Genomic DNA, 57,892 nt, shown 5'->3' on the forward strand with positions numbered 1-57,892 from the left:
GATTTGAGGGAGTCTGACTCTAAATAAAGGAATAGTTCATCCAAGACTGAAAATGCTGTTATCATTTACTCACCTTTGTGTTGTTTCAGACTCTCTTTATTGCAGCGTGTGAAAATATATCCATGCAGTTCTTTTCCTTATGAGGCCAGTTCAAGCTACAGACAAAAACATCATCATACAAGCAAAATAAAAGTATCATAAAGAAAAACATACAATTTGTGCACTACATTCCAAGTCCTATGAAGCAACATTAAATGCTTTCATACTCCACTGACATATATTCATTCTTGTTTTAAACAAACTCGCTTCATTTTGATCAGTTTCTCAGAAAGCAAGATGTCATATCGTCAATTTTCATTTCTAGTAAATGCATCTTGATTTAAGGCTGTTTAGATATTTGTACTGGAAATCAAGACAAAAATACTGAGGAAGAGATTCATTTTGGTGCATGCAACATCTATGAATGTAAGACCCTGTGCTCTGATTTAAGTCCTTTTTTAGGTCTTAATTTGTGAAAGAGAAGGACTTAAGACCCACAGGAACCCTGGTGTGAAAAAAAAATAAAAAATGGAATTTTAATTTTTGGCTTTATAAATTTTTTTTTTTTAAAGGCATATACTCTTAAAAAATGTGTCTAACTTTTTTCTTCTTTTTTTTTGCAGTGATGCAACAATCATTTTTTTTTGGTTATTCAAAGTACCTTACAGTCAACAATTCTTAAAAGAACCATCTAATGAACCTTTTTGCACTAAAATAACATTTTACACAATTTAAAGGTTTTAAGATTCTTCACACAGCCAACAATGAACCTTTATTTTTAAGCATGTACACAATTAACATTTAAACAGTGTTTTCAAAGGTTAGCCAGTGCATTCATCATCTAATGGTGTTAAATATTATTTTTGCAAAAAGAAGGTAACTGTGGACGGCTGGAATGCTTTCTGTTGGGATCAAACACAGTACACTGACAAAACATAAGAGCTGCTGTCATCATTTATTTACTTCATCATAGATTTATGAAGTACGTCATAAAACACTTGTGAGAAAGATTGCAGGCCCATGAATGAATGAACTCTGTCGCTCCTTCACTACTGATGCCTTCAAGACAGCTGTTCTGGCCTCTGCTGATGATTGGATTACTGATGAAGAGACAGCAGAGGCTTTAGTGCTTTTCTCATTCCTCAGCTCACCTAGTCCTTACCCAACTTCACCCCGTAAGCCGAATGCCTCACTATTCTCTAACCTCCACCCAAACGTATTCATCAACCTCCATAAAGAAGGGTCTTAAACGATTCACTGCAGCACTGCAGAAATTAGTTTCTGATTCAGTGTTTCTGTCTTATTTTTATGGAATCTTGTTTCTACCATACAATAAAAAAAATAGGAAAAACAATTGTGAAAGTCAGAAGCGTGAGATAAAGTCACAATTATCTTCTTTTATTTGATGTATACTCAGAGTCAGAATTGGTAGATATAAACTCAGAATTACGAGATAAACTAAGAATTGTGAGATATAAACTCGGAATTGCAAGGTATTAAATTTGCGCGATATAAACTAAGAATAGTGAGATATACAGTAAATGCAACTGCAAGATAAACTCAGAATTGCGAGATATAAACTCGGAAAAGATATAAACTCAAAAATGCAAGGTTTAGGCCTAAACTAATAACTCGCAACTAAACCTGCAATTCTGAGACGAAAAGTCAAAATTGTGAGACAAAAGTCGGAATTACCTTTCTTTATAGAAACAAGCTTGCATTATATTTTGTATTGGTCTTTTCCAGTACAAATAGCTAAACATTTTTAAATCAAGTTTACTTAAGGCAAAATGTCTCAAGATATCAAGTCTTGGTTTCTGAAAACTTTATCAAAATTGAGTTTATGCTTTAAAACTACAGAAAAAAAATTTTTTTTATGGGGGTAAGAAAAAACAACTTAATTTAAAGGGAAAATAAGTTCTTTCTTTTACCCCATGGACAGACTTTAAACAAACTTGTTTTTAGAACAAGAATTACCCTAGTAAAAAAGTAATATATTTAAAATACATTTATTTCATTCTAAGTATAGTTCAAATATATTAACATATTTACTGACAGATTACTGATAGAAAAATTATAATTAAACTTTACTTGGCATATTACTTGTGTAGAATGCACATTTCTTAATATTAAGTCTAAAATGTGTTTTAATGTCACTTTTGAGGAGGATTGTATGATCTTTAAATGCCTGAGGTGTATTTGCTATAGTTCAACCTTAGCACAAATATACTAAGTATATCTTTTAATTGTACTTCAGCACTACTTTTGCATAATTAAAGTGCATTACGTACAAAATTAGTTGGTCCAATTTAGCATACTTTAAGTATATTAAAAGTACAATTTCAGGACATTTATTAAGTACATGAATATGAAAATGTATTTGTAGTATACTTAGCATGCAATAAATGTATTTCAAATACATTTAACCCTCTACCGCATGGTGTAGCCATATGGCAACATATATTTTGTGTTCATTTCCTTGCCACGGTCTCTTTAAGAGAACATTCTCGGTTTTTTGTTGGAAAGAGAAGACCTTAGTTTAGCCAATGATGTGCTTTGGTTAAGTCACTTGACATGCAGTTTTTTTTCTTGTGGCGTGATCGATTTCTGATAGACTGCCGTATCTCGTCAGTAGTTGCTGAAAGCAAACTAAAACGTCAGTAACAAATAAGGACCAACCCGTGTCACATGCACAAAAACAGGTAACATTACACCAGTGAGCCACTGGCCTACCATGGTGTCTCAAGAAGGCAGAGGCAAGTATCCTGGCTGTAAGGGTATTGTTAGGATGAAATGCACTACATGTGAGGTATACCCGTGTCTCACCTCTGAAAAAAACTGCTTTGTGAAGTTTCATACATAAAGTTTCAAGGATTATTGGAGGGAGGGGCTCTTCCTCTCATAAGATTGCATAATGTTGAATTTTCATGAACTGCAGTGTTTTTGGTTTTATGTCAGTGTTTTATGATGCATGATATATAGTATTATATTTGTTTTAACTGTATAAATTTGAAATTTAAATAATTTTCATGAAAAATGTAATGAAATTGAAAAGAATATAAAGCATTAAAAGAATGGAATAAATAAAAGCAGAAGTTGTTGGAAAGTATGTATAAGATTATAAGTACTGTGTTAAAGATTATAACACCAATTGAATCACCACAAACATTTCAGAGGAAAAACATTAGCTATAAGTAAACCTACACTTATTCTAAGTTAGATTCACTATTGTATGTTGTTGCCGTATGGCAACAAATCATAAAGTACCTTAAAATATATATATATATATATATTTTTTACAGCACTTCAAGTTAAGCCATTCCAAGAAAAGAAAAAGAGTCAAATATTTTTTTTATAGGTCTATCATAATGTGTGTGGTAGAGGGTTAAGTATATTTATTTCCACTAGGGTAGGATTAAGTCATTTTGTAAATGTATCTTGATTAAATGTCTTATACAGGAAGAAATAAAACATATATATTTTTTTGGCTGTGTGTTTCTTTGGAGGTTTAAGGCTTATTTCCCTTAAAATGCTCACAGTGTTAACACATCCATCCACCAGAACCCAAAAACAAACTACAGAGTAAATACTAATTACTGGATCTACCAAACATCACAAGTTTAGAGGAATCAAATCTTTGAAAGACTTGAAAGGCACTTGGTAGCATAAACTGTACATCCATAAGCGTAATTGTGTATTCAACTTTTGATTTGTAGTTTGATTCCATTTTGTAGTTTGAACTCCAATTTTCTTGTGTTGTTCTGTAATCTTGCAAAATTACTTAAATGTGACCCTGGAGCACAAAACCAGTCTTAAGTCGCTGGGGTAGCGAAAAATACATTGTATGGGTCAAAATTATTGATTTTTCTTTTATGACAAAAATCATTAGGATATTAAGATCATGTTCCATGAAGATATTTAGTAAATTTCCTACTGTAAATATATCAAAACTTAATTTTTGATTAGTAATATGCATTGCTAAGAACTTCATTTGAACAACTTTAAAGGAGATTTTCTCAATATTTAGATTTTTTTTGCTCCCTCAGATTCTAATAGTTGTATCTCAGCCAAATATTGTCCTATCATAACAAACCATACATCAATGGAAAGATTATTTATTCAGCTTTCAGATGATGCATAAATCTCAATTTCAAAAAATTGACACTTAAGACTGGTTTTGTGCTCCAGGGTCACAAATGGGCTTTGAACACTTTGGTTTATTATTGTGGAATTCACCTGCCTTTAATATTGGGTAGTACGTTTTAGGCTTCCCTAGATCAATGTATTTTGGGTTTAGGTATCATCCAGCAGTTGACAACCTCAGCCCTCTTGGGTTTTTGACAGTCTAGCATGTGCTTCATAAGTAGTTACCCAAACAACCGTAGACCTTGAGCTTCTCCTTTGACTCCAGCAGTCTGTTAAACCCATTTAGAAGCTTTATATTTAAGAGCGTACCTTTATTTCTTAAAAAAACCATCAACCTCCCACACGCAGCCAAACCACACTGGATTGCTGGATACTCACTGGTTTAGTCATCAATCAAAAGCTAATCATGGTATATAATGTCTCCTGACCTCCACCGACGGGGGCACCAGTGGTGCAATACATCACGCAGCAATCAGCCAACGAGACATAAATAAAGCAATTTCCAGCTGACTCACTGCCTGCCTGCCTATTACATCACCTACCTCCCATGATGGCTGTGTAAAACTTCTGGGAAGTCGCATATTCTGGGAATGCACATCAAACGTACACTGAAACTGGGAAGTTGGAGCATTCTGGGAATGGACGTTGCATCTCCAACGACTTCCAAGATTTCCGCCACCTTTAGTGTGCATGCGGTGCAAGAGACAGTTCTGGAAATTGGTGCAGCTCAAGAGCCTGCAAAACAGCAGGAGATTTTACAAGAAAAGTGAACAGCAGGTTGACACACAAAGAGAAAGCGGAGCTCAAAGGTGCTAACGGAGCGCCTCCTGGTGGAAACGGCGCTTTCCGTTTGAAACTTGTGTTTCTGATCCATCTTTGAACATTTTAGTTGTTTTGAAAGTCCCTTCAAAGGCCATCCGCTTGATAGCAAGCATGCAAATCTTTCTGATTGACGATAGCTGGGCACCCGAGGGTTTCTACTAAATATTTGGTTTCAAATGAACGTGCAGTACCTTGAACTAGGCATCTTAAAAATTAGGGCATATCAATTTATTTGCTGAAATATGCAACGGTGCATGAAATGAGGTGGCTAAATAGAAACAATTCAAGGACATGAGAAGTAAAAAAAGCTAAATGAGCAAATTCATAAAGCTTGGCGAGTCTAATCGGACATTATGTAAAGCCAAATTGCTTCAGTTCAACATATTTTCCGCTGATGCATCTGTAGATAGTTGGAGATGAATGGAGTAAGGACAAAATATTATTGCTTTGAGGTTAAGACATGATGAAGTCTTATGAGAAATTCATCAAAATGAAGCGAGTTTATGATTAAAACAAGAATCTTACAACAAGTATCTGCCAATGGGCTCAGAAAAACTACTGAATGCAAAGGGAAAACAGGATTTTATTTTCTATCAGCAGATATTTGTTCTTGTTTTAAGCCCAGTCACTTCATTTTGTTCAATTTGTCAGAAAACAAGACTTCATATCCTCATTTTGCATCTCCAGTTAATATATCTTGATTTAAGGATGTTTAGATATTTGTACTGGAATGCCAAGACATCATGAATTTAAGATTTTAAGCTCCGATTTAAGACCTTAATTTGTGGAGAGGCAAATAAAGATTTATTATTATTATTATTATTATTATATTAGCAATTTTCTTGTGTGGGTTTGTCAAATGTATTATTTATTAGTTTTTATTACGTTTTAGTTTATTTAATTATAGTACTTCAGCTTTGGCTAAATGAAAATGAGTTGCTTTGGCAACTAGCTGAAATAAATGTTTAGTTTAACTTTATGTTTAACTAAAATAAAACTTTATAAAAACTGTACACACATAAAAAACAATAAAAATGACAAAAACATAAAATCACTAACAATAACTCAAATTAATTCAAAATAAAATGAAAACAAAAAATTAAAAACTATAATTATAATACTAAAATAACAATGATTATGAAATGTTAATTTTTTTTACTATTTATATGCCATGACTTTACGAGTTTATGCTCTGATTTGAGGCCTTCATTTGTGGAAAGGCGAATTAAGGCTTTTAAAACCACCTTGTTCCTGAAGACACTACTGAGATGTTGTATTTTTTTCCTTCTTGTGGGCATATATTTACAGAAAGGCTAGTTACACACTGGTGTCTTCTGAACTTCACGACAAGCAAGAGAAGCATCAACACTAATGCGTTTTGAACGATGACGCGTCACTTAATTGCACACCGCTTTATATCTGCAACACTTTAAGAGTCACAGAGAGCTCACTAACCGTCTTCTTCACGGTTCTCTCCCCACCGCCGCTCTGAGTTCACCTGAAAAGACCCGCTCTTAGTGTCAAGGTCCAAATAAGCACGTCTAAAAGCCATGGCATAAGCAGCATGCCGAAAGTAGGTCAAGATAACCTCATCTGACTGAGATACGGGGCTCTCTGCTGGGCTGCTGCTCGTGATTGTGCAGGTCTGGGTCACAGAGACTCGAGGCCGAGGCACGTTTGTGTAACCTAAACTGAACCTTCGGCTCCCCAAGGCCGGAGCCATACAGACACTCCTCGGCTCCGTCTCGGTGTCTCTCCCCGTGGGACGCCAGCTCTCTCCTGCCTTTCATCCGGATGTGGAGTGTGTCAGGCTGAGTCACGCTCTCAGACACGAGAATCGAGGGGAGAGAGGGAAAACCAGACTCTGAAACCGAGCTGTTACTTACAGCCTTTTTCCAAATATTCGATATCGGAAATATGTTGGTAGATCTTACTCGAATCTGATTGGTCAGACAGGACTCTGATGCTTGTTGCCATCCATTGTGATGATTTTTGATTGCAGAGGATCGACATGGGGTTCAATTAAACAGAAATGAAAATAAATTAAGGTTTCATCATTATTTGCACCAGGGTTCATTATGATTTTAGTTTCTTAGTAGTGCTGTCAAATGATTAATCGTGATTAATGCCATCCAAAATAAACGTTTTTGTTTACATTATATATGTATGTGTATTGTGTATATTTATTATATGTATATTTTGAAAATATTTATGTGTTTTACATATATTCATATTCTTATATTTTATATTACATCTAAATATATTTAATATATAAACATAATATATTTTTCTTAAATATATGCATGCATGTGTTTGTATTTATATAAACATAATAAATATACACAATATACACATATATTATATAAACAAAAACTTATTTTGGATGCGATTAATCGTTTGACGGCACTAATTCTTAGTAAAAGTTTTAGAAATGTTGTTGTTTTTAATAAATAGAAAATACTTATAAATACTTAAAATATAAAATTGCATTAAATATATATTTTTAAAATGATAGAATTATATACTATATTATAGTTTTTGTGTTTTTACATTTTGAATGCAGTTTTTAAATAATATAAAAATAATATTATTTTAATATAACATGGATGCACGCTAAAATAATACTGGTGCAAACGATGACGAAATTTTCATTGCAGATAAACTAAAACATAAAAACTAATAAAGAAATCAAATCTAGAATTAAAACCGAAACAGAAAAAAATATTTATATACTAAAAAAAATTACATTCAAAACATAAAACTACAGTATAATACTATAGTCAATACTGACACAAAAATAATATAATTAAAAAATATATCAATATAACAGAAATATTCATTTTAGTTCAGTTAATGTTTATTTTATTTCTAGTTTTAGTTATTGAATAGTAACCCTGAATTTCACATCCTCATGTTAATCTTTTTCTTTCATTTTTTTGGGCAACGGAACATGAACTAAGAATTTTTTAAGCTTATTTCCATACAAAAACAGTTTATAGTGACCCTCAACTATTTATAAAAGCTCTAAAAAGGACCAATAAAAAAGGAATTGTTCATTTCCTTATAATCCACCCATCTGCTTACAATCAATGACAAAGCACATGACAAAGATTTTGAGGAGGAGAAAAGGTTAGAATAGAAGGTATGACTTTAGGTGATTCAATAGAATTGTATTTAATAGCTTTATGTAAGATTTCCCTGAAAGGACACTGGTTATGAAACACTAATAATGAACATGGCTATAGTTAAGATTTCACTCAGTTCAGTAATATGAACTAAAGAGGATAGATACCTTGAGATAGATATAATAAAGGAATTTTTTCACAAGTTACATGAGCATATAATGAATGTGGAGACATCCTTTCAGGTATCTGGAGCGCTGAGGGAATCTGAACCGCAGTGTTTTCTCTCTCTAAAGTGCTTCTACACAAAATACCTGCTTTGTGTCTTCAATGGACAAGCGCTTATCTGGAGAGGTTCCGGCCTCTTTTTAGATCGTCTCACACATTACCTGCTTTTCTTCAATACAGCCTTGAAATACTTGACTAAAGAAATAAACACAAACGAATCTATAAAAAGCTGTCTATTGCAGTAGTAAACAAGTAAAAGTTTTAACATCCACTACTTTGTTATATTTCCTTCGCTAGTGTTTAAATGTGCTTTAGTCCTTATATTATTCACATTATATGAGCAAAACAAAATAATTGTCCGATTTAAGATTTGATTGTTGTACTATAGTACTATACAGTTGTTTACCATACAAAAAAATCAAATATAATCAAATATAATACCTAAAATATTCATATTCTGAAGTGTTTGAATTGATTGGTTCATCCTCGCTGTATTATTGTTATCTGCTAATATTTTATCTTCTTGTTTTTATCATAATTATACACCACCAGGTGAAAGTTTGGAATAATTAAACTTTTTTAATGAAAGAATCTCTTCTGCTCACCAAGGCTGCATTTATTTGATCAAAAATACAGTAAAAATGTGAAATATTATTAGAATTTAAAATAAGTGTTTTCTAAGTGAATATCTATTAAACTGTAATTTATTTCTGAGATCAAAGCTGTATTTTCAGCATCATTTCTCCAGTCTTCAGTGTCACATGATCCTTCAGAAGTCATTCTAATATACTGATCTTGGCTATTTTATTTTAAATTGTAATAATATTTCACAATCATCTGTTTTACTGTATTTTTGATCAAATAAATTAGCTTTAGGGAGCATGAATTACTTCTTTCAAAAACAAACATTTTTTAGATGTATTTTATGGCTGTGTTCTGTATCAGAACTAGCTGAGACTCACCGGCGGAGAAGCACGGATGCTGGAGGAGATCCACGGATGTTTTCTTGTAGACTGGAGGATTTTGGCTCCATCTTGTGTCACTAAAGAGCATCGCTGTGTCTAAAAATTAATATAAGATCCATTAATGCACTTTACTGTAATATTTGTAACGTGCAACCAAAATACTCAATTTCTTTGCCACTGCTGTTCCCGGCAAACTGGAGGTATTTGTGAATCAGAAATTAATAATAAATAAATGGTAAAGTATCAAAATATCTAAATTAATATATTAAATAAATAATATTAAAATAAACTGAATAAAAATATTAACTAGTGCTGTCAAACGATTAATCGCATACAAAATAAAAGTTTTTGTTTGGATAATATATGTGTGTGCGCTGTGGATATTTACTATGTATATATAATTACACACACATACAGTATATATTTTGAAAATATTTGCATGTCTATATTTAAATTCATATTATAAATAAATGTTTAATCTATACAAATATTTTTTTTTCTGAAATATATACATGCATGATGTGTGTATTTATATATACATAATAAATATACACAGCACACATACATATATTATGTAAACAAAATCTTTTATGAATGCGATTAATCACGATTAATCGTTTGACAGCACTAATATTAACCCTTGTGCTGTACTGAAATATTTTATGTTATTCGGTATTAAAATTATTATCAGCAAATCTTTGATTAAATCTGTTCGTCGTTTTGTTTTCTTTGAATTAGCACAAGTTTTGTGTTTATTTCGTTTCGGATTAATCGTGGCTTTACTGATATGAACTCATGCACCTCAGCTTTTGAGTGAAATTTGCTGATTTGTGACTGCGTGTTTTGAGTTTGAGCTCCATCAAGTTGATTCTTTATCGTCTAAAAACTATTTTATACGCTATAATTTTCGTTTCTATAATGTGTGAATATATCCCCTATAGCATTCTACAACAAAACCAATCAGAGCGTCTTATCACGAGTTTTATTTTGATTTCTCGACTTCTCGTTCCAATACTTTTGGAGGGCACTGTATATTGAGTTTAATCCATAATCAAACCATTTATCCACACATTTAACGAGACCCACTCAGCAGGATCCTTTCATTTAGCCTTCATGTAATTAATATCGATTGTACGCCTTGAAGTTGTGTCTGATGAAGGGTCAGCAGACGTATGTTTAATCTCTGAACTGTATGCATCTGTTATCCGAGCTGAGACGGTAAATCTATTGCTGAAGGAAGTCATTACAGTAATCTACGCTGATGCATTACTTGTTTCTCTGAAGACGGATGTCTCAGTCTTGGACTCGTGTTCTTCCTCTGGGGTTTGTCGGTGAGATGAGGACTTGAAGATGGATCTTCCAGTCAAAGACTTTTTTCCTTGTTTCGTCCGAGTTTCTTGAGGTTGCGTATTCCCCAGTGAAGTGCTCCTCTGGCTTTTTCCCCTTTTAATCTGATTTTATGCATTTTGTATGAGTAGAGACCTCCTTTTCTCTTTTTTTCTCTTTCAGAGCAGATTGAAAACCTAAAAACTGCACATACGGTTGTACATAAATTGACAAACTAAATGTACAGTTGACGCTATCAGAAGACATTTTCTAAGCTTAAAAGATTTGTAGCTGCACTGAAACTCCTGAAAAAAAGAGCATTCACAATGCATTGCAACTCGATCCAAAAAATACATGAAATTAAAAATAATAATGTTTTGAAGCAACTTGATGTGTTGATGAAAGGTTGAGAAGAGCACTAGTTATGGGCGCTTTCAAAGCACTGCTGTTTTTTTACCAGATCTCAGATCAGTTTCATCAATTTGTAGACATTTTTAATGAGACATTCGTGTAATTAAAGGGTTGAGTAGTTAATAGTCTCTTACTGGCCTCTATATGGGTCAATGACGTGACGCTACTTTTTTTGTGTCCATATGGTTTAATTAAATTTAAAAGGGTTAAAATCTCTAAATAAATATGCATATTATACATTCTCTTTTTTATGGACCAAGTCTAAAATTTCTGGTTTTAATTAATTTGAGAATATTTGGGGGATTATTGCAAAAATGTCAATGTGGTGTAACGGTAAAAACTGTATCTGGTTTAAAAAAGGTCAAATTCTTAATAAAACACCAGATTAGTTTGGCATAACCGTACATTAGTACTATTTAATAGTAAATAAAAGTAAATGGAGCACCATTGTTCTGAATATTATAATTAATTTGGGGAATTAGGGGAGTCAAGACAAATTCCTTGAGTGTCAAGGTGGTGTAACTACCATTCAAGGAGCCATTTTGTTAATATTTTGCAAGAAGATCATGTGACGGGAAATTATATCACAGAGAAGGACCTCTGGTGATACTAACTGCTGCATGCAAAGGTTAGTAACTCTCTTTAAAATGTGAGATAATTTGACCTTTTTAGGGTATGGTCAGGTATCGTTAGGGATACATGTCAAACGGTATGACCTCAGAAATACATTGATAATTCATCATTATTACGAAAATGAGTATTAATTCCCACCAAGGCCATGTACTTACATTGGTGTCCATGATAATGCCTGTCAAATTCGATTTTAAATTGAAATGTCAAATGGTGTAACTGGTTACTCCTATTACAAGCCTTTCTCTTATTGGCCAATTTAGTCAAATATTAGTAGTTTATGATGCTGATTAAAGATGTAATATAAACAGGGGTTAAATTGGGATTTTTTATCTGGGGGGGCAGAGAGTGTTTGTGCTAAAATGGAGGCTAACAGCTCGAGCTAGCCGCCTCGCGCCCGATCCGACCCGTAGATGTTGACATGCTCTAAAGAGGAGGCCAGGATGGTTCTGGATGCTCCGAGCGCCAACGGGCCGTTTCAGCCGGTGGCCCTGATGCACTTTAGAGGTGAGACGTTTGTTTTATTGTGTCTGTGTAGCAGAGAGCGACGAGGAAGGTTGCTATGCCATGATTTGTGGCCGCCGTTACGAAGGCAGAAGAATTTGTGCCGCTTGGCAGACGCTGGAAACGGCTTCAAACGTCTTTGGTTTACATTCACAGCAAGCTGCCTACCTACACTGCCGTTTTAGACAATTATGCAACACTTTTGGCCGTAATAACCCATGCATACTACATAAATTTATTTTGAATATTCAAACGAAATGGTGGAAATTATACTTGTCAAAATTAAAACGCCAATAGTAGTTTAATGCGGTTTAATGAGTGAGTCATTGAGTTGTTCATTCAAACGATTCATCAGATGTTTATGCATGGGCTAATGAAACTTTGACTCATCTGATTCGTTCCAAACACTGAATCATTCAGAAATGTATCGGATGGTTGCTTTGAGATGCGCTGCGGTTCCACCAAAAATGTAAGGGACCTAATATTATTGTATTTGCTAATTGAACTGTTTATAGAAATATTAAACAGTCGTAATGGTGAGTGATGTTGCCTAACTAACTGCATTTTAAATATAAAAACTTTCCATTTTGAATTTTGACCTCAGTATGCTGAGTTTCTTAGTGTTTCTCCTGGAGAGGCTACATTATACTGGCAATAGATGCATTATATACAGTAGCTATATCCACTATTCGCCACTAAATGTAATAAAATGAGAATAATACTTGCGTGTTGGTGTTTACATAGTTATTTTTGGTTAGTGATGTTTTAATCATGTTACTTGTCTGGCATTAATTAAGCGTTAATGTTGAGTCCTGAGTCTATGTGCCGGGGCTCAGCCCAATTTAAACCATGAATATAAACTAACCTACTATTTGAAACTATTTTCAAGTGTTAAATGTTATATTTTTTGAGAAAGTGGTTCTTTATCTACAACTTTATTATTAAAGCTCTGTAAGTCTAGGATAAAATAATTATGTTGCACAACATTAGTGTTTTTGAAATGTTTGGGCTAGCTTTAATGCATATTTCTATTCCATTCACTTAACATTTTAAAGGGACAGTTCACCCAAGAATGAAAATTACCACGATTTACTCACCTTCAAGCCATCCAAAGTACATATGACTTTCTTCTTTCAGACGAATACAATCAGCATTATACAAAAATATGTCCTGGCTCTTCCAGGCATTGGAATGGGAGTGAATGCACTGTAAAAAACAAACTTTAAAACAAACAAAACAAGCAATTTAATATTAATAATAAAAACACAGGCTATTTTACAGACACTTCATATTTAATGGCATTTTATTATTTTTATTGAATTTAATGTATTATACTTTCAATAAAATCTTTGTCATGGGATTTTAAAAGCTGTTTTCATGCATGTTTAGCCCGAGTTTTTGTTGCATTTACTGCATTTTTGATCAAATAAACGCAACCTTGAGCAGAAGAAACTTCTCAAATACATTAAAATCATAATCTTGATATACCGTGATATGAACATGGTATTTTTAAGCAAGTACCTTAATAGAAATTAAATTAAACAAGACACTTGAGTGATCCAATGTTTGTGAACTGAACATCTCAAACAGCTTGATGAAATATTTAACTTGTTTAATTGTAAGTCATGTGATCATTTAAGCATCTGTGTGTTGATTACTGAAAATGTCACGGACTTTAAGTGAATATTTTAGGTCAAAGAGGCTCAGCTGACAGAAAAGTTTGTGAATATCTGAGTCTCTTTTCTTCCAATGTTAACTGCAGGTAAACATCCCTTATCTTATGTTATTACTCTCACTTTAGTCACTTTTATAAGTCATTAAGATCGAGTATAATCGGCCTCACTGTCACGTGCGCCGAAAAAACCGAGATAATCGTTCGATGCTCATTAAATCCTTCAAATATTCCATTAAGGGTGGTGTCCTTACACTTGGACAGAGAGATGGCGACTTAAAGTTCGTCTATAACTGCGAATGTAACCGTACTTACCGATAATAACGTGTATTTAAGTAAAATCGCCTTACCTCAGAAAAGCGCGCCATTTCTGTTCAAATCGCTGTGCCCGCGCGCGGTGCCAGAGGGTGGTGATTGGACAAGCGCGGGCACCTGATGACGTTTTCACGCAAGGTTTATGGTGAAATATGAATAATGTAAGAACGTTGTGTGTCAGCAAATTAAATTCTTTAGGTGAAATTTAAAAAAAAAATTATTTTAAAGTCAACATGTTTTGCATTGAATTGAGAGATAGGTCCCATCTCTTAAAGTAACAGTTCCCTCAAATAAAATAAAACATACGACCTACTTTCTTCTGTGGAGCACAAAGGAGATGTAGTTTGCCATTCTCTTTAACTGCATCTTTTTAAAAAACAATGAAGGTGAATGGGACTGAAATCACAAGTCCCTTTCATTGTTCCTAACTTCTCAGTTAGTTTCCACAGAGAATTTGGGGGGTTTTAAGCAACACAAATCTAAGTTAATGACCAAAATAGCATTTTTTTGGTGAACTATGCCTTCAAGTATGATTGATGGAAACCACAAGGTGGTGTGAAAGGGCAACAAAACCAGTGGAAACTTAATGGGTCAGTATTTCAAGGCAATATCGTCAACATTTAAACCAGTCATCTGGATTTGACAGCAGTGTTATTTTAATTGTGATTATATTAAAGCTTTTATTAATATTTTGAATGTTGATTTCATTTTAATTTGAATGTTTTAGTAATTTTGTTTTTGTCATCATTATTCTGTTATATTACACTTCTTAAACACTTTCAGTAGAAAATAGTTAACCCCAGAAATTAAAATAATTTTTATTCTGATCAACAAAAGCCTATGTTAGGAGACTATTATTATTATATTTTGTATTGTTGACATTTTTCATGAATATTAATAAAGTTCCCATTCCATTCTTGAGTATTTCATGAGCATTACCACTGAAATTACAGATAAATAAAAAGCAAATATTCACCACACATTCAGTCCCAACTATGAGGAGCTTCTATAAAATGTAATTATAAATGATGCATTTTGGATTTAGCGCTCAAACGCTTGAGTAAATGAAAATCTAAAGCATCAAACTAAAAATAACTTTAAAGATTTCAGTGAATGAGAAAAACCTCTTTAGTGCTTCAACACACACAGAATACAATTAACACGTTCTTGTAAGATGAAAATATAAAACACGTTTTCTTTATTTCCTGTATATAGACATAGACCACTTGAGATTTGGAGAAAAGCACATATGAAGGCTATTTTATGATGATCTCATCAGACAGCTGAATGCAGAGACAGAAAAGTTCTCAATTACAAATAGTAAAAAAACAAAAACATTAGAAATTAAATCCTAAACGATTCTAACGCAGTTACAGAAGTCTGTCAAACACCAACTGTCTGCAAGTGGCTAATAACGGTTTATCTGTACACCAGAAAATTTGTACAAAATAAGAGATCTACCATTCAATAATAGATGGATCATAACAGTACATAATATGTACAATATCAGATGGAGCCATTTAGTAGGGGACGCATACTAAAGGACACTTTGCAGATGTATTTTCTTTCCTGAAACGAAACGGAAAGTGAAATTCACCACAATGAAAGCTTCCAGCTGGAAAAAGAATGCAAGTTACGCTATTGACACGGCAGAAAAATCCTCTTTCGCAGACTACAGTTTAGATTTCCGCACTACAGCCGAAAGATAAGGAAGGAGTTTAAATTAAAACCCAAGAGAAAGGTCAGGAGAGAAAAATAACGCATTTATCTATTCAAATTTGCACATTCAAATCGGACAGACGAGCTTATACGGGCCGAGAATAAAAACCTGCATCTGAAATCACGGCACGGACGAACGCAGAGAGAGAGCTGCACCGTAGCTCCGACCAGGCCAAACCCAATGGGAGTTCAAACAATGGTTCAGAGGGATTCGTCCTAAACCACACAAGTCAGAGAAAGTCGTTCAAGTTTATCAGGAGAATTTCTCTTTGTGTCAGGCTTCTCCGGGTCCCGTTCTGACCGCATTTCTTGCGAGCGAAATGTCAGACGAAAATACTTTTTTCCTCGCTCTAAAAGGCACTCTATGCAAATAAAGGCTTGGTCGATAAACTGGGTAAACAAACCATTCGGTATTGCCTGTTAAAAAGCTTTGACGCTCATCTAAAAACTAATTAACCACCGTAAGGCCGCTCACCATTGTTTGAACAACCAAAATCTCCCTGGACGAACTTATTGCCAAGTATCTGGACAAAAACAGAAGGGTATTAGCGTGACGTGAAATACACACCGAGCCGGTTTCACTTCAGACACAAGAACCACAGAAGAGAGCGAAATCTGAACACGGCTCGCTGCTCTCGGCCTCCGAACAACCTGAGAATCGTTCGCTCGCCCGAATACAAGTGCGGTTCAGCTGAAAGGGATAGTTTGCCTCAAAATGATAATTCTGTCATTAATTACTCCCCCTCATGTCGTTCCAAACCCGTAAAACCTTCGATCATCTGTGGAACACAAATGAAGATATTTCTGATCAAATCCGAGAGCTCTCTGATCCTGCATTGGGAACAATACCACTGAAATGTTCCTAGTCGCAGAAACATAGCAAGGAAATCGGTAAAACAGTGGCTTAACTTCAATTTTGCGAAGCTACACGGATACTTTTTGTGCGCAAAGAAAACAAAAACAACAATTTATTCAACAATTCATCTCCCAGTGACCTTCTTCCGCAATTATGGAGAGTGCCACGACGCATGTGCACGCTTTCCCCAGAACATGATCAGCGGTGTTTACGTTTAGCAAGCGCGCATTTCCTCCTGAATGTAAACAACGTTGATTACAATCTGGGAAAAGCACGAATGTGTTTCGGAACTCAGAATGCGTGATTTGGAGAAGAACTGTTGAATAAAGTGTTATTTTTGTTTTCTTTGCGCACAAAAAGTATTCTCATAGCTTCGTAAAATTACGGTTGAACCCCTGATGTTTTACCGATGTCCTTGCTACGTTTCTGGACCTGGGAACATTTCAGTTGCATTGCTGTCTATGGATGGTCACAGAGCTCTCGGATTTCATCAAGAAAATTCTTAATTTGTGTTCCGAAGATGAGTGAAAGATCGTACGGGTTTGGAATAGAGTTGCAAAGGGGTGGAAAATTTCCGGTAAATTTTCAGAAACTTCCCCAAAATCCCTGGAAGATTCCAAAAAAAAATAAAAAATCCTGGACCGTTTCTGAAATCAACCTTTTTGTAACCCTAGTTTGGAACGACAGGAGGGCGAGTAATTAATGACAGAATTTTCATTTTGGAGTGAACTATTCCTTTAACAGAGAGAAACGGACAAACGAAAGCGGAGAAGAGGATGAGTCCGGACTGGACTAGCGTGGATCGAGGGGGTCTGGATGTGGGATGGGCTCCGGCGCGGTCGGTTCTGGACAGAACGGGTTTGTGTGTTTGTGGGTCACACCGGAGCCGTCATCCGCCGCTGGTCGTCTGTGCTGAACACGGCGGTTGAGACTGGACTGGTCTGGGTTTCGGGCATCTGTGGTCCTCTAATGGCCATCCTGGGCACCGATCATGTCCTCGGCGCGCCGGTGCGTCTCCAGGGCCTTCACGGTGGAGGTATCCTGAGGCAGCTCGGACTTGCGTCGCATCAGGGGACGTTCTTTACGCTGGTCTCTGCGGGGCTGCGTGGAGAGATTAAATAAAACAGCCTGAAATGACATTTGCACAGAATTTTCAGTGGGAAACTTAAAGGGATAGTTCACCCAAAAAAGAAAATTGTGTCATTACTCACCCTCATGTCGTTCCAAACCCATAAGTCCTTCGGAACACAAATTAAGATATTTTTGATGAAATCCAAGAGCTCTCTGACCCTCCGTAGACAACAACACAACTGTAATGTTCCCAGGTCCAGAAACATAGCAAGGACATCGTTAAAATAATCCGTGCGACATCAGTGGTTCAACTGTAATTTTACGAAGTTATGAGAATACTTGTGCGCACAAATTTTGAAGAGTACCCCAGAAAGTAATCGCATTCATGCTGAACATAAAAAACGCTGATTCCGTTCTGGAGTACTCTCCAAAACTGTGGAAGACGGTAACTCGGGGGGGAAGAACTTGAATAAAGTGTTTTTTGTTTTGCGCACAAAAGTATTCTCATAGCTTCGTAAAACTACGGTTGAACCCCAGATGTCACATGGGTTATTTTAACGATGTCCTTGCTTCGTTTCTGGATCTGGGAACACTACAGTTGTGTTGTTGTCTACGGAGGGCCAGAGAGCTCTCGGAGTTCATCAAAAATACCTTAATTTGTGTTCTGAAGATGAACGGTTTTACGGGTTTGGAACGACATGAAGGAGAGTAATTAATGACAGAATTTTTATTTTTGGGTGAACTATCCCTTTAAATGTTAAAACATCTTTTACCTGAGTGGCTTCTTCTTCTACGGTCTTCTTTAGCATCATGACATCCTCAATGATCGGCCCGTCTGTCTCCATGTCCATCGGACTGCTGAGGCTGGTGGAGTCGATGTACATGAAAAACTAAAGCAGAAAAAGTCATTATCACAACCTCTGAAATACTATTGAATATATGCAACCATTTTAAATAAAGACAAATGCACATTAATAACGTAGCTTCCAATAACAATAGCAGTTAAGCATGTCAGATGCCAAAAAATAAATGTATACTTGTTTGTAAAATAAAAATGGAAATGCACAACCATTGTAAGTGTATTAATCAACAAACATTGTTTATAAACCGACGGATGAGTCAAAATGATTGACAGCGTTAGAGCTTCTACTGAACCTGGAATATATTCATCTAAATAAATGAGAGAAATGCTATTAAACTGAATGTGCTGGAGCTGATTGACATCTGTGCTATCTGCAGCTCACACGAGTAATATCAGAGCCGTTTACCTGTGGGTTTGATTTGGCCAGATTCTCGATCTTTATCCACGCCTCCTCGCGCTCTTTCCACTTGGCCTTTTCTCTAATGTTCAGAGAGAAAGGAAGAGTTTAGCCAGACGAGCGCGACTCAAAGTCTGAGTGAGTGTGGGAAAGCGCTTCCTACTTGTTTTTCTCGGCCCTGAACTGCTGTGTGCAGTCGTCAAAAAGCTTCTGATTCATCTCCATAAAGAGCTTCAGAGCGTTATAGATCAGCCCGTGGATCGTCCTGACGACAGGAACAGGAAGTGACAACATCAAACAAACTCTTCATCTAACAGACTGAACATCTGAACAGTATAGATGGACTGAAACGCTTTTAAAGTCAGTAGAAACGTAAAATCATGTACTTATTATGCGTGACCCCGGACCACAAACCAGCTTTCCATTGATGTATGGTTTGTTATGATAGGACAATATTTGTCTGAGATACAACTATTTGAAAATCTGGAATCTGAGGGAGCAAAAAAATCTAAATATTGAGAAAATCTCCTTTAAAGTTGTTCAAATGAAGTTCTTAGCAATGCATATTACTAATCAAAAATTAAGTTTTGATATATTTACGGTAGGAAATTCACTAAATATCTTCATGGAACATGATCTTAATATCCTAATGATTTTTGGCATAAAAGAAAAATGTATAATTTTGATTCATACAGTGTATTGTTGTCTATTGCTACAAATATACCTGTGCTACTCATGACTGCTTTTGATGGCCATGTGGGTTTGAATTTTGGTTTCCCTTCATAAAAAAAACCTTCATTTAAAAACTGCATGTTGTGTTTGTGTTATCTTTGATTAATATTTAAATTTGTTTGATGACCTGAAACATTAAAGTGTGACAAACATGCAAAAAAAAAAAAAATCAGGAAGGGGGCCATCAGTTTTTCACACCACTGTATGTTAAAACGGAGTGAAAAAGATCGACTGAATTGAAACTTTCAATATAACTAAAAATAAAGGTGCGGAGGGTTAAGCTCCTTTACTGCAAAAAGACCGTCACTGTGACACTCTAAAGTGATGAAACTAAGGCGGTGTGTACTTCTTAAAACCATTTTTATAGGTTTCACGGTATATTGTCGGCTTGGAAAATATGTAAATGCGCATGCCCAGCAGCTGCAGCTGTATCCCTTCTAAATCAGACCGAGAGCAGATTAACTTCAGTGGACTTAATGGTGTGTTCCACGGTTGAAATTAAACACTTTCTGATGTTTATTCATGTTCATTTTGTGCATTAAGTTAATATGAAAAGACGTTCATGTGTTTGAACCGAGGCAATAGTGATCGGTCACGGCGCATTGAAGAGCCACAAAAAGGTATTGTTTGAATTTCTTTAAAAATGACTGAATTTAAAATCTGAGAGTCCTGAGAGCTTGTTTCATATCAGCAGTAACCTGCTCTGTGTTCTCTGTCGGTGTGTGTTTCCTCTCTGCTCTGAGATGTGTTTGTCACTGCGTGAGAGTGTAGTGTGAGTGTTTGTCAGTCATGACAACAGTAACTACTGCTGGTTAATAAATATAGCAGCCAAAAGCCTGTGAAAGACGCTTTTTCTTCCGGTGACCTCAACCCATGCCTTGCTCTCTCATTGGCTGTAGCTCATCACCACACCTGACACCACGTGATGTCGAGTCGGCCGACCGCTCCAGATATTTGGCATGCTAGATATTTGTTTGGCGTCGGCGACGCGTCAGCGAGCATCTTTGATGCATCGTTGTGTAGTTCGCACAAAGATCGCGGAGCGCCGATCACCCACAGATTTTCCCCTGATTACAGCACGACCTGTCGGCGAGCTCGTTCACTTGCAAATCGGGCTTAAAATCCTGTAGTGTGAACTAGCCTCAAGCAGCGAAGCGGAGTGCCTAAAACCGCCTTAGCTGTTAGAAATTCATTGTAAACCACGGCTTCACGGGGCTTTATAAATTAATGAAAACATTCTTCCACCAAACAAACTTCTTGCAACAAAGTGGTTGCCGAGCAACACAGACGTAAACAAAGTATGTTACTTTGTCATTTACAGCAGCTTTGAACGCAGCTCAACCAATCAGAATCAAGGACCGTGTATGTGCGGTTTTTAGATTTGATTAATTGTTTATATATTTGCACACATATATGAAAAACTAAATTATGACTTTCTGAATAATATATACACACATATATATACACATATATATATATATATATATATATATATATATATATATATATATATATATATATATATATATATATAGAGATAGTTTTTCCATTTTCTAAACTCTCTAATCAATACAATTAAACGGGCTGTTTCTGATACAATATTTGCAGGATTTCTATATGTTAATGAGCTTTCTTATGATTGGCTGACCTCTATGCACTCTCTGTATGCGTAAAACCCCTCTGACTCACTCCGTTTTGACCAAATTAGTCAATATTCTGGATAAGCGGTGTCTAGCGTTGGCTGCAGCTGAACTTGTGAACAGCGTGACTCACTTGTTCCAGTGGGTTTTGGAGTTTCGGTACAGCGAGGGGAACATGATGGGCAGGATCCTCGCCGCGTTATCGCTGATTAAACTCATGATGTACTCGTTATTCCAGTAGTAGAGAGCTCGCTCTGCAACCTGAGGACGACATGAACAGAGATTCTCTCAGAGACTACAGCTTGATGAACTCATGTTGCTCTCTGCAGGTGTTTCAGGGTTCAGCAGACCTGGAAATGTGGACTGGAGACGCACTTGGCCAGCTGTCTGAATAGCGGCTCCATCACTTTAACAAACTCTGAAGGCTCGATGACATCCAGAATCTCTTCCAGCTCGTTCAGAAACATCACCTCCTTTGGGCTGTGAGTCTTTGGCCAGTATTTCAGAAGAGCCATCACCACCTAAAACCATATCAGCATCAATAAAATTGATCTTTGCAATGCAGAGGAATCATCTGAAGAAGTGTTTATATGTATTTACACACTGTTTCAGGACATGAATGCATTTAACCTGCAGTTATAAATGCATGAATAATATTGTTATTTTAAACATAAAACATTGAATATTGATATTTACAATTATTTTAAAAATGAAAAGATCCTTTAAATGTGAAATTAAAAGCGTGTAAGGGTAAGAATACTGCTGGGAAGCGTCACCCCAAAGAACATACATATGCCTTTTCAGCAGGAGTACCAGAGAGTAAAGAGACTTTGATAAAGCAGTTAGAGACCAGAAGAGAAAACAGCTTTATAAGAGCAGACGGAGTAGAGAAAGTGACCAGCAGATGGTGCTCAAACCCACCGGCTCAGTAAGTGTGCTGTCCTTCTCCAGAAACTGCACCACACAGTAAGCCAGCTGAAGAACACAAACAACAGTCAATCATCTTCAGAATGCACCTCAAGCACAAACCAATGAGGAACTAATTATAATCATTTAAACCTTTGTTCATGGTTTCATCAAAATTCTCATTAATATAATAAATATAGATGTTTAATTTTTGATTTAGTTAAGATTTTCCTGAATGAGAATATAATGTAATTTATGCAGAATTAAAATATGGAATATATATTTACAAATTTTCAAAAATTTTCTATAAATTTATATATTTATATAAATGTTTATTTTAGTGCTGTCAAACAATTAATCGCATCCATAATAAAAGTTTGTTTACATAATATGTGTGTGTACTGTGTATATTTATTATGTATGTATTATGTATAAATGTATGTTAATATAAGAATATAAATAATATATATAATAAGAATATAAAATATTAAACAGACCCGTGTATTTATATATACATAAATATACACAGCACACACACATATTATATAAACAAAAACAAATTTGGGACGCGATTGTGATTAACCGTTTGACAGCACTAATTTATTTATATTTATTTTCTATAGTAAAAATGTATTTTAATTATATGAATAGAAAATAATAATATAAAATAAACAAATTCATATATAGATACAGACGCACACACACATACATACATATATATATATATACACACACGAGATAAATATGTAATTTCTGTAATGTGGAGGGGAGTAGAATTCATCAGCAATTACTTTGAAAACAAAATTGTACTTTAATTCTGCAAGAATAACCTTATCGTCTCATTAAAATCTTTGAGAAAAATGGGAATTACAAAAACCAAGAGTAAAACATTCATATGCATTACAATAATGAGAATTGGAGAAAACAAATGTGCAAAATTATCCTAAAAAGAATGTCCTAATTTAAAAAATTAATTATTAAATGAGCCTAAAAATATAAATATATATACTGTATGTAGTATGTATGTATATATGTGTATATATGTGTGTGTGTGTGTGTGTGTGTGTGTGTATATATATGTATATATATGTGCTTCTTTAGAATGAAACAAATACAGTGTCATACGTTAGAAAGAAAATGAGCTCATGAATCAATATAAGCTCCAGATCTTACCTGTGGGTGATAAACACTGAGGGACTTGACTTTATGCAAAGGTAACAAAACTTTTAAAAGGAAGATTTTGTGCTCTTCTTTCAGTGGTAAGGCAAAGCCGTTAATGATGCTGGTGTTAAAGAGAGAAAACAAGACGTGAATCCCGCTGAAACAGTGAATAATTACAAAGACTTCATGAACGAGGCTTCGGACACACACTAGAACAAAGACATCAGATCATGAAGACCATATAACACTCTGTAAACTAGTGCGTTATAAAACAATGAATCACACCAATAATATCATTATCATACATCATATCATCATATTTCATTATTATAATGCCATTTTGTTAAGCAACAGTGATTCGTCACAAATTAATCTGTTCGCATATTGCTTGGATTTGAGAGCAGAAATAGATTTTATTAAGAAAACATGTTTCATACCTTCCTAATATTTCCAGTAGTTCAGCTATTCCGTTATGATGCTCTGTTTCATAGATGAACCTGTATGGAGATAAAACACATATTGCATATCAATTTATAAAAGATATATATCAGATATTATATATCAATCAATAAAATCATACTATAACATCAATTGATCTGGAGTTCCCAAAATCCTTCATATCTAACCAAAAACCTAAATTGATAGAGGGCTGTGGGACAAAAATAAATGTTATTTTAAAATTAATTACATTTATAAAAAAAAATTAATAATAATAAATAATGCAACACATTTAAAAACTTTTAGAAAATTTTAAAATATATTATTCATAATATATATCATATTGTTAATGCAAAAAAAAAAAACAAAAAAAAAAAGTTAAGAAAAATATAAATTAGAAATGAAGATATGATTCAATGGCATGTTTTTTGGTCCTATTTTCCAAATCAAATCAAAGGTTATCACGGGTCAACTTTGGCCGATAGCATATGCAGTTCCACTCAGAAATGTCATGTTATGAAAGTAGGGTAGGGCGATTTTTACAGTTTTATTGAATAATTCGAATGTAATGTTTTGCCACGATTTTATTTTTTAGAAATCGAGGAATCTAAACTTTGAATAGAAATATGAACAAATGCTAGATTTAGACACTTTGACAATATGCCCGTGATAACGAGAAAAGACCGATCCAACCTCGTATATTTCTGAACATACAATATGTAGAAGACAAGTTTGTAAATAAAGAACAAGTTATTTGAATCGTGTTGTAGTTACATTTTCAAGTTTGTAAAAAAAACTAACAAAAAAAAATAAGTCAACCGTTCTGAAAAATTTTTATTTTTATTTTTTTTTGCCATATTGCCCAGTTGCATGCATTGCAGGTCCTGGGTCATATTTTGCAGTCTCACCTATAGAAAATGTTATTAATCTGTTTCCTGATGTACGCTCTGAGACCCAGGAACTTCCCATAGATGCGGTGCAGAGTCGTCTTCAGAAAGTCCCGCTCTCGAGGATCTTCACTGTCGAACAGATCCAGGAGCTGCAATCAGATCAGATCAGACATCCCTTAATAAGGCTCATCGGATGTGAACGGATCCATTTTTTAGCACAAAAGTCTTTGGTAATCATGCAAACAATGCAAAAATAACATCTGTGTTTTCTGTGGACATGAATATTATTGAGGTTAATGAATTAAGGGTATAATAAAGAACTTGTTTATATCACACAAACACATTAAAATAAATCAAACTGAAAACATTAATGCAGGGAACTAACAATCATTTATTAAGTACAGTATATTAAATAAAACTGCAACGTGCACATGGTATCTGGAGTCCTACGTGTGCAATTTGCCATTTTAATGCTAATGATTAACGGATTTAAATGATTTATTCAATGCCAAACAAATTAACCTTATTTCAACACACCTGCATCACAAACTTTTGGTCGATGTATTTCTTGGCTATGTTTGGTTGAAAGTCTGGTGACTCTAAAAACCGCAGGAAGAATTCATAGACGAGCTGTGGGAAGAAAAATATGTATCTGAAAGATGCATTTCAAACTATAAAACATGCATTTATAAGTAAATTAGTCGTTTAGTGGACACTTATTCAAAGAGCTTTACAGCACACTTCTTAAAGGGAAATTATATTGTATCAATAATAATAATGAATATTACTCCTCCTACTACTAATAATAATTTCATTATAATTAAGCACATTAAAAAAAAACATCCACACAAGTGCCCACATTATTCTCATTTATAGGATTTTTACTGTACTGCAGTGAAAACAATATTGTAATAAAATGATTTTGTTAACAAGTAATAGACTGTACAACAAATAATAGTATTATATACATATACATATATACACAATTTAAATGTTTGAGCTTGGTGAGATTTTTTCAATGTTTCTGAAATAAGTCTCTCCTGTTCACCAAGGCTGCATTTATTTGATCAAAAATACAGTAAAATTGTGAAATATTATTAGAATGTAAAACAGCTGTTTTCTGTGTGAATATGTGTTAAACTGTAATTTATTTCTGTGATCTGCAGCTGTATTTTCAGCATCATTACTCCAGTATCTTTCAGAAATCATATTAATATACTGATTTACTGCTCAACAAACATTTCTGATTATTATCAATGTTGAACACAGTTGTGCTGCTCAATATTTTTATGGAAACTGTGATGCATTTTATTTTTCAGGATTCACAGATTAATAAAAAGTTCGAAAGATTTATTTGAAATAGAAATCTTTTGTAACATTATAAAGGACTTTACTGCCACTTTTGATCAATTGAATGCATCCTTGATGGATAAAAGTATTAATGTCATATAAATGTGCAGGTGTTCACCTGCAGGTGAGGCCAGGCCGCTTCTAGCGTGGGTTCATCCTCCTCTGGGTCGAACTCTGCACCGGTTGGGTTGGATGATGGCGGTAACGTCCTAAACATGTTGACTGCAAACTGAAACAAATAAACCACATAAACCTTCAACTGTACTGAAGAAAAGTGTGTATATTAGATACATATCTGATTACTGGGAACAGACTAAAGTCTTAATCAATGAACCGTCCATTCAGCTCGCTGGTTAATAAAACATGGCAGCACATGCACAAATTAATCAGAAGGCTTTAATCCTCCCGATCGCAGCACTTTGAAGTTCCTGGCTTTAATCATCAAAGTGTGTGTGTGTGTGTTTAAGGGAAATGTGCTTGAGAACATATTATCATGCTTATTTCACAAGTCCATTTGCACTTCGATAGGCCGCGGCTTAACATCAGCTGTGGGCTCTAATAAATATCAAAGAGCGCTGAATAACTGCAGCTGGCAGAAGCACCGAGGCCAAGTGCAGGTCAATCAACGCTCTGCTGCTAAACGCAAAGCTGTCGGACAAAAACCGCCCCTTAAAAGGACGGCGAAACCACAGATCTGATTCAGAGGAGCCCAAACGCTCAACACAACCTTGTATGGCCGAGCGATGCGCTATCAGCGGGTTATATAGTTCATATCCACTTTATAGAAGAAAAGAAAAAGCATTGACTTCTCCAGTCCAAAATGTGCTTTTTTTGCTTCTTCACAGGAACAGATTTGGAAAAATTTAGCATCAGTGTCTCAGCAATGGATGCTCTGCAGTGAATGGGTGCCGTCAGAATGAGAGTCTGATAAAAACATCACAATAATCCACACCACTCCAGTCCATCAGTAGATCCAAGATGTCGGCGCAATCAGACGCAGCGGCTACTCCGGGTCCCAAAGACGGTGGTTTTATGTCGTCTGTTCGTCTCTAAATAGTGTATATAATATACTTCTAGTTAAATCTGTCAGTAGGTTAGTTGTGTATAGGTTTATAGTGTTTTTTACTTCATTGTTGTATGTCTGTATTTATGTAGCACCGTGGTCCTGCGAGGCACGACATGGTCCCCACATGTAGCGGAATGACAATAAAGCTCAATTTGACCAGTTAACATCTGGAGAAGACAAAAGATGAAACAAATCCATCAAGACGACGTTTATAACTAAAATACGAGTCCATAATCCATAATAACTCTTCCTGCAGTGATAAAGTGTTCTGGTCTGAATCAGGAGAGAGATCTGCACAGATCAAAACAGCTCTAAACAAATATGTGGCTGGATTTTGATGTGAGAGACAACAGCAGATGCACTTTTTCACTGGAGGAAGAGTTATTATGGATTATGAACGTGTATTTTAGTTGAAAAGGTCTTGATGCTGGATTAGTTTCATCTTTTGTCTTCTCCAGATGTTAACTGCTGGACTGGAGTGGTGTGGATTATTGTGATGTTTTTATCAGCTGTTTGGACTCTCATTCTGACGGTACCCATTCACTTCTATTGCTGAGACAGTGATGCAGTGACACAACCTGATGAAGAAACACACTCATCTACATCTCAGATGAACTGAGGGTGAACACTTTCATTCATTTTTAGCAGAACTGTTTCTTTAAGGAGTACGAGCTGTCTCAAACCCTAAATGTGGACCACAAAACCATTTTTCAATATGAAAGCCGAATAAATAATCTTTCCATTGATGTATGGTTTGTTATGATCGGACAATATTTGTCTGAGATACAACTATTAGAAAATCTGGAATCTGAGGGAGCAAAAAAATTTAAATAGAGAAAATCTCCTTTAAAGTTGTTCAAATGAAGTTCTTAGCAATGCATGTTACTAATCAAAAATTAAGTTTTGATATATTTACGGTAGGAAATTCACAAAATACCTTCATGGAACATGATCTTAATATCCTAATGATTTTTGTCATAAAAGAGAAATGTATAATTTTGATCCATACAATGTATTGTTGTCTATTGCTACAGATATACCTGTGTTACTGATGACTGCGTTTGTGCTGCAGGGACACATATATGGTGTTTGTGTGTACTCACCATGTGCACCACCTCAGGATAGATGGGCTCGGTGATGACGTTCCTGTTGTGAGTGATGTACTCCACCATCTCGCTGAGCGCCGCCCGCTTCACCTCCTTCCATTTCAGATCGCTCAAGGGGTCAGAGATGAAGTCGAAGAGAACGCAGCACTGACGCAGCTTCTGCACGAATAACTTCTCCTGCTCGGCGGGAGGAACATCTACAGCAGCAGAGAGGAGAGTTCATGCATTAAATGCAACACTGACATCTACTCACCGGAACGAAAAACAAACATATTTGATACATGCATTAAGGTCTCTAAATGATCAAATCTGGACTGATTTTGATCAAGTAAAGGTCAGAATAACTGCAGTCATATCTCCAGATGAACTCTTACTGGACTGAAGCAGCTCAGCTTTACTTGATTCTCCATCAATCATTTTCTAGAAAAATCAGTGCGTCTCAAATCTGATCATCAGGATCTTTAGAGGAGCATTTGTTTCCTCATCTCTCAATCAGCATTGCATTATATACAATCTCATCTTACTGAGACATATTACTGGAGATATAGAGCGACCGCTGATATTTAGATTATTTTATATCAGTATCTGTTATAAAGATCTCATTGATTTACATCACAAGCATCAGAATTTCCTCATATATATATATATATATATATATATATCAGCATCTGTACCAAACTGCATATTTTTGCTCAGTTTGAGCCTCTGAATAAAAGAGCTGTTTTTCCTCCACATTCTCACTATATCAGCCATAAATGTCAAATATGATACTCAAAAACACATTGTTTTTAGATTTATGTAATATTTTGTGTAAAAGCTCAAACTGTCCAATTATTATTTTTTTTAAATCAGACTTTACAGGGTTAAAAGGGTTTTTCCTGTATTATTGACGTCAGACAAACTTGCAGTATATTTTGGGCTTCTCTGAACGTTTAGATCACATGGTTTCCTTTAAAGCTGCACATGACCGGCGAGGTTTAAAAGCAGTTTTATTTTAGCACAGAGATGGACGGAGGAGTAGTGTTGTCTGGGATGCAATGTTTTCACCATAAATGCGATGCTATTATGTTTTTAGCCACTTCTGATGCTTTTTCAGCCCTATTCACACCTATATTTAATGCGGATCATTAGAGTCGTTAGGTGCAAACAAGACTTCGATGATCTGAGCCAGTATAAAAGTGTTTGTTTCCTTCAGTGCGCTGATACTGAAGCATGATCTGTAAAGGTCACGGCTGTGAGAAACTCGCCTCACGCTTCCCTTTATGCACAAGGGAGTGGTGATTGTGGTCTAACAAGTGAAAACAGTGTAATAACACTGTCATTTGAAGCACAGACGTCAGCGTCAACAACTAATGCGTTTGACCAGAACTGATTTGGTTGAAGCTCAATTTATAAACTTATCAATTTAATTCAAAACAAGGCATGCATGCTTTTTTCACTGAAGCAAGCATGCACACAACCCTCCTCAGTACTTCACGTCCTGCATGCAGTGTGTGCATAATATGCAAATATTCTGCGTGCATTAACTAATGCACCCCATAACGCAGCTTTATCTTATTTTTCCAGGGCAATAAATGAAACAAACGTCACATTAACTGTGATTCTGACAACTTGATTAATTTTAATAACCATGCTTATCTGAGATAATTACAGGATGGCACTTATTGAATTAAATGTGAATGCATCATTCATGTCTTTTAAAGCAACCCAAAGTTCATCAAAATATCCAACTATTCAGGTAATATGTTTAAAAACATTAGGCAGTGTGGAGAAGATAATATCTCGTGTAGTGAAACCATATGCATTGATAAATGTTTCTAGATGTCCATTATCACACTACATGTAAGCGGCATCCAGTTATCTGGGAAATTAAGTGGCTATTTTTCCTTCATGCCATTTTAAACAATTAAACTTTTTGCAGTCTGAGTGAATAAGGGCTGTAAATAAATACACTATTGTAAATTTTTAAAGTTTAATGTAAGTCTCATCTGCTCACCAGTGCTGCATTGGCTGTGGAAAATGTGAGTTATTGCAATTTAAAATATTTCTATGTGAATAATGTATTTCTGTGCTCTGCAGCTGTATTTTCAGCATCATTACTCCAGTCTTCAGTGTCACATGATCTTCAGAAATCATAATAATATACTGATTTACTGCTCAACAAACATTTCTGATTATCAATGTTGAACACAGTTGTGCTGCACAATATTTTTGTGGAAACTGATGCATTTTATTTTTCAGGATTCACAGATGAATAGAAAGTTCAAAAGAACAGCATTTATTTGAAATATAACTTTACTGTCACTTTTGATCAGTTTAACACATCCTTGATGAGCAACAGTGTTAATTTGTTTGTTTTTAATCACCTCAAACTTTTGAATGGTAGTGCATCACAGTTTCCCAAGAAATGTTTCTCGAAGGATCAGTGACACTGAAGATGCTGAAAATTATTTTAATATATAAATGCATCCTTGAGCAGAAGAGGCTTCTTTCTAAATCAACACTAAATGCATTGCACTGTAAAGACACAGTATCTCTGTGGTATAGTGCACAAATCATATAGATATTGTATGCATACTTGCATAATGTTCTCAGTATGCATGCAGGAATAGTTAAAGCAGTATGTTAGTTTGCCATTATGAACAGAAAATGATCATAACTGACAAATGCATGATTTATGCATGAACAATTATCTGTCTGAACATGAAGCAAAGGAAACCGGGCGTCAGGATGCAGTTTCTCTGCGGCTTGAGCACACATGCATGCATGCATATACATGCATTCTTCCTGGAGCCGTGACCTCACTTCCCCTGACATCAGCACTCTGGTTAGGGGGGATGGGAGGCTTCACCAGCGCATTGTAAACAGAGTTTTTTCCCCATTCAGCCGAGCAAGACGCATGCTGCAGTCCCGTGCATCAGATGCATGTAGTATGCATGGGTTATTACGGCCAAAAGTGTTACATAATTGTCTAAAACGGCAGTGTAGGTAGGCAGCTTGCTGTGAATGTAAACCAAAGACGTTTGAAGCCGTTTCCAGCGTCTCCCAAGCGGCACAAATTCTTCTGCCTTCGTAACGGCGGCCACAAATCATGGCATAGCAACCTTCCTCGTCGCTCTCTGCTACACAGACACAATAAAACAAACGTCTCACCTCTAAAGTGCATCAGGGCCACCGGCTGAAACGGCCCGTTGGCGCTCGGAGCATCCAGAACCATCCTGGCCTCCTCTTTAGAGCATGTCAACATCTACGGGTCGGATCGGGCGCGAGGCGGCTAGGTCGAGCTGTTAGCCTCCATTTTAGCACAAACACTCTCAGCAGAAAATGAAGCTCCGCTGCTGGAGGGAAGCAGCTAGTTAGTGATGTCACCCGTCAAAGCGAGGCCGCCGATTGGCTGGAGGAGATCACGTGATCTCAAGCAGAAGAGAGGCTGCTGATTGGCTGGCGGGGGCCGGGGAAGGGATGTGATTCGTCAGTGCAAGCAGAGCGCTTTATAACAGAGCTGCACTTTATCGTGCTGCTCTCGTATCTGAGAAAAGTGTGTTAAGAACAAGCAGAAGCAGATGTAAGAAGCGTGTAGGGTTCTATGAAATCTGTTTGTTTGGGGGTTTTTTGGTCAAATGGCAAAATTTGCACAATTCCCTTTTTTTTTGGCAGAAGTGCTGCACAACAGGTTTTTGCATTTTTGTCATCACAGAAATCATAGAGCCCTACATACTACAGCACAAGACCCCCACACTGTTTATTTGTGTTTATAGCATTTATTAGAGAGACTATCACACAAGACAAACCTAGCAACCACTCATAACACCTTAGCAACCGCTTATTATTACCCTAGAAACAATCCACAATGACCTAGCAACCGCATAGCAACACAAAAGCCCAGCATCACATCACACTCAACGCATCATGTTTTTGAAATCTGACAGCATCCTGACAGTCAGTGAGTAAATCTGTCCTTTCCCTAAAATGCATCCTTTTGGAGAAGCATCGTCTCCTGGCTTTACATGTGCCGGAAATAAAGAAAAAGCGATGACATAACAGTTTGTGACAGCAGAAACCACAGCTCAACACCTGCAGATGCTCAGAGACACTATACTCTCTGATCTGGAGAAACAATCAGATGCATTCATCAAACCATGTATGAGTGTTACTCAAACATACAATACACATATTATACATTTAACATTTATATTATATATTACTGGCACACTGCCTAAAAATAACCTATATTTTACTTTATACTATATATTTAGGAATATTTCAGATGCATTTATGACTAAATCTTGCTCTCTTACTGTTAATAAATAATATGTATGATTTAATTAAATATTAAATAATTCATTAATAATGTATTAAATATTTATATGTAGGTTCAGAAATTAATCTATTATAGTTTACTGAAACATGTATATAATTAAATGATTGTAAAGTCATATTTATTAAAATTACTAAACAAGAATTATCAACTTAATTCATTTATTTTAATTAAATTACATAATATTTAAAGAGGATTGTTAAATGTATTTTTTTAAATAAATTGTTAAAATTGTTAAATTACACACACACATATATATTACAAATAATGTTTATTAGATAATTGCTAAATAATAATTACTCATTTTAAGAGTATAATTTCATAATAATTCACAATTTATATATATAAAATCTCAGAAATAAATATGTTTGCTGAATTATGTACACTACATGTATACACGTGTGTGTGTGTGTGTATATATATATATATATATATATATGACATTTGGAAACAAAATTGCAGTAAAAAATAAAAAACTGCTTATTTCTGAACTAGATGCCACTCACTGAAAACATCTGAAATGTAATGCAAGTCATGTGACCAGAGTCTAACTTTGTACAGTCAGAGCGGCTTATCGCTGCATATTGTGCATATCTCACCGTTTCCAAAAACACAGCACGCCTGTATTCATAATCAGAGAATATGATCATCATCTCAGTGATTTATAACAGAACCAGCCATAAAACCGGACCTGGGCACTGTTTTGAATGTCAACTTGCATTTAGAAACGTGTTTGTGTTTTTGCAGGACTCTCGCCCGCTCGTTCTCTGGATTATTATGAGTAACGGTTTGACCAGTGAGCATCATTAACTGGCTTTTATTAGATCAGATGCGAGAAAATAAACATCTAAAGGGGAAGATAATGTAATATATGAAATGACGACACACACCGCAAACGAGGAAGTGAAAGCAGCTTCTTCATAACATCAACTATTCATGTTTTTATTGAGTTTGCACTGGATATTAGTGAAAGTAGATTAGTTTTATTAAAGGATTAGTTCAGCCAAACATGATCATTCTGTCCTCATTCACTCTATATCATGTCATTTCGTTCCAGTAAACACACAAAGCTTGACTGTTTTCCATATAATCGTGAATAACAGTGACTGATGCTTTAAAGCTTCATAAAGCATCGTTAAAGTGTCATCCGTTCGTCATAAATATCAAATTGCTCATGATGTTCCTTATTAATTAGATACATTATACACAGTTCACACATTCATTATGTAAACAAAAACGTTTATTTTGGATGGGATTAATCATTTGACAGCACTAATGTCTCTAATGAATCATATGCTGCTGTAATAATGATTTAAAACTTAATCAAAACCTGTAATAGCATCAAAATATACTGATTGCTCCACCTCCGAAACACCTTTCCTTTTCTTCTGATGTAATCAAGGCTGTGTGGGCGGGGCTAAGCAATATTCACCAATAATATCGCAGAACACTTTTCACCATCCAATCAAATCCTGCAAATAAAATGCAGTGCGTCTCACCTTTGAATGCGGGCAGTTTCTGCAGCTCTCGGTTGTTGCTGAGACTGAATCGAGACGAGCTCGGCCTCTTCTCCTTCTTCCCCGGAGTCTGAGATCCGGCCGCTTTGCTCTTCAGCAGCTGTGTGGTCGGCGGCACGCTGTTAGCACTCTTCTTATTCAAGCCCTGATGGAGAAAAACACCTTACATCCTCATCTCTCAAACACAACAAAACATTTCATTTTTATCATGCTTATTCATTTTTGCTGAATGAACACGGATGTTTTGCTTCAGAAACAACAAAAGCACAGAGAGAACATGAAATAGAACCGAACCTTTATAACAGCAGATCAGATCTCCTTTAAGCTGAATAACTTTAGCACAGATGCAATGTAAACAGTCTTTATATAGTATTTGCATTATATTTTTAGCAACAATTTACAATGAAGGTTGCACATTTTTAAAATTTTTTTGTAAAGTTGTACAATGTAAACATTATGATTTTAAACAACTTTTCATATTTTTAAACATTTCTAACTATTTTTTACTGTAATATTATTGTTTTTTTTTGGTAACAATTTAAAATAAAGGTTTACAGTTTTAAACATCTTTATGTTTTTGAACAGTTTTAACATTTTTATGTTCTAGTAACAATTTCCAATACGCTTGCCAATTTTTAAACATTGTGTATTATTATTTTTGCTACAATTTACAATAGTTTGCAAATTTTTAAACACTTTTTTGTGTGTTTAAATATTTTCCTTATAGCTCTTTTTTGGTAACATTTTAAAAACGAAGTATATATATATATATATATATATATATGTATATTTATTATCTATATATAAAGACACACACATACAATATACATTTTGAAAATATTTATATGTATACATTTATATTAATATAATTTATATCATATATAAATATATTTAATACATAAATATTACATATTTTTCTTAAATATATACATGCATGTGTTTGTATTTATATTTAAAGAATAAATTTACACATTACACACATTTAGTAAACAAAATTATTTTGGATGCGATTAATCATTTGACAGCACTATTAATTTTTTTATATTTTTATATTATAACAATTTACAATAGTTGCCCATTTTTAACATATTTCTATGCTTTACAATTTATGAGAAATTTGCAAACATATTTGTGTGTTTTTAAACATTTTTATTCCTTTTTTAGGGGTTCACATTGTTATGTTTTTCTTTTATGCTATTTTTTCATGTGCTCAATCTCAGCAGAAGTCAATTCATCTGCAATGTTTCAAATATCTGCTACAAAGCATCAATGCATTAATTAGCATTTCTGCACGTGACCTTTAATCTATGGCCAAGTGTATCTAAATAAATAAATAAAAAGCCTTGATCTGAATAATAAAAACATTAAAATAATTTCTCCACATGATCAGAACACATGCATATCATTTGCATTACAGATAATTATATAGAATATAAGCACATTTTAAATATATAGATGAATAAAATAGTGCATTTTGCTAAATTACCTCATGCTCCGAGTTCTCCTGCCCTCCTGTTTTACTCACTTTTGCAGATTTTGGTGCATCCTATAAAGAGAATAAACAACATAAAACTCTGTCCTGTCATTATCCCCCTAATTAACCCTAAATTAATGAATATTGGCTAATAATAACAGAGCGGCTAACATTAGCAATCCGGCTTAAGTATTTCATGTCCAAATCTGGACTCCAACACCAAATATAATAAAACACATGCGATTTAATTTCACAGAAGGGCATTTTGGTCATTTCAGCTGCATTTGGGTGAAAGGAATATTTCTATAAACGACAAACATCTCTATTCCTGCGCTAACAGGCTAAAGCTAGCTTCGCCACGAAAACCGAACACCCTCTAAATAAACAGAAATACGCATGTAAAGTCATCTAAAGTGCTTTGTTTCGCCTCCAGGGCAGTAAATCGTTTAAAGTTTATAACCCAGAGTGTAACTGACTGGGATAAAAGCCGGTTTATGATGGGCAAAGCTGGAGTTAGCATACATGCTAATGTCTGGAGCTGAGAGTCACTCTGACTGAAGCAGAAATCCGCTTTTTGCGACTTTTACAGGGTTTTTCTCCGCATTCAAGCACAGAGCTTGTGTCTCACCTTGTCTTTCTTGGTTTTATTCGGCATGGCACTTATAGACGTGTGTTTCCAGCCTGCAGTCAGTCAATGAGAGCCGCTGTCAGTGTGTGTGTGTGTGTATATATGCATGATCACACACACACACACACACACACTCACACTCACACTCACACACACACACACACACACACACACACACTCATGCATTAGCAAACTAAACTACACGTGATGTCTGTAAACTCATTCTGCGCCTTTCTTTCTGATGCACTTCAACTTTAGTTTGATTTTAATCTGATGAAACACAAAGCACTCATTTAATGCAATGCATGTATTTGATTATTTGACACAAAGGAGAGCATTAATTACTCGGTGTTGGTATTTAATAATGTGTGCATTGCAAATATATTATTATTTAGCCTCGTGATCTCTCAAGCCTTTGAAATGTATGTATTTTGTATTGTTTTGCTGTCATCTGCTGGACTCTCTCTGTATCTCCACATAATATTAGCTTAAACACATTTTATGTATGTGTATTTTATTCTTATGCATCTTTAGTAACATTTACAATTTTTAAACGTATATTATTTAAACATTTTGCTTTTGTTTTCTCTTTAGTAACAATTTATAATAAAGTACGATTGTAAACATTATTGTTTTTTTGTTTATTTATTGTTACAATTTCCAATACCTTTGCGAGGTTTGAAACATTTTTGTTTTTAAACATTATAAAATATGATTGTTTTTTGGTAGCAATTTACAACAAGGACATTTTTATGTTTTTATACATGTTTTTGTTTGGGGTTTTTAGTAGCAATTTATAATAGAACGTTTTTTTAAACCTTTTTTTAAGTTACAATTCACAAGTTTTAAACAAATGTGACCCTGGTTCAAAATAAGTCAGACTAACTGAAATAAGCCTGGCTTATTTGGTAAACTTGTTTTATGAAACCTGGACAATCTTTAAAACATTGCATCCAAACTCATAAACCAAGATGTCCACAACGGATTCAGATGCACACTTGTCTTTCTAAACCGCTGGCAGCAGGAGGAGTGTTTTGTCTGAGCGTCATGAAGACACAGGCATCACATGATCTGATATGGTAAGCTTTATTTCAGGATCCCGTTGTCAATAATACAGTATCAGTGTCCCTTAAACACTCAAAATCAAAATTGCAACGTTAATCAATAAATACAAAACAAAATGCATATACAACTCAAAAAATAAATTAATACAAAAAAGGGAATGTGGGATGACGAGGTTTCCGAAAGCTTTACCAACCAAACTGGAATGAACAGGAACTGCGATGTGGTCAAGAATAATCAATAATCTTTTTACAGAGCTACAAACATGATTGGGTCAGTGTCCGCTCTCAGTCGACCTCCTCCATGCGAGACGTGTCTTCCTCTCCCTCCAGCGGAGGCATGTCCTCGATGGGAGCCGAGCTGGGCTCTTCTGTGGACAGATCGTCCTCGTCGATGCCTGAAACGGGCAGAAAAACACATTAAATGCTTGTTTTCCCATTGCAATCTCATGCATATTGAGTAGGGATGGAACCATAACAAAATCTCACGATACCATAATATCGCGACTTGAAGTCCACAATACTGTATATTTATTGCAATATTAAAAAAATAAAAATTAAGAATTAGAACAATTTTGTACATTTTAAAGTTAAATTATTCCATCTAGTGCACTTTGAGCGTTCAAAATTAAGAGCTTCGACCCTTAACTAAGAAAACATCAGTGAATTGACTTGTAGATGATCTTTAAAGGAGACCCAACCCTCTTTATTTGTGAAATACTGTCTCAGTCTAAATTACATTCACACTGCTGTTTTAGGAAGACAAACTAACAACAATTTTATATTATTGCTATTCCTATAACAGCAATAGCCACATTTTGTAAAACAACTGCACTGTAAAAAATTAATATTTCATAGGTATATTATTTTTGTTTACACTACAGTAGCGAAATTACAATACTTCTTTCCTAATTTCTAGGTATATTTATATTTTGAATTTGGACTGCATTTAAACCACTAGCTGTCTAAGCTTTTATTTTGAAGGGATCTCCAGCTTCAGTGAAAACATGCTCACAAAACAAAAACGCGTCTCACTATGTATCTAGTGAAACACTGATCATCTGTCATGAAAATAAAGCAGAACTGGTGGCTGTTGTGTTCCCAAACGCGTGCTAAACTCACAGCAGTGTAATAAAGGAGTTAACTGCATTCATTCAGTGTGAACGGAGTCGTTCTGAGACGCGGAGAACACCGGATCACCAGCTGATCGTCTGAACCAAGAGTGCTCTTCGCTTTAAAACACTCAAGACTCGATGAAGGGATTAAGCATATTGTGCTTTCGGTTTGACAGATACTGTGCCCAAAACACAACTTTACAGACCTTTTATGTTAGAATAAGATGTTTAAATATATTTTAAAAACTACACTTTTTTGCCTGGAAGACTGTCGTTTGATATCGTCATGTGACTACGATGATATCGAGACATTGATAATACCGTTCCATCCCTGATATTGAGTGTTTGACCCACCTAATCCGAGTTTGATCATCCTGTAGATGCGGTTGGAGTGCGTCTGTGGGTCGTCCAGCGTGAAGCCCGAGGAAAGCAGCGCCGTCTCGAACAGCAGGATCACCAGATCCTTCACCGATTTGTCGTTCTTGTCGGCTTCTGCTTTCTGGCGGAGCGTCTCGATGATGGGATGGTCCGGGTTGACCTCCAGGTGCTTCTTGGCCGCCATGTAGCCCATGGTGGAGTTGTCCCTCAAGGCCTGGGCCTTCATGATCCTCTCCATGTTGGCCGTCCAGCCGTATGTGCTTGTGACGATGCAGCAGGGTGAAGAGACCAGACGGTTCGAGACGGTGACCTGACGCAGAAATAAACAGAGCGGTTAGCAATCAAATGCAATGTGTAGATGCACCACTGCAATGCATTCAGGGGTTTTCAAACGAGAAAATCAGTGTAAAAGATTCAACTAATTAAACATTTTTTACTTTCTGAATAATATTTTACATATCATTTCTCACACTATAAATTGGTTTTTAATACATGAAAATATATACCGGTGTAAATAATTTAAATACAAAAAAAGACTAGATAAATTTGATTAAAATGAATACTTTCAAATTAGATTGAATAAATATAATTGAGATTACAATAAATAGAAAAGGTGAAAAACAGTACTGTACAGCTAACAGTGTAATACTATAGTGCGTCAATTTAAACTAAATATGTGACCCTGGAGCACAAAACCAGTCATAAGGGTCCATTTTTTGAAATTGAGATGTATGCATCATCTGAGAGCTGAATAATAATCTTTCCATTGATGTATGGTTTGTTATGATAGGACAATATGTGGCTGAGATACAACTATTTGAAAATCTGGAATCTGAGGGAGCAAAAAAATCTAAATATTGAGAAAATCATCTTTATAATATACATTTTTCACAGAAAAATTAGATTAGGTCTTTATACATTATACATAGCAACTTATACAATTTTAGGAACGCAGTGCAAAAAAATTACAAAATACATAATTAACAAAATGTGAGATTTAACTAAATAAATAAATTTGATTTAAATATAAATTAGATACAAAGAAATCAGTTAAATAAATAAAATAGGTCAATAATTCAGCTAACAGTGCGGTACTACAGTGAGAGGAAAAAAGCAAATGTAATAGAACTAAACATTTTCCACATAATATTTTACATATTTATATTATTTTTCACAGTATAAATTGACTCTTTATACATGAGAATATACAGCCTAAAAATAAAAAAAACTTAAATAGAAAATAAGAAAGCTAAATAGATAAGACAAATTAATAATTAAAAATGATTTAAATAAAATTATTTTAAATTAGTTAAAATAAAATAATATATATAATAATGCTAACAGTACAGTACTATAAGGAGAAGAAAAAAGTAAATGTATTGAATGGAAATGTAATATAAACTAATAATATATATTATTTTACATATTTATAATATGAATTTTCACAGTGTAGGTTGGGTTTTTATACATGAAACTCCGCATTTTAGGATGGTGGTTCATATTTGGGTGTCTGTGGCATCTAAAGGACTGAAAACCCCTGGTTTAGCTTTACCTTCTCGACTTTCTTCTCCAGGATGTCTTTCATGATCTTGCACAGGTTCTCAAACTTGGCCTTCTTCTCCTCCTGTTTCTTCTTCTCCTCCTCGTCCTCAGGCAGCTCCAGACCCTCTTTGGTCACTGACACCAGGTTCTTGCCCTCGAACTCCTTCAGCTGCTGCACGCAGTATTCATCGATGGGCTCGATCATGTAGATCACCTCCAGACCGGCTTTACGCAGGCGCTCCACGAAAGCAGAGTTGGCCACCTGATCTTTGGTCTCACCTGCAGAAGAAGCAAGCAAACGTTAGTTAAAGTCATTAATACAGTGATTTCCAGTGCATCGAGAGGTCAACGCATCCGCACCGGTGATGTAGTAGATGTGCTTCTGACTGTCCTTCATGCGAGTCACATAGTCCTTGAGGGACACCATCTCGTCTCCAGAAGCCGATGTGTAATAGCGAAGCAGCTCTGAGAGTTTCTTCCTGTTCTGAGAGTCTTCATGGATGCCCAGCTACAAGCAGGAAAAGCCATTTTAGCTTGGAAATATTGCAAAGATATCTATGATTTCAATAACTACTCTAAAGAGCACACACCTTGATGTTCTTGGAGAACTGCTCGTAGCACTTCTTGTAGTTGTCTTTGTCCTCGGAGAGTTCGGTGAAGAGCTCCATGCACTTCTTGACCAGGTTCTTGCGGATGACTTTCAGGATCTTGCTCTGCTGAAGCATCTCTCTGGAGATGTTGAGCGGCAGATCCTCAGAGTCCACGACACCCTTAATGAAGTCTGGGAGGAAAAGATGGATCATATTAAAGACAGAGCAAGACAAACAGCTCTGAGGCTTGAGGTTAGTGGGAAATCTGGCAGGCGTTTGCATTATTCTGGATGCGATTGTGTTGGATTCAGAGACTCACTGAGATATTCTGGGATGAGCTCGTCACAGTTGTCCATGATGAACACCCTGCGCACGTACAGCTTGATGTTATTCTTCTTCTTCTTGTTCTCGAAGAGATCGAATGGAGCTCTACGAGGCACAAAGATCAGCGCGCGGAACTCCAGCTGACCCTCCACAGAAAAGTGCTGCGAGGAAATAAACACAGACATTGAGCGCATGTCAGATGCTTAGTATTTCTTAAAATATGATAAACAATGCAATGGTAAACATTTTGATCATTAGCATGTTACATTGTCACATGACCTCCTTGTGTTGCATGGTGTCAGTTATTTAGGAAATAAAAATGCAGCATGTTTGAAATAAAAAAAAAATATATATATATAAACATTAAATATATAGATACAAATATACATGTGCTTAATAAATGCAAATACATGCACACACACAAATATAAAAACACACATACACACATTCATAAAATATTATAGGAGTATTATTTTCAGTTTTTTGTTAATATTTAAAATTAATTTGATGTTTTAACAAGTAATTTTCTTGTTGTTTTTGTCAGTTTTATTACTTTTGTCTACGTCTATATAGTTTATTGATGATTATTAATAAACTGATGTCTGATGTTTTAGTTTATTTATTTTTAGTCATTTTAGTACTTCAAATTAAACTAAACAAAAATGGGAATTTTTGCCTTGGCAACTAACTACAAATTAAATTCAAGTGTTTTTATTTTATAAAAAATATATTATTTAAGTAAAATATAAATAATATACATATGTACAAAATACATATGACATTAAATATATATAGACATAAACAAAATAAATATATATATGTGTGTGTGTCTGTGTGTGTAAGTGAGTGTGTGTTTATCTGTGTGTAGGTGTGTGTGTGTGTGTGTGTTTTTGTGACAAATGAGGACAAATATAAATTTGTATAATGACACAGGTATGACACAGGTATTACAAGAAGAAGGTGATTTATGAGGACACTGACCCATGTCCCCACTTTTCAAAACGCTTATAAATCATAAAGAGTGCGTTTTTTGGGGGAAAGTTCAAAATGCACAGTTTCCTGTGAGTGTTTCACAAAAACAAACATGTGTGTGTGTGTGTGAGTGTGTGTGTGTGTGTGTGTGTGTGTGTGTGTGTGAGTGTAAAATATTTTCCATTAAATAGACAAGTGTTATTTTAATATCTTTGATATACTATAGTTTTTGTTAGGATGTTTGAATGAGTTCATTCATTAACTGTTTCTGCACAGATCTCAAGTCACCTTGACGGCCAGGTGATCCTCCCAGTCGTTAGTCAGACTCTTGTAGAACTCGCCGTACTCCTCGTTAGTGATATCATCGGGGTTACGGGTCCACAGGGGCTTGGTCTTGTTGAGCTCCTCCTGGTCGATGTACTTCTCCTTGATCTTCTTCTTCTTCTTCTTCTTGTCGGAGCTCTTGTCATCGTGGTCCTCGTCGTCTGAGCCCACGTCTTCGATCTCGGGCTTGTCCTCATCCTTCTCGCCCTCCTCCTCCTCTTTCTCCTTTTCCTTCTCCTCCTCCTCCGCCTCGTCATCGCTCACCTCCTTGTCGCGCTCCTTCTCGACCTGAAACCAACAAAATTTGATCATCAAGAAAAAGCTCCATGTACAGTAATTTAAGCATATCTGCAAAGGACTTCAAACATTCTAGTAGTGAACAAATGTCTCATTTTACATAAAAAAGTAGTTAATTGAAATATTAACTTTAATTTTTAATTGAACTGATATTAATTAAAATTACTTAAATATATAATTTAAATTTTTTATATGATTTTTAAAAAATGCCTACAGCTATAAACATGCAAATTAGTGAAATACTACCCTTAAAGTTAATTTAGCTGTCATTTATTCACTTTTTTAAACTATACACATTTAATATTTTTTTTACATTTTATATATTTGTAAAAAAATAATAATAATAAAAAAAAACATTTAATTAATGTTATATATATATAAAAAATTTGTTTAGCTGCATATTATTAATCAACATCAGAGAAGCGCAAACATGCGAATGTGCTGCTAAATTATTAAAATATTAACTTGATCCCAAGTCAAAGGGGTTTGGCTGACACAAATGCTGGGGAATGACCCAAAAGTGACTTACAAAGAGTGTGATGGGGTAGCCGATGAACTGCGAGTGCTTCTTGACGATCTCTTTGATTCGTCGCTCTTCGATGTACTCCGTCTGATCGTCCTTCAAATGCAGAATCACTTTTGTGCCACGACCGATCGGCTCGGCTGGACAAAGAGCAACATCTCCATTAAACCTCAGTTACAGCTCGCATTCAGCATTTCAACGACAGTCTGACAATTCAGGGCTCCTGACCAAAATCAAGTAAGATTAAGAAAAAAAAAATTTTTTTTTAGGTGCCACAGAATGAACGTGCTTTATTTATTTTTTTATTATTATTTACATTTTAATCATACTGTCAGGTGTTTATGTCATCCTTTCTTGTCTTTATCAGCATTTTAATCTATCTTGTAGATGACCTGGGAACCAAAGTTCACTTAAAGTGGGAACTAAATGTCTTTTCCAACTTGAGAACTATATAGAGTCACAAAGAATTGTTTATTACACAGAATCTGTGCCAGTGTCATGGACCATAAGCATCACTTTGGCCACTGAGAGTAGTCTGGGCTCCTCCTCAATGCATGCTATAAATGTCTTTCACACATTCAGTGTTTTTCTTCATTAGTAAAATGCAATTCTATAGGAGTTGAATCATGCAGACAACAGGTTAAGTCAAAATATTAATATGCAACCGCGCATAAATATAGCAAAATGCCCCTCTTTATAGTTATTTTTCTAGCTGACTGATGAGTTTATGGACACTGAGTGGTTATTCTGAGGTATTATTAAGTTGCAATGTTTACAAGCTTTACACGTTCTCCGCAGTTTGAAACACCAAATGAGCTTTTACATGAGACATTTCAGTAAGCTGTACTGTAGGAACTTTTATAAAATAGCCTACCTTTAGATGTTAATTCATGTTCATTCAACGTTTCAGTAATAAAGAGAAAGATATAATGGTTCACTTGCCGCTTGAACTGAGGCGATAAAGCGATCGCTCCTGCCGCATTAAAGAGCGCCAAAACCGTATTCATTGTTTGAATTTCGTTATGAAAGTCGCATAATTATAAAGCTGATACTTTGTTTATTATAAAGTAACAAAGAACAAAGTTTTTTGCGATTACTGGACGGCAAGTGCGCTTCAAATAACAAAGTTCGCGCATTATCACAGCATACAGACTAAAATCTTAATAAGCAGCCATATTAGTAACGATTATAAACGAGAATTGCCAATATCCACACATCTGACAGCTTTACAGGTTGAAGTTTGTTCAAGTTGTGCACGAAACAGACGCTGCTTTTCTGCACTTTTACTTAATCAATTTCACCGTGCCGTTTTTCTCCAAAACTACAAATGTGATATTACTACAGTTCAATAAGCAAGAAGTTAATTAAGAGACTTACATTTTAGACACCTGTTTTTACGCTATTTCGCCAACAAAATAACTCCAAGCCACAGCACTGTTTTACGTCTCTTGAGCAACATGACGGTGCTTCGTTCCTGAATGAATCGACCATTTAAATGATTCGGTTCAAACGCAATGACTCACTTATGAACTGTGATTTACTGCCACCTACTGGCGGTTTTAATTTCACATTTCGACTTCTTTTTATAGATTTTTATCATGTTTTAAATCATTTAAAATATCGGTATTCAAAGTTTTGTGTTTAATATATCAAAACAATGTTTATGTATTTATTATTGCAGGTTAAATGCATTCATGTCTTGCATTAAACAGTGAGTAAACACATCTAAATGCCACTTCAGATGCAGCCCATATGTCTTATTATTCTAATTCACTGATTAAAGAATTTGACTCAAAAGATAACGGACACTTTTAGAAAACAAATGGCTAGTTATAAAGATAAAAATGCCCATAAAATGTAAAAATCAGTTTAAACGTATTGGAAAATATTAATTTCTATCAGTGTGAACTGACCAGCACACAGAATATGAAGAATATCAAAAACTTTAGGAGTCGGCTGTCTGCGGCATTCCTTAAGATACAATAACACACTCAGCAAAATATCTAATTATGTCTAATTATCGATATCAATAAAAGCCCAGAACGTATAGAGATATTTTTTGTCAATATATCAGTGGCGACCTCAGCAAAAACTTCCCTCGCAAATGAATATTTTTGGTCGTAAATGCCGTTTGGAGCCCTGCGATTCATTCACTAAATCAAACAACACTCACAGTTGTCCACTTTAACGGTGAACGATCCTCCTGCCGACGACTCCCATGCGTACTGCTCGTCATCGATGTGTTTGGTGATGACCGTGACTTTCTCAGCCACTAAGTAGGCAGAATAGAAACCCACTCCAAACTGACCGATCATGGAAATGTCCGCTCCGGCCTGCAGAGCCTCCATGAAGGCCTTCGTGCCGGATTTGGCGATGGTGCCCAGGTTGTTGATGAGGTCTGCTTTGGTCATGCCGATGCCGGTGTCGATGATTGTGAGTGTGCGCTCTTGTATGTTGGGAATGATTTCGATTTTGAGGTCTTTTCCTGAGTCCAGCTTGCTCGGGTCTGTGAGACTCTCATAGCGGATTTTGTCCAAAGCCTGATGGAAAGTAAGAATATTTCATTTAGTTTTACGGGTCCATTAGATCATATCTGACCCTGCAGCACAAAAGCAGTCATGAGTAACACAGGTATATTTGTAGCAATAGCCAACAATACATTATATGGATCAAAATTATACATTTTTCTTTTATGACAAAAATCATTGATATAAAGATCATGTTCCATGAAGATATTTTGTACATTTCCTACAGTAAATATATCAAAACTTCATTTTTGATTAGTAATATGCATTGCTAAGAACTTCATTTGAACAACTTTAAAGGAGATTTTCTCAATATTTAGATTTTTTTGCTCCCTCAGATTCCAGATTTTCTAATAGTTGTATCTCAGACAAATATTGTCCTGTCATAACAAACCATACATCAATGGAAATATTATTTATTCAGCTGTCAGATGATGTATACATCTCAATTTCAAAAAATTTACCCTTATGACTGGTTTTAATAAGTTTAATAAGTGCATATTTTTTATTGTATTACTGACTGTTTACATGATTTACTGATTTACTGACCCCCTGTTTTAATGAAAAACTACTTGAAGGCTACATGCTATTTTTAAAAGACATATTTTCATTTTAATTATTCATTTGCATTAATAGTTTGAAAAGCATTGTGATTTTTTGTACTCTGCATCTTTTTTTTGCTGTTTGCATGTCATTACTGAATTAACATGCCTTTTTTTTTAACTTTGATTTAATTGTAACTATTAATTTGTATCAGTAGTTTAAAAAACTGTTATATTGCTCTGTTTTTTTCTGTTTATTTTATGACCGAATAATTGTAATAATCACTTTATAAAATGACACATAGCCTTGAATTATTTTTATGTGCACACTTTCTCTGAAGTAATATTTAATTGAAAAATACTTGAAACTTACATGCCATTTTTTTTAAAACATATGATTTATAAATATTAATTGATATTAGTATTTTTAAAAACACCTTCTATTAAATTGCTTGTGGAGTAATGTAATCACTAATAAAAATAACAATCAATTTAAAAATGGCATCAAGCCTAAATATTGTTTCAGTATGTAAAATTGCTTAAATTTACTCAAGCAATGTTTACTTAATAAACAATACCTGAAGGATAAATGCACTTGTTGTATTGCTTGTAACATGCTTATTTTTTGTTAATTTATTACTGACTACACAGCCAGTAACAGTAATAATCACAATGTAGCTTTGAAATATAAATATGCAAACACTTCCCTGAAGCAGCGTTTACTTAATAAAGTTGTTTCATGGTGTTGTCGACAATGCTAGTATGCACACAGAAAGTTGCCATTGTTATTACTGTACTATTACTCAATCATGTATTAGTTACGTACATCTGAAGAGTTGGAGATGAGCTCTCTGAGGAAGATCTCTTTGTTGGAGTAGAAGGTGTTGATGATCAGAGACATCAGCTGAGCGATCTCAGCCTGGAAGGCAAAGGTCTCTGCTTCCTCCTCCATCTGCTGGTCATGTGCCTCCGGCATCTGTGCATGACAAACAATATATATATATATAACATATACAATATTTGACGAGTATGCTGTTACATCAGAGCACATATTTGAGTTATTATACATGATTCAACATGCATTTGGCTGATTAATTACTGTATAACCCTCCTAAACCAATTAAGGACTCAAAGCATGGTTTAATTCAATTACAAACGGTTCTGCATTAATGCTATTAATATATACAAAGCTGAAGGGATTGGAACAACCTGTACGGACTCTAGCGCCTCCTGTCGGTCCAAACCTGTTATTATGAGCTTCCAGAACCTACCAAACTCTCTACAACATGCATTAACATGCAGCTCATCACTTCAGATCTGATATAACACAACTAATTCAGTCATTAATAACAACAATGCACTCTGTTAAACTTTATGCATAACTCAATATGACGTATAAAAATCCCATTTTTAAAATGCACTCATTAATATAAGCATGCATGTGTAATAATGAGCTCATAAGCACTTTATTGATCGTCAATCTCGCAAAAGCCTCGTTTGATCTCTCTGAGGTAAAACTGATCAGATGGTAAGTTAGCGCTTAACGCACTGATTTCACAAATACGCCGATTTAAATATACTAGCAGCAACTTAATGATGTAAAACACTTCATATTTGTTAAGAATCAAGTTAAAAATCGCAGTAGCATCACAACCGTTAAAAGAGCGTTGACGCGCGGATAAACTTCGAATATCCTCACAGCATCTGCGTGAAATGGCACATAAGTTGAATAATAATGAATTGTAATGTTATTCCGACTCTATATTCTTACCTTGAATGGTTTATAAGAGTGAATTAGATTAAGCGAGTCTTCTTTAAGTCTGTGAGAGTCTTCTTCTCAGCTGTCGCGCGCGTTACGCCAGAGGCGCGCTTTTATACGTCCTGACGGGAGAGCTCGAGAACGCGGACGCTCCAGAAATCTCTCGAATCTTCTTAATGCTTTCCTATGGGCGCAGGGGGCGGGGCGTGGCTGTCAATCATCCGCTACCTCCGTTTAAACCGTTAAAGGGGGCGGGGCCGAGACTGAGGGAGATGAACTTTCTAGATTGTTCGGGAAATCAAAAGTAATAAAGACTGACTCCAGATCATATTTATCATTAGTCATTTATTAAAAACTTTCAAATCAGGTTTACAAAAAAAAAAAAAAAAAACAGCAGCTTATATTAGAAAAGCTCAGAAAATTCAATTTTCTGGTACAGTAACTACACAAAAAATATTGCTAAAAATTAAATTGGCTTGTTAACGTTCACTTTGGGGTGTGGAGATTGTTTTTTACAAAAACAATATATTAAATACATTAACAATTTAGTGCTATTTACACTAAAACTCTTTAGTCGACTTCCTCCATTCTAGAACTATCATCGTCTCCTTCTAGAACTGGCATATCTTCTTCAGCGGGTTGAGTAATGTCTTCTACAGCAGAGTCATCCTCATCAATGCCTGAGAGAGAAGAGATTAAATATAATTAACACATCTTTTCAATGAAATTTCATTCATGACTACACCCTTAAAAATAAAGGCATTGAAAAAACATTTTTGGGTTCCCATAGAACCTTTCATTGGGCAATTCTTAAAAGTAATAGTGTAAAGTGTTCATTAGTGTTTTTATTAGTTTTATTAATGATCTAAAGAAACTTTTTCCACTATAAATAATCTTTTGTGCATTAGAAAGGTCCCATGGATGTTACAGGTTCTTCATGGAACCATCAAAGCCAATAATGACCCTTTAATTTTAAGAGTCTAATGGTGGACCAATATGTATTAGTAGATGATTCTTAAAAGAACCATTTTTATTGGTGTCAAAAACATTTTAATAATCTAAATAACCTTTTTCCATTACTAAAAACCTTTAGTGCAATGGAAAGGTGATGTTAAAGGTTCTTCATGGAACTATCAAAGCCAATAATGACCCTTTATTTTTAAGAGTGTCGTCACTGTCGTGGTGGACCAACATGTTTTAGTGGATAATTCTTAAAAGATCCATTTTAAGAACATTTTAATGATCCAAAGAAACTTTTTTCACTCCACTATTCATTGGAAAGGTTCCATTGATGTTAAAAGTTCTAGATGGCGATAATGAACTTCAATTATTAAGAGTGTAGTGGTGGACTGATTGTTTTGATGGGCATTACCATTAATAATGCATTAATAACGAGATGGTCCTCACTGCAGAACACAAGATCCAGGGGGCAGGGTTGGATCTAGACCCAACTCCTCCCACCTTACATACACCTAAACCTACCTGTCTCCAACCCCTGATCCCTAAACCCACCCATCTCCACCCCTAAACCTACCAATCTCCACCCCTAAACCTACCAATCTCCACCCCATAAACCTACCAATCTCCACCCCCTAAACCTACCAATCTCCACCCCCTAAACCTACCAATCTCCACCCCTAAACCTACCCGTCTCCACCCCCTAAACCTACCAATCTCCACCCCATAAACCTACCAATCTCCACCCCCTAAACCTACCAATCTCCACCCCTAAACCTACCCGTCTCCACCCCCTAAATGTGGATCCAACCCCGCCCCCTGGATCTTTGTTCTGCAGTGAGGGGCTACTGTTAATAATGGTGATATACTCTAGGTTAGTGTGTTTAAATATATAATTGTTGTAGTCATGCAACTTACCAAGACCAAGTTTGATCATCCTGTAGATGCGGTTAGCATGTGTTTGTGGGTCTTCCAGGGTGAATCCAGAGGAGAGCAGGGCGGTTTCGAACAGAAGGATCACCAAGTCTTTCACTGCCTTGTCGTTCTTGTCAGCTTCTGCTTTCTCTCTGAGGGTCTCGACGATGGGATGGACGGGGTTGATTTCTAGGTGCTTTTTAGCGGTCATGTAGCCCATGGTGGAGTTGTCCCTCAAGGCCTGAGACTTCATGATCCTCTCCATGTTGGCCGTCCATCCGTATGTGCTTGTGACGATGCAGCAAGGCGAAGCCACCAGACGGTTTGAGACGGTGACCTGTTTGGATACACTATCATTTAATGACTCTGAAGAGTATTCACTTCAAAATCAAAGTCTAGTATGCTTACGGCTCATACCTTCTCAATCTTTTTGTCCAGAATGTCTTTCATGATCTTGCATAAGTTCTCATATTTGTTCTTCAGCTCTTCCTGCTTCTTCTTCTCCTCCTCGTCCTCAGGCAGCTCCAGACCCTCTTTGGTCACTGATAGCAGGTTTTTGCCATCGTATTCCTTCAGCTGCTGCACGCAGTATTCATCGATGGGCTCGATCATGTAGATCACCTCCAGACCAGCTTTACGCAGGCGCTCCACGAAAGCAGAGTTGGCCACCTGATCTTTGGTCTCGCCTTTGGAGAAGAAGAGCAAGGTTTGTAAGAAAATGATCTGTGTGTTAAAATAACATTTAAAAAATGAATTAACCAGCTACTAACCAGTAATGTAGTAGATGTGCTTCTGACTGTCCTTCATGCGAGACACATAGTCCTTGAGGGACACCATCTCGTCTCCAGAAGACGATGTGTAATAGCGAAGCAGCTCTGAGAGTTTCTTCCTGTTCTGAGAGTCTTCATGGATGCCCAGCTACAAGCAGGAAAAGCCATTTTAGCTTGGAAATATTGCAAAGATATCTATGATTTCAATAACTACTCTAAAGAGCACACACCTTGATGTTCTTGGAGAACTGCTCGTAGCACTTCTTGTAGTTGTCTTTGTCCTCGGAGAGTTCGGTGAAGAGCTCCATGCACTTCTTGACCAGGTTCTTGCGGATGACTTTCAGGATCTTGCTCTGCTGAAGCATCTCTCTGGAGATGTTGAGCGGCAGATCCTCAGAGTCCACGACACCCTTGATGAAGTCTGGGAGGAAAGTTTAACTTGTTAACATCTGAACTCTCGGGTCATATCGATATAAAATGTATAATTTCTAGGAATTGTTTGCAAATTAATTCCTGAGATACTTACTGAGATATTCTGGAATGAGCTCGTCGCAGTTGTCCATGATAAAGACCCTGCGCACGTACAACTTAATGTTGTTTCTCTTCTTCTTGTTCTCGAAAAGGTCAAAAGAGGCTCTTCTGGGTACAAACAATAGAGCACGGAACTCCAATTGGCCTTCAACTGAGAAGTGCTGCAACAACAAGATGATTGGTTGCTTAAAAACAAGATTATCAGTGGTTTAAAAACAAGATGTTTGGTGGTTTAAAAACAAGATGATCGGTGGTTTAAAAACTAAAAAATTGGTGGTTTAAAAGCAAAAAAAATTGGTGGTTTAAAAGCAAGAATATTGGTGGTTTAACAACAGAATGATTCGTAGTTTAACAAAAAAGAAAACTGGTGGTTTAAATACAAGACGATTGGTTGTTTAAAACCAAAACAATTGGAGGCTTAATCATCTAGTCTACTCAATAAGAACTCCATCCATTTTTGACTCAATATTCCTACCAACCTTAACGGCCAGGTGATCCTCCCAGTCGTTGCTCAGACTCTTGTAGAACTCGCCGTACTCCTCGTTAGTGATGTCATCAGGGTTACGGGTCCAAAGGGGCTTGGTCTTGTTGAGCTCCTGAGCATCAATGTACTTTTCCTTGACCTTCTTCTTCCTCTTGTTCTGGCCATCTTTGGTGTCTTCATCTTCATCAGCGCCCAAGTCCTCAATCTTGGGTTTGTCTTTCTCATCGGCGGCCGCCACCTCCTCCTCCTTTTCTCCTTCTTCAAGGTCAACTTCTTTCTCTCTCTGTTTCTCAACCTGCAAGATGAGGACTGATGCTTTATTTGTTCAAGCTGAGAGTAAGCAAGGTTTGCAGTTCTGGTACCAAAGTACAAGCACTTACGAAGAGCGTAATGGGGTAACCGATGAACTGAGAGTGTTTCTTCACAACTTCTTTGATGCGCTTCTCCTCAACATATTCGGATTGATCCTCTTTAAGGTGGAGAATGACTTTGGTGCCACGTCCAAGGGATGGGCCTGCAATTCCATAGCAAATGCATATGTCAAGTTCCAGTACTTTTAGACAAAAAAACCCCAATAAAACACTTATAAGGGCTCATACCGTTATCTAGCTTCACTGTGAAGGAACCACCAGCTGCAGATTCCCAGATGTACTGCTCGTCATCGATGTGTTTGGTGATGACCGTGACTTTCTCAGCCACTAAGTAGGCAGAATAGAAACCCACTCCAAACTGACCGATCATGGAAATGTCCGCTCCGGCCTGCAGAGCCTCCATGAAGGCCTTCGTGCCGGATTTGGCGATGGTGCCCAGGTTGTTGATGAGATCTGCTTTGGTCATGCCGATGCCGGTGTCGATGATTGTGAGTGTGCGCTCTTTCAGATCGGGGGTGAGTTCAATCTTAAGGTCCTTGCATGAGTCGAGTTTGCTTGGGTCTGTCAAGCTCTCGTATCTGATCTTGTCCAATGCCTGTTTTGAAGTTATGCATTGTGTTATTGTGTATTTTGGAACAAATACTGGTGCATAAATGGAGCATGTACTGATTGACTTACATCTGAAGAGTTGGAGATGAGCTCTCTGAGGAAGATCTCTTTGTTGGAGTAGAAGGTGTTGATGATCAGAGACATCAGCTGAGCGATCTCAGCCTGGAAAGCAAAGGTCTCGACTTCTTCCTCCATTATGGGCTGTGCGGCGTTCTCGGGCATCTGCATGAAAGATACATAATAAGGATTATAAATAAGGATTCTGGAATATTAAAGAATTAATATATTCCATTTAATTTATTTAATTTAAATAGATTTCTGAGCATTGTCTGTCCTTTAGTAATTCTTACTAAATATATATGTTGGAAAGACACCTGTTTTTTTTTTTTTTTTTAATTTCCTTTATATTCCTCTGATACTACAAAATATTTTTATTTAAATAGTTATGTGGTACAATATTCTACTTATGCTCTCATTACATTCATCTCTGCATTATAAATCGCTAATTTTTACTAACTAAAGGTTTCAACTAAAAAGTCGATTTAAAAAAATTAAATTAAAGAAAAATATATATTAACTTTGGCACTTTGTCAAATCAGTGTTATTTTAGTATAAATGAGAAACTATTATAGTTTTTAATATTTTGAAAAAGCAATTATTTTTATATTTTTTATGTTTTTCATGTGCTGTCATGTTTATTTTAGTTAAAGTTTTAGCAATTTTGTTGTGTTTTTAATGTTTTGATTTGTTTTTGTTGTTTTAAAATATGTCTATATAGCATTTATTCATTCATGATTTTTATTTAAAGTTAAACTAAATGAAAATGAGAAATGTTCCCTTGGAAAACTAGCTGAAATAAAATCTCATATTTTATTTTGTTATTATTAGGTAACTTTTTTTTTTTTTTTACTTTGTTATTTTATTTTATAGATTTAATTTTAATTTGAGTTAACTATAATAATCCTGTTAAAAATACAGATATATTTATTCTTACTAAACATAAATGTTGGAATAAACTTGATATTTGAATAACTGCAGTTGAATAATCTGCAAGGTCACAAATATTTCATAATATAAATGTTCTGTGGTACAATGCTTTTATTACTTTCATCACTACATCCTAAAATTCCTATGAATTAAAACGGCAGATTATTCTAAACTAAAAAGGTGGAAAAAAATAAACAAATAAAGGTTATATATTGTCAGTTTTTCAAAATACATGTAAATAACTTGTATCTTTGGCCAAAAGCCTTTCAACTTTGAATGAATGATAAAAAAGCAACAGCTGATCCCATTGAATCAACAGCACATGTCCAGCAGCTGTCACCATGAGTTTAAAGGGTGTCACATGTCTCAGAAGCAGAAGGCAAATGGTGCAATAATGCCACCTAAAGTATCTTTATACCCCATATTTGGGGGTTTTACTAATGTAATATGACCTATTCTCATTTTTAAATACACTGGTTTAAGAAATCGTCTGAAAAGCCACAGCTGCTGTCATTAGGCTTCTCCTAGAGCTGCATGCTTGCAGACATGTGCTCTTAGCATTTAAATGAAAGCCATTGAATTTGCTTACATTTTTTGGCTTTAATTTTGAATGTGAGGATTCAGAAATATTAATGCCATTCAAATGATTCTATGTTCTGATACAATTTTAACATATTTTTAAAGCATTTTGAAATTAAATGAGTTTTTTTTTTTAATTCAAAAGTTTTTAAAAACAGTGCAAATCACAAATGTAATATGTGGAATTTCATTCCTCTTACCTTGATGATTGTCTTCTGTATAAAACGTCTATGCAAAAAGTCTTCTGGCGTATATATGGAGAAATACTCCACTGCTTTGAGTTTGTTGAGCTGTGCTCTCTGGCGTTGACTTCTCGTCGCTGGTTTCGCTTTATCTGCCAAGCATCGGGCCTTCTTCAGCCTTTATATACTTGTGAGCAAAGTTTCTCGAAACTCCCTTTGAGAAAGTTCCAGAAGGAATGTCCACTAGAGTAAGGAGGGGTGTTAGAGAGCTAAAGTAAGACCGGCGGGCCGTGTGTGCGAGACGAGGCCAGGCGAGCCCACTACCATATACCCCTTTTGTCCTTTTTGGGGCAGGGAGTCACAAGAGGTGTCTGTCAATCAAGGCCAGAACGTTCCGGGTGTCACATGGGCCGGTCAGCGAGCGAATCTCGAATGCTCATTGGCTGTGTAAGATTGCAAAATATCACAGGCTTTGAATTGAGATGCCAGAAATCACACGAGCCACCTGTGAGATAAAGGTTCCCATGCATTCTGATGCATTCTAGTGCATTCTTACAGGCCTCCTTGTGTTGAAATCATGGCCCAGTTGTGTTGTGAGTCAATGACGCCCATTGATTTCCATGCAACTTGCCAAAAAAATAACCCTAACCCTACAATAAAAATTCTGTAATCATTTATTTGCTCAGTTGTTCCAAACCTGTGTGAGTTTCTTTCTTCTGTTGAGCACAAAAGGAGAATGTTCATTGCTCAAAACCTCATTTTAATGCAACTTCATCTAATTATATTTTTTGCTACCACAAATGATTGGAATGTGCTACAAAAGTTATTGAAAGTAGAGACAAATATCGGAGTATGTGCATTAAAAAAATTACTAAGTGCTCTGACCGACCTCTAAATGCTTTCACTGAGATTCTATTCTTTTACTTTTATGTGTTTAGAGTATTGTAATAAATGTTTGTATGTTTCTCGTGAGATATTAATTCTCCTGGCAGATGCGTTATTGAAAATAAGAACTTGTTCTTAATTAACTTGCCTGGTTAAATAAAGGTTAAATAAACCAAACAATTGACGGTAGCCATTGACTTCCATAGTATGGAAGAAATATTTGAATGGAATTCAATGGCTACCAGCAGCTGTTTGTTACCAACATTCTTCAAAGTGAAAAAGAATGAAAAAATGCTTAAAAAAAGGGTCAGTTTGACCTGTTATGTTCAAAATTAACTGCACAGACAAAAAATACTAATATTTATTTATTGGGTAATGACACTTTTGTAGCAACTATTCACATACTGCTTTGCAAATGACTACAGCAGTATTTGTACTTAGTGTAAAAAGCATTTATCGCTATTTGTATTCGGTGTAAATAAATAGAAATAGTTCCTTTTGAGGCTAAAATGGGATTCTCACCCTTATTGTCAGTGCTAAAAACATGTCCGGCTCTGAGAATAATTATAAGTGAATTATAAGTGTGGTATCTCGTGCTAATTTTCAGTGCAGACTAACTGAGATCGAAAAACTAACAACCAAACAAATCTGATCTTTTTGCAGATTTTTCTTGATCAACTTGAGATTCAGAGTCAAAAAATCTGATTGTCCAAGTGTTCAATTTTATTATTAAGTAACAATACAAGTTCTCTGTTGTTGTTTTTGGACGATTGCATTGAAGCTAATAGGGTTCAATATGACCAAACATCAAAGTAGCAACCAAAGTTTGTGCAGCCTTTCTAAAACACATCTGTGTCGAAATGTTGAATGGACATTCATCACCCTAAATGAAAGTAACCAGAAATAAGCAAATTAAAGCAGTTTGAACACAATAGGAGGAAAACAAGAAAAAATGTTAATGTGATTATAACTAGTGTAACTGAAGGTGTTTACCAATCAACGTGGTGCATTAATACGAAATGCATATTAAACCGGTTTTAAATGTTTAAATAAAGGAAATGGTGTCATTGGTTTTCCATGACAATAATGACCTCCTGCAGCTGGCCACAGTAACAAACATGAGTTTTGCTCTAAACTATTAAATGTGAAAAATTAGGCATTTATTCTTCTTATGTCACTGCATTAGCAAAATATCAAGGCAAGCGCCATTCATTTTTAATACAACTTTCAAGCAAAACATTTGGCTAAAACATATTGAGGGTGAATAAACCAAGACAGCTTTTACTTTTTTTGGTGAACTGTCTCTTTAAGAAAAAATGAAGAAGCTTAAGATGGTCTTGAGAAAAATGCACAGATAAATAATCGAATGCATGACATTCACATCCAGTGGAGAGACTTGTTTTGGGCTCAGTAGTTTGTGGATGTGCTGATTTGAGTCTGGAACACTCCAGTCCAGTCTGTTTTAGCTGCAGTTGTTTTCTGACCAGTGCCCTGCACTGTTTTCCAGCACTTTCCCTCCCTGACCCTTACATAAGACAAGCACAGGCGTTTCCAGAAGCACACACTCCGAGAAACTCAGCAGAGCTCCATCCTGGTGTATTATAATGAGCAGCAGCTGGTGGGCATTTAATCGGTTTAGAAGGGTTTCTTTTATACTCTCGTTTAAATCATGCTTCAAATATAACAAGTATGAATTTACATACTTTGAAAGCTTTATAGTAAGGGCTCAAAAGCTAATATTTTTGTCAAATGAGATTAGTTTGGGTCTTCTCTCTTCACTTTTCCTCGACGCACATGGCACGTCGTGCGTCATGAATATTAATTACGTGACGTGACGTTCAACGTAGCTGCTCAACTTTATGAAATAAAAAATATATACTTTACAAAATCGCATTTATGAGATAAATTTGAAAACAAGGGCGAAGTATGTGACTGAAACGTATATCTGACGTTCAGAGTCAGTCATGTTTAGTGGAAATGTCACATCCACACAGAAGTGGAAAAATATGCATAAATCGGGCATTTTTATCGATTTATTTTGACCAGAAGTGACCATAAAGGCATAATATAACTAATAATCTGGCCAAATATATATTTAAATGCTTTTTAAAAATCTATTTATTGTTTACAATATACAAAATATTTTAAAACAGCCAAAAATATATTTGTAAATATGGGATAAAGGCATTATATTCGGATTATTTCTGTTTTCATGTCTTAAAAATGTTAAGAATGTGCATCAATAATCATCAAAAATCAGTAACTACGGCAAAAATAAATAAATAAATGCTTTTAATCTATTTATGTTTTAAAATTTTACAAAATATCCAAAAATATATTTGTAAATAAATTCATTTGT

At 35.5% G+C, this 57,892-nt stretch overlaps 2 protein-coding genes across 13 annotated transcripts; both read right to left on the bottom strand.

Moving 5' to 3' along the window:
- Window positions 1-14,380: 14,380 nt before the first annotated feature.
- Window positions 14,381-36,526, bottom strand: LOC306844064 (serine/threonine-protein phosphatase 2A 56 kDa regulatory subunit gamma isoform). Of its 9 annotated transcripts, none has more exons than XM_079375920.1 (16): window positions 36,312-36,526; window positions 35,696-35,755; window positions 34,192-34,354; window positions 28,372-28,571; window positions 26,321-26,431; window positions 25,390-25,482; window positions 24,871-25,001; window positions 23,962-24,021; window positions 23,537-23,645; window positions 22,379-22,432; window positions 21,808-21,978; window positions 21,591-21,718; window positions 19,249-19,350; window positions 19,095-19,167; window positions 18,600-18,716; window positions 14,381-17,856 (listed from the first exon to the last, which is right to left on the bottom strand). In XM_079375920.1, exons 1-16 carry the CDS (start codon window positions 36,336-36,338, stop codon window positions 17,722-17,724), a joined length of 1,734 nt encoding a protein of 577 aa, XP_079232046.1. In that variant the 5' UTR covers window positions 36,339-36,526; the 3' UTR covers window positions 14,381-17,721. The 9 variants fall into 9 exon arrangements, 8 of the variants coding, with proteins under 8 accessions (XP_079232046.1, XP_079232044.1, XP_079232050.1 ...); XM_079375918.1 differs by having other exon boundaries at window positions 23,537-23,681; window positions 36,312-36,439; XM_079375919.1 differs by having other exon boundaries at window positions 15,295-17,883; window positions 36,312-36,437.
- A 438-nt stretch (window positions 36,527-36,964) lies between these two features.
- Window positions 36,965-54,864, bottom strand: LOC306844063 (heat shock protein HSP 90-alpha 1; the record flags this gene model as incomplete). 4 transcript variants are annotated; one of them, XM_079375913.1, is made up of 11 exons in its annotated part: window positions 36,965-37,770; window positions 38,842-39,175; window positions 40,418-40,686; window positions 40,768-40,915; window positions 40,998-41,188; window positions 41,317-41,482; window positions 42,582-42,905; window positions 43,444-43,577; window positions 45,611-45,977; window positions 47,331-47,480; window positions 48,276-48,426. In XM_079375913.1, 10 exons carry the CDS (start codon window positions 47,478-47,480, stop codon window positions 37,661-37,663), a joined length of 2,193 nt encoding a protein of 730 aa, XP_079232039.1. In that variant the 3' UTR covers window positions 36,965-37,660. The 4 variants fall into 4 exon arrangements, with proteins under 4 accessions (XP_079232039.1, XP_079232042.1, XP_079232041.1 ...); XM_079375915.1 differs by lacking the exons at window positions 36,965-37,770; window positions 38,842-39,175; window positions 40,418-40,686; ... (6 more) ...; window positions 47,331-47,480; window positions 48,276-48,426 and adding exons at window positions 48,590-48,943; window positions 50,139-50,472; window positions 50,553-50,821; ... (6 more) ...; window positions 52,970-53,122; window positions 54,667-54,864; XM_079375916.1 differs by lacking the exons at window positions 38,842-39,175; window positions 40,418-40,686; window positions 40,768-40,915; ... (5 more) ...; window positions 47,331-47,480; window positions 48,276-48,426 and adding exons at window positions 50,139-50,472; window positions 50,553-50,821; window positions 50,906-51,053; ... (4 more) ...; window positions 52,520-52,886; window positions 52,970-53,128 and having other exon boundaries at window positions 37,394-37,770.
- Between the last annotated feature and the right edge of the window lie 3,028 nt (window positions 54,865-57,892).

Source organism: Barbus barbus, assembly GCF_936440315.1.
Source record: "Barbus barbus genome assembly, chromosome: 24".
Lineage (NCBI taxonomy): Eukaryota > Metazoa > Chordata > Actinopteri > Cypriniformes > Cyprinidae > Barbus > Barbus barbus.

Coding starts and splice junctions, on each gene's coding strand:
- LOC306844064 (XM_079375917.1), bottom strand. CDS start 36,338: ATGCCGAATAAAACCAAGAAAGACAAG. Junction 21,719..21,807: donor TCTCCAGTCCACATTTCCAG/GTCTGCTGAACC, acceptor TGTCGTCCTCAG/GTTGCAGAGCGAGCTCTCTA. Junction 17,884..18,599: donor TAGAAGAAGAAGCCACTCAG/GTAAAAGATGTT, acceptor ATGTCATTTCAG/GCTGTTTTATTTAATCTCTC.